This window comes from Helianthus annuus, chromosome 4 (genome assembly GCF_002127325.2).
Source record: "Helianthus annuus cultivar XRQ/B chromosome 4, HanXRQr2.0-SUNRISE, whole genome shotgun sequence".
In the NCBI taxonomy this organism is placed as follows: domain Eukaryota; kingdom Viridiplantae; phylum Streptophyta; class Magnoliopsida; order Asterales; family Asteraceae; genus Helianthus; species Helianthus annuus.
In genome coordinates, this window is record NC_035436.2 from 16,740,800 (window position 1) to 16,808,813 (window position 68,014).

At 36.0% G+C, this 68,014-nt stretch overlaps 4 protein-coding genes across 8 annotated transcripts; 3 read left to right on the plus strand and 1 right to left on the minus strand.

Annotated features, from left to right (window-relative positions):
• The first annotated feature begins 22,544 nt into the window (after window positions 1–22,544).
• On the plus strand, window positions 22,545–26,738 carry LOC110935868 (protein HEADING DATE REPRESSOR 1). Its single transcript, XM_022178216.2, has 3 exons — window positions 22,545–22,807; window positions 24,382–24,707; window positions 26,357–26,738. Exons 1-3 carry the CDS (start codon window positions 22,714–22,716, stop codon window positions 26,570–26,572), a joined length of 636 nt encoding a protein of 211 aa, XP_022033908.1. The 5' UTR covers window positions 22,545–22,713; the 3' UTR covers window positions 26,573–26,738.
• A 1,074-nt stretch (window positions 26,739–27,812) lies between these two features.
• LOC110935867 lies at window positions 27,813–30,341 on the minus strand. The gene is made up of 2 exons (XM_022178215.2): window positions 30,209–30,341; window positions 27,813–28,370 (listed from the first exon to the last, which is right to left on the minus strand). The coding sequence occupies exon 2, from the start codon at window positions 28,306–28,308 to the stop codon at window positions 28,003–28,005; it is 306 nt and encodes a 101-aa protein (XP_022033907.1). The 5' UTR covers window positions 28,309–28,370; window positions 30,209–30,341; the 3' UTR covers window positions 27,813–28,002.
• A 3,016-nt stretch (window positions 30,342–33,357) lies between these two features.
• On the plus strand, window positions 33,358–41,098 carry LOC110935866 (serine incorporator 3). The gene is made up of 7 exons (XM_022178214.2): window positions 33,358–33,521; window positions 34,350–34,576; window positions 36,046–36,285; window positions 36,359–36,470; window positions 37,336–37,510; window positions 38,683–38,923; window positions 40,627–41,098. Exons 2-7 carry the CDS (start codon window positions 34,393–34,395, stop codon window positions 40,914–40,916), a joined length of 1,242 nt encoding a protein of 413 aa, XP_022033906.1. The 5' UTR covers window positions 33,358–33,521; window positions 34,350–34,392; the 3' UTR covers window positions 40,917–41,098.
• A 3,982-nt stretch (window positions 41,099–45,080) lies between these two features.
• On the plus strand, window positions 45,081–57,874 carry LOC110935864 (serine/threonine-protein kinase BLUS1). Of its 5 annotated transcripts, none has more exons than XM_022178208.2 (22): window positions 45,081–45,278; window positions 45,429–45,705; window positions 46,586–46,840; window positions 47,060–47,184; window positions 48,215–48,259; window positions 48,347–48,428; window positions 48,534–48,602; window positions 48,698–48,868; window positions 49,012–49,077; window positions 49,453–49,521; window positions 50,223–50,357; window positions 50,463–50,506; window positions 51,370–51,555; window positions 52,426–52,535; window positions 54,015–54,109; window positions 54,185–54,223; window positions 55,597–55,683; window positions 55,771–55,810; window positions 56,134–56,195; window positions 56,404–56,465; window positions 56,950–57,001; window positions 57,687–57,874. In XM_022178208.2, the coding sequence occupies exons 2-22, from the start codon at window positions 45,490–45,492 to the stop codon at window positions 57,690–57,692; spliced, it is 2,016 nt and encodes a 671-aa protein (XP_022033900.1). In that variant the 5' UTR covers window positions 45,081–45,278; window positions 45,429–45,489; the 3' UTR covers window positions 57,693–57,874. The 5 variants fall into 5 exon arrangements, with proteins under 5 accessions (XP_022033900.1, XP_022033902.1, XP_022033904.1 ...); XM_022178210.2 differs by having other exon boundaries at window positions 55,771–55,804; XM_022178212.2 differs by having other exon boundaries at window positions 55,771–55,792.
• Window positions 57,875–68,014: the final 10,140 nt, after the last annotated feature.

Sequence of the window (68,014 nt, forward strand, 5' to 3'; positions counted from 1 at the left end):
AATTTACTAATATTTATAACAAAATATGGGAAAATGATATTCATTTCTTTAATATGATAGCATAGAAATTATATTTTATGTTTTTAAAGTTAAACTCGACCCGAATTGACCTAGTAGATCCGATTTTGGCCGAGGTTGACCACGTTTGATATATTCCGAGTAACTAGGTGGAGTTGAATAAAGTTGCCTCTGCAGCCTACTTTGTAGGGATTACTCGGGGAGTATTCGGCCTTGGAGACCTTGTTTTATACCCACGGGAATTGGTGTTTTTTATTTTTTAAGGGTGAGCTTCATGTATAAAGTTACCACACTCTTCAAATCGAAGAATCCCGTATTGCCCCACTTTGGTCAGGCTATGTTGTCTTAATCGGGTCCACGCTGGCTTCAAAGTTTGGCTTTTTTGGGCGTTCCTCTAGGAAACCATACCGCCGGCTGACCTGTCAATTTTGTCTTTTTTTTGGTCTTTTAGGTTAAGGTTTTCTCTATAAATACGAGTTTGGCTATATTTTTTTTGGTATATCCTGTTTTTGTTTTACGATTTTTTTTTTTTTTGGTTTTGATTATCGTTTGTTTACTACCTAGCATGATTTTACAACCATGTTCCGCAACTGAGGGAGGGGGTTAAACACTAGTTATATTACAAAAGCAATTCCACATTAACTTAGATATTCCTTTCTTTTTTTTTTTTTTTTAGTTTTTAACACTTGTACTATAATAATATACGTCTTTTAAATTTTAACCCATTTATTTTTCATTTAATTTGATTTTCTTTAATAACTTGCATTTGTTAGTTTCTTAAAAAAGTTGAATGCGCAACTGTGTTTAATCTCTTTTTCTTGACGTTCTGGCATAAACTTCGTTGAAAATAAGGTTGCATTCAAAATGGAGTTTTTTATTAATTTATTTTGTAGACTATAGCGAGTGTCGATGTCGTATCACTACTGTGATCAACCGAATTAATTCTGACCGAACAATGTCGGATCCGTATCAGTATAATCAGAAATCGTACATTATGAAACAAATGTCAATAACCTTTTGAGCATAACACGCCTTTGAGGGGGTAAGGTCCCAAAAAGCCTCACCTCGAGCACATAGGACCATACCACATCCTCATATTCTAACCCTCTTTAGACCTTGCGCGGTCGTGCACTGGTCCTACAAAGGGAGCTTAGAAGATAAACAGCAAGCAACACCTGCGCGACAAAAGGGAACTAATGTATCCCTGCGCCTCTCTCCATAACAAACAGGGATAAAAATCTCAGTTAGCACTCCCGCTTAAATAATACCCAGACTTGGATATTATTTACTTCACTGATACCACGCGATAAGGAGTCACACTGGATTATGGCAGTAATCTTCTAGAAGACTCAATCGTGCACCACCAGACGGTTATAACCATCTGACCACGTGTCATCATCCCAGGCTCCCTTGAAGTCACGGTGATGGCATGGAATTAAAGAGAAATCTCCACTTGCCCACTTTCCACGTGGCAATACCCCAACCGTTGATCTAAATCGCTATCCGTGTGCTCTCACATCCGATTAAGAGAATTAACGGAGGGGAAAATAACCGCTTACGGGGTTGGCATCTTCCGTCAACATTTCAATAACATGTTTCCCGCCCAAAACTTCGGCTATAAATAGAAGAGTAATTCAGGTATAATTCTCAAGTTACATTCACTTCACTTATACTTCTTCTTCTTCAAATACCGAAACTTATTCTCACGCCGGAGGGTGGTCACGGAGAGAACCCCCATTCTCCCCGTGGCGAGTCTAACGGTGTCTGTTTTGCAGCTATCGAGAAGAGAAGAAGATCTGTCCCCTTGAACCGAACGAGGAGAAACCAACCCTTTTATGCAGAACCTAACCCCCTGGTTTATCTGATTCCGGTCATTTAACCAGTGTTTCTTCATTGGCGCCCACCGATTTCTCTGTTTCATCCGTTTTTTCTCGTTTTGATTCACCTTGTCATTTCCATTTTCTAAATGGAGGAAACTTCGACTCACCGTCAAACCGGCCCTCGGTCAAATTTCGGCAACAATACTCAAGTTGAGGGTATTGTAGAAGAAGCTTCGGATGACAATGAAGTGCAATACACTGATAATCATCCAAATGAACCTGTCACTCCAGGGATGCAACTTGAAATCCCTGTAAGCTCAATTTTACCCCCAGGAGAGACTCCTATTTTCTGGTATGTCAGATCTCAGGGAGCATTAAATGTTGTGTATGCACAACTCTGTGCACAAACTGCTCCCCCAACTCAATCGCGAAGGCCTGTATCCCGTGCTAGGGCACCATCGGTACCTCATGTTTCTCAACATGATGGACCATCACGAGTCCAGATCGAAGAAACCGAGGGTTACTCTAGATCTCCATCGAGATACGAGTATACCCATTAGTTATGGTTTTTGGTTTCAATAGCAGTCGGTTGAGCCGCTGTAACACGCGGACATAACCCATTAGTTACTTCAATATGCATTATATATTTATATTATGTGATAAAAAAAATATTATATTGGTATGAATAATAGGTTGATTTAGGCTTTGGGGCACCTATGAAGTGCAAGATCGTTTACAACGCAAGCTCGTTTACAACCTTAGGCCATATCACTTTTTGGTTCAACTTTTTAGAGTTTTATACATAACTAGTGTGTTAGTGCGTCAAATATGTTCAAAATATTATATATATTTATTTTCAAACCATAAAACTTTGTATAAGATGTATAGTTATGAATTTACATCGATATAGATGATAAACAAGTAAAAAGCTGCGTTGCTACCCATTTTTAATAGCAAAACTAAGTCTTTTAAAAACTACGTCCATAGATCTCGGAGTCATAACATTATTATGCATGACCCTTTAAAGTCGACTAAGTAAGTCCACAACCTCTGACGCCAGAAAACCAAAAGTATCAAAAGCAAATGGAATAAAAATAATATAAGGACACTTGTTACAATTCTTGGATTTTGTTATAGTATGTATCACCTTCTGGTTCATATAGCATGTCTGAACAAGCTCGTTTTTATAAACTCTCGGATTCCTATCAACGATTACGATGAAGAATATTACTATTTACTAGGAATAAGTCCAAGCACAATGTGTGCTTGGTGTAGTTGTATCCCCCCCCCCCTATTTTTTCCTGTTTTTCTCTTTTGTAGTGCACGGTCCTCTCAACCGCCGGAGTGATCCCACTCTCCGGGAGCCGCTACCCGACCAAGCTAGCTCCGCGGTGAATTCCCCTTGCCGAGTTCTTACCCTGGGCGACATATGCCACTCCCAATACTCGAACCTGGTACCTCTGAGAAGAGGCCAGTGGCGGACCCAGGATTTTTTTCCTGGGGGTGCGGAATTTTTTTAAAGATTTTAGACCCCTAGCTATATAAAAAAAAAATTGTTCATAGCGGGTCGGATCGGGTTGGGTCGGGTAGGGATGAGATCGGTACGATACCGTAAATACCGTTACCGAAATTGAGAAAATATTGATACCGATTACCTTATCGATTCGGTACCGGTATTTCGATACTTTACCATATTAGTAACACTTTGGTGTCATCCATTGTTTTACCTAAAAAAATTTTGTGTGCAATCCATCCATCCATTATTAATTGAACTAGAGTAATGTATAGAGGAATGTAAACAAAGGGTAAACATATTAAGTATTCAAAAACATAAAAGTTTAAACTTTTTAACTTTTTAACACATAAAAGTTTAAACTTTTTAACCTATCCTAAAATCCTATTATCTCGTGACTCTTGAACAAAATCGGATAAACATCAAAATAACAAAAAACAAAAACAAAAACAAAACATGTCGCTGGGGCGGCCTGAATTAACCAGTTTGCAGGCGGAATTTTGCAGTCGCCGACCGGAATTATGCTGTCGCTGGGCGCTGAAGTGAGGCAGAGGGAGGGCGGGAGTCGCTGGCAAGTGGCAGCGATTTGTGTGTTTTTTTTATTATGTGGACTGATTTTTTTTTAACAAACCTAGTAGTTGAGTTGAGCTTGAATGGGTATTAAGTTATTGGGCTTGATGGATTGAGTTAAGTTTTATTAAAGGGCTTAGTGGGCTAACTTGTTTACCTTATTTGACCGGGTTTCAATCCGTGTTCACAATTTTTTTTTATATAAATTCACAACATTTTTTTCTAAGGGGTGCGGTCGGAATTTTCCAAGGGGTGCGGACGAAAATTTTCAAGGGGTGCTGTCGGAATTTTTCGCGAAAAATACCACTAAATTTTTGTTTTTCAAGGGGTGCGGCCGCCCACCCACCCTATAATGTGTGTCCGCCCCTGGAAGAGGCAGGTGTCGGTGGCCAACTGGCCTACCCCAGTTGGTTCGTTGACTGTCATTCCAATGAATTGTTGTTGTGTAAAAAAAATCTAAGGTTGTTCTCTTCTATTTAATAACGATGTTAAAAGAATTGATTATATCTATTAATTTGTAACACTTCAAGGAACAGTGGTTTTTTTTTGGGTTTTGTCTTTTCTTTTTTTTTCTTTTCTTCCTTTCTTTCATTATACTAAAAATTCCTAACATGGCTTTTCTTTTGTTTTTTTCTTTTTTTGGGTTTTGTTATTTCTTACTTTCTTTGTTTTTTTCTTTAAAATAAACTTTAATATTTTCATTTTTTAATAAAATTTTGGTGTTGTTAGATATTTATTACGTTTTCCTCGAGTTTGGTCACCGTTTAGTCCCTTATAGTTTTTTTACCCCATCAAAATTTCAATACAAGTCGGTACACATTCAACTTCGTCTATGTTTTACGTCACATGAGTCACTCGATGTTAACAATTCGTGATTTTGTTTTACACTTTTTCCGATTTTGGCCGCCGTTTGGTTGCTACCTAGCACGGTTTTACACCTCACGCCCCATATTCCGCGGCAACACGGTTTTATGCCCTCGCCCGCAACGCGTGGGGGGGGGGGTTACAGTGGTTTTTTTTTGGGTTTTGTCTTTTCTTTTTTTTTCTTTTCTTCCTTTCTTTCATTATACTAAAAATTCCTAACATGGCTTTTCTTTTGTTTTTGTTCTTTTTTTGTGTTTTGTTATTTCTTACTTTCTTTGTTTTTTTCTTTTTGTAAAATAAACTTTAATATTTTCATTTTTTAATAAAATTTTGGTGTTGTTAGATATTTATTACGTTTTCCTCGAGTTTGGTCACCGTTTAGTCCCTTATAGTTTTTTTACCCCATCAAAATTTCAATACAAGTCGGTACACATTCAACTTCGTCTATGTTTTACGTCACATGAGTCACTCGATGTTAACAATTCGTGATTTTGTTTTACGCTTTTTCCGATTTTGGCCGCCGTTTGGTTGCTACCTAGCACGGTTTTACACCTCACGCCCCATATTCCGCGGCAACACGGTTTTATGCCCTCGCCCGCAACGCGTGGGGGGGGGGTTAAGACTAGTTTATATTATATTTACATATGTAACATAAATTTAATAATATTGTTAAAGACATATATTGAGGACAAGATGTGTTAACAGATTGAATTATATTATTTTCACTCCGTGCAATCGACAGTTTTTTTATATAACATGATCTTTTAATCATTAAGGGTGAGAGTGGTGCTCCCCTCAACTCACCTCACCTCGTCGAAGCCAATCAAATTCGTTCATGTCAACTCCTCTCAAGCACTTAATCACAAGAGATGATTTCACCCAAACCATTTTTTTTTTAAAAAAAAAGAAGAAAAAATGCATGATTGTTGGAACCCCTCTCTCTCCTCTTCCCTCATCTCCCCTACAAGCGGTGACTACTCACCGCACATGTAACACCCGCGCGGCAAAGAATGGCGGCGGCGGTGTTCCCCGCGTGGTGAAGAGGTTCACCGCCCTCTTTGCCGTATGCAGCCCGTTCACCCTAGGTATATAATATTAACTTTTGAACTTTGTGAGGTGCACGACATTCTACCCTAGTAATATTAATAAGCTATAGTTTTATTTTTTAATAAACTGATTTTCGTAGTTTTTTTTTTTTTCAATTAAATTGAATTTGGTAATTTAATAGATAAAAATACTTTTGAACGAAAAATGTGGCGTTTCTCATTATTGTTTGGAAAAAGTAATAATAATTGTACTAGTCTTTTTCATGTTCTATAGCGTTTCTCATTATTGTTTAGAAAAGTAATTATAATTTTACTCGTTTCATCCGGTACAAATATAAAATATTATTTTTCTCAATGTGGTCATGTTAGAAGTTGAATGTTACTCGTTCCTTTCCAGGTGTGGCCAAAATTTGTCTTGTTTGTGTTGGCATCTTTCCGTTGTAACACATGGTTTCGTTAAAATAGCAAAATTGAAATGTTGAGGATATATACATGTATCTAATAAGTAATAACCATGACAATAGAACGTGGTTAAATAATTATTTTTGGGCCTTGTGCGAGATAAAAAATTTGGGTCTTATTCGAAAATCTTAATTTAATATAAACTCATTAATCACTCAAATTTATGTGGATCTAATTTAAATAAGGAGTTAGCTAAATGCATCCCCTCTTTTACTAGTCATACCCCCTTTCTAAAAATATAGTTTAAAAGTTGTCAAATTTCACCCATCTAAACAATTCAAATATTGTTTTTAAAAACTATTATGTTTCTATAATTTGAAGACACTTTCTTTTACTAGTATTTTATTATGTTTCTATAAAACGTCATTAAAATTAATAAAAAAATATATATTTTTTAAACAACAAAAAAGTTTCAGAACTTTTTTTTGAAAAAAAAAGTTGATTTTATATTTTTTAAAATGACTCGCTTTAGTTTAAAACGTAAGAAACGATTATTTTTCAAATAAGCAAAAAAAGATTATTTTTCAATAAAATGAAGTTTTAAAAACAAATACTAGTAATAATAATTAAAGATAAAAAATGAAAGAGAAACAAAAGGGTTTGAATTATATTAATGTAAAAGTTGAAGTAGGGGGTATGTTCAGTAGAAAATGATACATTTAGCAGCACCCAATAAATAAGTAGTTTATTAATTAAAGGGAAAAATCTAGTTGACAAAATTAAGCATTAAATGTCATTAAAAAAAAAACCAAAAACCAAAAAATAAGCTAAAATAAAGAATTTGGAGATGCCTAAATTAGAACCCGGGTCTCCTTGATATTTAAACATGGAAGTAACCACTAATACAAGTGCTCATTTATGTTATCTTTGATTAAGTGTATATATATTATATCTTATACAGCGTAAATTCTATACAAAATTAAAAGAATTGGGTCTTCGAAGGGTTTGGCCCTTGTACCGTCGTCCACCCCACAACTCTACAGGACGGCCCTGCTTGCTTAGAACAAAGTTAACAAAACATTTCTAAGTTGATATAAAACATTATTTTAAATAATATTATATAATTGGAGCATGTGTCTTTCTTTCCCATTATATACAATCAATTCTATGAAAAAGTGTTTTCTACGATTCTTTAATCAAAATTATTTCTCAATTATCTTGTGTGTTCAATTTTTGAATTAAAGTTTGGATGCTTTATGTTTTTAACTCATTATATTATTATCTTATCACGTGCGGAAGAAATGCTTCTAAATGTGTGGAAATGGAATTATAATTTATTAAATGCTTGTAAATGTGTGGAAAAGGAATTATTATTTATTAGATTTAATAAATAAATCACGGACACGAGAAAAGAGCGTGAACTTAACGGAATGATACGGTCGAAGACTTTACCGGTATATTCTTTTGTTCGAACAAATTCTAATAAGATCCCTGTAATTGTATATTATTTTCGTAGAACCCCCTCACTTTTTATCTTGTTCATTAAGGTTCCTTCAAGTTTACAACTAAAATATGACATAAGTTTAGTTTTGATTTTTTTTTTTGATATTGTTTCATTTTAATTACCAGGGTAAATTACATAAGGATAGCAGGTAGATGAGTAACAAACTGCGCCGTTATCCCCTTCTGAATAGAAAACCCTAATCTACTAAAAACAAAGTCTCGTCCCATAGGGGTCGAAAAGTTGCTGTGAACCACACGCTGAACTCTAGCCAAGAACCGAACAGCCTCCGGCACCAAGGAGACGAACGTGTTAACTTTAAAATTGTTTTCTTTTTTCATTTTCTAGGTACCCTCTACACAATGACAAATAAAAAAAACCAATTATTTAGAAGTTTATCCCGATTGGATTCCCAAATAATCAACTCTTACTGATTTAGGCAAAACAAACACATTTTTTTATAATATAAACTGGTTTCCTAAGAAAAAATAGGTCAAAATAAAAGGCAAATATATAACGAGCTGCGCAAACAAACAAGAAAAGCATATTAAAATGAAAACAATTTTTTTCTTTAAAGACAATATCAGAGATAATCATAAGAAAAAGTGTGCCAATTGAGGTTAGAATCCAAAAATTTATATATTTTTAAATGTAGAAGCAAAAATAAAAAAAAAAATGTTCGTCACAACCGGGGTACTTACATGAAAACAACCACCTAATCTATTTAGTTTTCTTTAGCATGGCAAACAAACACAACTTCTAAATCTATATCGCCGTTCACTGGTGGACATGAACCCTTAATCACAAGAAGATGATTACCACTGTATAAACACCATGATACCACTAAACTACAAGCCATTTGAATGTATTTACTATAGGCTTTGTTATATAGCCCTTTGTTGTTCACTTTCGTTATAAATTGAGCCTTTTTCTTACTCAATTGTTATATAAATTAATTTTCATCATGCTCAGTATATATACCCTCTCACATACCAGATAACTTTACTAATCTTTATATGTAATAAAAGAACATAGGTTGGGACACTTGTCCCCTCCACATTCAATTAAGACACATGTCAACCCTACATTTAATTTGCTAACGTGTTTCCCATCTACACTATCCACGCTATCCACATTGTAGAGAGAGAAAGAGAGAACAAAGGCAAAGTGCAAGAGAAAGAACCTCATCCCAAATACCCATTTCATCACCTCCCTTTTAGATCTGAGACCTTACAACGCTCTCTCTCAAATTCATGTTCGCCATCGCAACAATAACCACCGCTGAAACCGGTTGCAACCATCTTCCATCGATCTTGCTGCTAGGGTTCAACCATCTTCCACCGCTGAAACCAGTTGCAACCATCTTCCATGGATAAAAATGATGTCTGTACCCCAAGCATGTGCTGCTTCAAATGTGAAGGTTTGATTTAGTTTATTTAAGTTATTACCCTTTTTTCTATACTTTATTATGATATCAAGCAATTTGCTTTGAAGTTAAATTTAGGGTTTGATTTCTTTGTGAACGGTGGAACCGCCAGGGATGCTACCGCCGCTCGACGGCGGCGTATAATGGAGAAAGGAGCGGAGCCTTTGGCTCTCATCACCGGCCGTGTTCAGTCTATATCATCATCACCTCCATTACCTCCTTCTATAGTCCAACCGGAACCCTCATCTACACCTTCGTCCCCTACTTCCGTTTCTGATCAATTACCAATCTCCGGTATGCGTTTCTTCGTGCTGTAATTGCTGTTAATTTGCTTCTGCGATTAATTCCGTTGTAGTTGTGTATCTGTTGGTGTTAGCTGATATTTTTGTGAATTTTGATTGGAGATAGTAATTTGATTCTGTTGAAGTTCTGTTAGATGTGGGTTGTGGTTGATTCATTAAAATTATGAACTGATTTTGTGTTTTTGAACTGATTCGGTAGTTGATATTCATCAAACCTGTTACATCTCTGATTCATTGAGCCGTTGTAACGCCCTGTGTTTTGTACTTTCTATTTATAGCTTGTCTTACTCGTGTTGCTAATTTTGGAAGCTTTGTATCATTGTACTCGTTCCTTCTAGTACTCGTTGTAAACTCGAGATTTTGATCATGAATGAAAACTTGCATTTCCTTGTTACATACTATACATACACCATAATACGATTAATCATGAGATCATTTGATACTTCTTTGTGATACTTACAAACATATGTTGAACTTGTAAATATGTGACATATACTTGTTACTTACAAACATGTTACATACTTGTACATTACACTTTTTGCCTAGTTAAATCATGTTTTATTTCATATTTCACCTTGTTACAAGTTAGGGGAAACATTGTTGCATATTATTACACAACTTAACTAATAAAATTACTCATTATAATGTTTTAAAAAAATAAAAAACTAAAGAAACATGGCAGCCCAAATTCAGCAAAATTCAGCCCCATATAGTTGGGTTTTGTGGGCTAGTTTCAAGGTGTAACCCCTTCTAAACACTTCCAAAGCCCAACCCATTGAAACCCTAATCCTTCCCCCTATAAATACCACTTATAACCAACCTCCCTACCACTTTTGCAACACTAAAAACTCTCAAAACATCCTCCAAACCGTAGCTGAAAGCAAAGGTTCGAGTAGATTGACACCCCTTCACGAAAATGAGCATAACTCACTCAATTCTTATCCGATTCACTCGATTCTTTTTCCTACTTGCTTGTATAATCATGGGTTCGATTCCTAGACTTCTCCTTGGAGAAATCAGACCTGGAAATGCCCCGAAATAGTCCATAAACTTTCTGTTTGTTTTTATGTTCATCAAAAACTTGTTTAAATCTATGCAACTTGTGTCCAACACATCTCATACCTATGTCCTAATGCTTACAACTTATCCCATGGTTGGTTAAGCTTAAAAACAAGGTTGAGACATCTAAATCAGAGGTTAAAACCTCATAAACTTTCTGTTTTTAATTAGGGTTTTACCCACAAGTAATGTTCAAGTGTGAAACTTGTTGAATGTGTGATGGTTGGATTAGCTTGGGCTATCCTTCATAAGAATCCACTCATTACTTGATGTTTTGCTATAGATTAGTTGTTGTTAATACCTTGATACTTGTATGTTCATGACCCTCCTTGTTGTTTATAACAACAAGTGTAGTGGTGAACAATAGAGGTGCCTAAATGGAAGCTTGTTCTTCCTACCTCATGTATGTATTCTATGACACAAAGAGGTACCTAAATGGAGACATTAATCTCCTACCTCATGCTTGAATCATAAGACTTGTAAACTATATAATATCTAAGTTATTCTATATGTATGCATCTAAGTAACTAAGACTTGATGATGACTTAATAGTTATTTGTTAAGTGGACGTTACATCATCTATGACCATGCCCTTGTTACGACTCTAATGGATCTTAGAATCCATGAAATCATACCAACTCTTTTGAGTTTCAATAGTGTCAAGAACAAGAGTTATGCGTACAAGATGATTATTTTCACCTATGTTACTTTCTATATATTAAAAACTCTGAATCTATAATCTTCCGTTATACGCCAAACTCACACACCTACGTTTCCTTGTGTAGAAGGACAAGGTGCTCCGAACTAATTCATCTACAAACTTGCTCTCGGAATTTCAAGTCACCACTTGTAAACCGTGAGTATACTCGTATTTCCCCCTTTTTACTTTTACCACTTTTGGGGTGTAACATGTTTACCTATTAACTTACACATGAACACTTTGTTAAACACATGAACGTTCCTATAACATGCTTGTATACGTGATGACTTGATACTTTAAACTTGGGTTATTCTTATGTGTTGAACTTATCATTAACTTCGTACGAGCCAAACCTTGACATATGTAGCGCTATAGGATTAACGACCCGCCCGTAAACTTGAGGTTATGTCTTGAGCATATTGCGTTTTCTTGGTTTGATATGTTAGACACATGCCATATTTAAGGTTTATCTTGAATCATATGCTTGCCATGAGGAATTGATCACACTTTTTAACTTATGCTATGTACGTACCAAACTTGTATACTCGCCTTTGCTTTTGCATTGAATTGTATTTTTAAACATGTTACAGGTTGATGATGATGAAATGAAAACGGATAGCAAAGATGCCTAGATACTCACTTAGACGTTTAGGTTTAAAGTGTTGTATCAATTTTGTTTATGTTATGTTGAACAATGTTGTTATTTGCTTTTCTTGTAATGTTTTGATATTTATTTTGGAAATGAAATTTGGATTATTAAATTATTGTCACAAATAGCGTTATGATGTCTCGAGCAATCTTCACACTTCGTCTCATCCCGATGTTTCCGCCATTGGTTGGGGTGTGACAGATTGGTATCAGAGCCATAACTATAGGGAATTAGGAAAATTGCCATGCTTTTGCCCTAGTCTATAGTTTTAGGAACTTTGTCTCTTATTTGATGTTTAAAACATTTGTGCTCTATCTTACATGCTTCCTAGCTACACTTCTTGTTAATAAATTTATGTGCCTTTCCTAAGGCTAACACGAATACACTTTTGCTATTTTATACTCTTGTAACATCAACGAGACAACTTTACCAAAATAGGCGTGAAACCCACAATTTGGTAAACGACTCTCACTCTACCTTTAATCTATTTTTGCACGAAATTTCACCATTAAGCTAGGAGTGACATCCACAACTTAATGGTAATTTCCATTTCAACTCTAGTGGACCCTTGTCAAAGTGTCAAAATTTTATTTTGGCCGACAAGTACCAACCACATTTAGGGTACGAAATCGTCAAGTTAGGGGTGAAACCCGCATCTTGTCGATTAAGTCCCATTCCTTGATTTTTTTTATTCTCGCCAAAGTCCCGAATGTTCCAATCATTTAGAGATGTGTAGTAACCGGAAGGGTAAGATACCGTTAATCGCTTCTCGACGAGAGTATCTTACTTATAGGCCAAAGCACAATATCTCTAAATCGAAAGGACTTTCGACCCACTTTGGAATTGTCGACGTTTCTCTACCCGAAACATTCCTATGTTTTATTGAGCCTCTCTTTTATGTATCTCAATTTATATGTGATTTTATACTTGAACGTTCATTCATTTCGAAATGTCGTTTTAATCATGTCGCACATTATCGCAATCACAAACAATAATAATTCTCATGAACCAACTAAATTTATATTTTCCTATTCGCAACTTATGTGCTATACATGTTGAATGTGTGTTGGAAACTTATGCTTTATGTGAACTTTACTTGGTACTTGAACATCTACTTGCTTTGCATACACAAACCTTGTTTTCAATTAATGATCAAAGTCTCATCCTTTCCCTTCTCTTTCAAATCTTTTAGATGTCTTCTAGTTCATCCAAGAAACTCAAGTCAAAGAAGGGTTCGACCTCCTCCGCCATGTCCCAAAAGGATTGTATGAAGTTTATGGCTAAACAATTTGCAAAGGTCCTACCCGACATTGTTAGCAAGATCCAAACCGATTCACCCCATGGTTCGGTCGACTCAAAGGCCGACAAACCCAAATCGACCTTCCAATTTAAGCACTTCATGGCTTGTAAACCCTTAGAATTTACCGGCAAGAATGGCGCTACCGCCATGATGAACTGGTTTGATGCCATCGAGCTTACCTTCTTGCAAAGTGGTTGCCCTGACGAACTAAGAACCTTGAATGCAACCGATGTGTTTCGTGAAAAGGCACTTGAGTGGTGGACAACTGAGCGTAACAAGAGAGGAAACGAGGTCGCACACGCTATGCCGTGGGACGATCTCAAACAACTTATGAAGGATCACTTTTGTCCCCCTCACGAACTCCAAAAGTTGGAAAATGAATTCTGGAACCTCACGCAAAAAGGGAGTGACATGGATGGTTTGATTACACGCTTCAAGCAGCTTAGTGTTCTATGCCCTGGTCAAGTAGAAACCGCCCCCAAAACCGTGGCCAAATTCATTCGTTGTGTTGCACCTTCTTTAACAAACCATCTTGCATCTGCCAACCCTCAAACCATTGAAGACGCGTACCGCATAGCTACCGAACTTAACAACAATTGTGTTCTTCATGGAACCTTTGACAAGGTTTCAACAAAGAATGCGCACCAAGCCACCATTGACTCCCCTAATGAGTCTAAACCCTCCCAGCAATCTAAGAGAAACCAAGGCAAGAAGCGGAAGGCTTCAAGCCAAAACTGCGCGGTCGTCACTCCGCCAAACCCGCAACCCCTTCCAACTGTGCCTGCTTTCGATGGTGAACGCAAGATTTATACTGGAACGCACCCAAAGTGCGACAAATGCCGATATCATCACCCCCCAAACGCTCATTGTCGAAAGTGTGACAAGTGTGGCCGGTATGGGCATCTCTCGCCATACTGTCGTATCCCCCCACAGGCCTACCAAAACCAAGCTCTTTTGGCTCCAAATCAAGTCGCCCCTGTGCGAGCATGCTTCACGTGTGGTGATACCAACCACATGGCCAATGTGTGTCCTCAACGATATCAACCACAACAACCTCGACAGCAACAACCACAGCCACAACCCCAACAACAACAACAGGTTCAAGAACCCGCTAGGGGTCGAGCTTTCCTTCTCACCACAGCTCAGGCTCAAAATGCAAACGACGTCATCACTGGTACGTTTCTCATTAACCATGTCTATGCTTCATGCCTATTTGATACTGGTGCCGATAAAAGTTTTGTGTCGTTAGAATTCGAGTCTTTGCTCAAGTGTAAACGCTCTAAGTTGCCAAAATCTTTCGCTGTCGAAGTTGCTAATGGTAAAACCGTCAAAGTCAATTCTGTTCTCTCCAATTGTTCACTAATCCTTAACGATCATACGTTCTCAATCGATCTCATACCTATGCAAATGGGTAGTTTCGACGTCATAGTAGGTATGGACTGGCTTAGGCGAGTTCGTGCTGAAGTTGTCTGTTCTGAGAAGTTTATTCGCTTGCCTCTTCCAAATGGTGATTCTCTACACGTCTATGGTGAAAAGCCTTCTCAAGGCCTTAAGCTTATGTCATGCATCAAGGCAAACAAGTGCTTACGCAAGGGTACCTTCGCCTTTCTCGCCCACATCGTGGAAAAGAAGGATAAAGGCCCAAGCATAAGTGACGTTCCTGTTGTACGTGACTTTCCGGATGTATTTCCCGAAGACCTTCCTGGTCCTCCTCCTGCTCGTTCTGTCGATTTTCGCATCGATTTAGTGCCTGGCGCTACGCCTGTCGCTAAGTCCCCCTATCGTTTAGCACCCTCTGAGATGCAAGAGCTCTCGAGTCAACTTCAAGAGCTTCTTAACAAAGGCTTCATACGCCCTAGTACTTCTCCTTGGGGCGCTCCCGTTTTATTCGTCAAGAAGAAAGATGGGTCCTTTCGTATGTGTATTGACTATCGTGAGCTCAATAAGCTTACTATCAAGAATCGATACCCTCTTCCTCGCATTGATGACCTCTTCGATCAATTGCAAGGCGCAACCTGCTTTTCAAAGATCGATCTTCGTTCTGGGTATCATCAACTTCGAGTACTCGAAGAAGATGTGCCTAAAACCGCCTTTCGTACGCGTTATGGTAATTATGAGTTCGTGGTCATGCCCTTTGGTTTGACCAACGCACCTGCTGTCTTTATGGACTTAATGAACCGCATGTGCAAAGCATACTTGGATCGTTTTGTGATCGTCTTCATCGACGATATCCTCATCTATTCCAAGACGCAAGCAGAGCATGAGCAACACTTGCGCCTTATTCTTGAACTCCTTCGTACTGAACACCTATATGCCAAATTCTCCAAGTGTGAATTTTGGTTCACACTGTCAACAAACTTGGTATTCACGTTGATCCCGCAAAAATCGAAGCTGTGAAAAATTGGGTCGCACCTAAATCTCCGTCCGAAATCCGTTCGTTTCTTGGTCTTGCTGGTTACTACCGTCGTTTTATCTCCAACTTTTCGAAAATCGCTGTTCCTTTGACCTCCTTGACTCAAAAAGAGAGACCTTTTGTTTGGGGTCCCGAACAAGAAGAGTCTTTTCAAACGCTCAAGGACATGCTTTGCAATGCTTCTATCCTAACGCTTCCTGATGGTAACGATGATTTTGTCGTGTATTGCGACGCTTCAAACCTTGGTCTTGGTTGTGTCCTTATGCAACGTGACAAAGTTATCGCTTACGCATCGAGGCAACTCAAAATTCATGAGAAAAACTATACTACTCACGACCTTGAACTTGGTGCGGTCGTTTTTGCATTGAAGATTTGGCGACACTACCTTTATGGTACTAAATGTGTAGTCTTCACCGACCATAAGAGCCTTCAACACATCTTCAATCAAAAAGAACTAAACATGCGTCAACGTCGTTGGGTGGAATTGTTAAACGACTATGACTGCGAAATCAAATACCACCCGGGTAAGGCGAATGTAGTAGCCGACGCCCTGAGTCGTAAAACTCACGTCCAAAGTATCCGTTGTTTCCAACTCGTCCACGATCTTCAAAATCGCATACGTAACGCCCAGTATACATCCGTTAATGAGGGTAACCTCTACAACGAAATGCAATGTGGTGCTGAGAATAGTCTTGTGTCCAAACCCGATGGTATTCTATACTATCTCAATCGCATCTGGATTCCCAATCGTGACGATCTTCGCAATTTCCTGATGAAGGAGGCCCATAACACGAAATATTCTATTCACCCTGGTGCCGATAAGATGTACCATGATATGCGTACTTCCTATTGGTGGCCTGGAATGAAGAAGGATATAGCCACCTTCGTTTCTAAATGTCTTACGTGTTCCAAAGTAAAAGCCGAACATCAACGTCCCTCTGGCTTGCTCGAACAACCAATAATTCCCGTTTGGAAGTGGGAGAGCATTGCCATGGATTTCATCACTAAGCTTCCTCGCACTACAGCTGGTCACGACAGCATATGGGTCGTCGTTGACCGATTGACCAAATCAGCTCACTTCCTCCCCATTCGTGAAGACTTCAAAGTCGAGAAATTGGCTAAGGTCTACATGAAGGAAATCATCTGTCGTCATGGGACGCCCATTGATATCATTTCTGATCGTGATGCTCGTTTTACGTCTCGTCTTTGGGAAACTTTTCAATCTGCTATGGGTACTAAGCTTAACCTTAGCACCGCCTTCCATCCTCAGACTGACGGTCAAACCGAGCGTACTATCCAAACCTTAGAGGATATGCTTCGTTCATGCGTAATAGATTTTGGTGGCAACTGGGATTCATACTTGCCCTTGGCTGAATTCTCGTACAATAACAGCTATCACAGAGTATCCAAATGGCTCCTTTCGAAGCATTGTATGGTCGCAAGTGCCGTTCGCCTATTTCTTGGCACGAGATTGGTCAAGCCCAAATCACCGGTCCCGAGCTTATACAAGAGGCTACAGACAAGATTTTACAGGTTCGAGACAACTTATTGAAAGCCAGGAACCGACAGAAGAGTTACGCTGACAAAGGACGCAAACCTATGGAATTCGAGACAGGTGACAACGTGCTTCTCAAGGTATCCCCTTGGAAAGGCGTGGTTCGATTTGGCAAGAAAGGGAAACTCGCACCTCGCTACGTTGGTCCTTTCAAGATTCTCGAAAGGATTGGCAAGGTTGCGTATAGACTGGACCTGCCTGAAGGACTCAGCAATGTACACCCTGTCTTCCATGTGTCCAACTTAAAGAAATGCCTAGCTGACGAAGGACTCCACGTTCCTCTCGAAGACTTGCAAGTCAACGAAACACTTCACTTTGTAGAAAAACCGGTCGAAATCATGGACCAAGGAACCAAGCAATTGAGGCGCAGTCGAATTCCTATTGTCAAAGTTCGATGGGAAGGAAAACGTGGCGCTGAATTTACTTGGGAGCTCGAAAGCGAAATGAAATCGAAATATCCTCATCTTTTCCCTGAGTCTTCCTAAATTTCGGGACGAAATTTCCTAAAGGAGGGGAGACTGTAACGCCCTGTGTTTTGTACTTTCTATTTATAGCTTGTCTTACTCGTGTTGCTAATTTTGGAAGCTTTGTATCATTGTACTCGTTCCTTCTAGTACTCGTTGTAAACTCGAGATTTTGATCATGAATGAAAACTTGCATTTCCTTGTTACATACTATACATACACCATAATACGATTAATCATGAGATCATTTGATACTTCTTTGTGATACTTACAAACATATGTTGAACTTGTAAATATGTGACATATACTTGTTACTTACAAACATGTTACATACTTGTACATTACACTTTTTGCCTAGTTAAATCATGTTTTATTTCATATTTCACCTTGTTACAAGTTAGGGGAAACATTGTTGCATATTATTACACAACTTAACTAATAAAATTACTCATTATAATGTTTTAAAAAAATAAAAAACTAAAGAAACATGGCAGCCCAAATTCAGCAAAATTCAGCCCCATATAGTTGGGTTTTGTGGGCTAGTTTCAAGGTGTAACCCCTTCTAAACACTTCCAAAGCCCAACCCATTGAAACCCTAATCCTTCCCCCTATAAATACCACTTATAACCAGCCTCCCTACCACTTTTGCAACACAAAAAACTCTCAAAACATCCTCCAAACCGTAGCTGAAAGCAAAGGTTCGAGTAGATTGACACCCCTTCACGAAAATGAGCATAACTCACTCAATTCTTATCCGATTCACTCGATTCTTTTTCCTACTTGCTTGTATAATCATGGGGTTCGATTCCTAGACTTCTCCTTGGAGAAATCAGACCTGGAAATGCCCCGAAATAGTCCATAAACTTTCTGTTTGTTTTTATGTTCATCAAAAACTTGTTTAAATCTATGCAACTTGTGTCCAACACATCTCATACCTATGTCCTAATGCTTACAACTTATCCCATGGTTGGTTAAGCTTAAAAACAAGGTTGAGACATCTAAATCAGAGGTTAAAACCTCATAAACTTTCTGTTTTTAATTAGGGTTTTACCCACAAGTAATGTTCAAGTGTGAAACTTGTTGAATGTGTGATGGTTGGATTAGCTTGGGCTATCCTTCATAAGAATCCACTCATTACTTGATGTTTTGCTATAGATTAGTTGTTGTTAATACCTTGATACTTGTATGTTCATGACCCTCCTTGTTGTTTATAACAACAAGTGTAGTGGTGAACAATAGAGGTGCCTAAATGGAAGCTTGTTCTTCCTACCTCATGTATGTATTCTATGACACAAAGAGGTACCTAAATGGAGACATTAATCTCCTACCTCATGCTTGAATCATAAGACTTGTAAACTATATAATATCTAAGTTATTCTATATGTATGCATCTAAGTAACTAAGACTTGATGATGACTTAATAGTTATTTGTTAAGTGGACGTTACATCATCTATGACCATGCCCTTGTTACGACTCTAATGGATCTTAGAATCCATGAAATCATACCAACTCTTTTGAGTTTCAATAGTGTCAAGAACAAGAGTTATGCGTACAAGATGATTATTTTCACCTATGTTACTTTCTATATATTAAAAACTCTGAATCTATAATCTTCCGTTATACGCCAAACTCACACACCTACGTTTCCTTGTGTAGAAGGACAAGGTGCTCCGAACTAATTCATCTACAAACTTGCTCTCGGAATTTCAAGTCACCACTTGTAAACCGTGAGTATACTCGTATTTCCCCCTTTTTACTTTTACCACTTTTGGGGTGTAACATGTTTACCTATTAACTTACACATGAACACTTTGTTAAACACATGAACGTTCCTATAACATGCTTGTATACGTGATGACTTGATACTTTAAACTTGGGTTATTCTTATGTGTTGAACTTATCATTAACTTCGTACGAGCCAAACCTTGACATATGTAGCGCTATAGGATTAACGACCCGCCCGTAAACTTGAGGTTATGTCTTGAGCATATTGCGTTTTCTTGGTTTGATATGTTAGACACATGCCATATTTAAGGTTTATCTTGAATCATATGCTTGCCATGAGGAATTGATCACACTTTTTAACTTATGCTATGTACGTACCAAACTTGTATACTCGCCTTTGCTTTTGCATTGAATTGTATTTTTAAACATGTTACAGGTTGATGATGATGAAATGAAAACGGATAGCAAAGATGCCTAGATACTCACTTAGACGTTTAGGTTTAAAGTGTTGTATCAATTTTGTTTATGTTATGTTGAACAATGTTGTTATTTGCTTTTCTTGTAATGTTTTGACATTTATTTTGGAAATGAAATTTGGATTATTAAATTATTGTCACAAATAGCGTTATGATGTCTCGAGCAATCTTCACACTTCGTCTCATCCCGATGTTTCCGCCATTGGTTGGGGTGTGACAGCCGTAATTGTTCTTAACTTGCATATACGATTAGTATTCTGGAGGCGTTCTGTTGTATCTGTGTATCCGTTGTTTTCTGGTATTTTGATCGGTATAGTTCGATTTTATTGAAGTTCTGTTAGATCTCGATTTTGGTTGATTCATTGAAGTTATGAACTGATTTTGTGTTAATTTGCATTTACGTTCAGTTTTCTGGATGTGTTTGTTCTGCTATATTTGTGTATACGTTGGTGCTTTCAGGTATATTGTGAAAATTTTGATTGGAGATAGTAAATTGATTCTATTGAAGGTCTTCTCTCTACATTTTACCTTAGCAGCTTTTATGTGTAAGGATTCTTTTGAAACGAGGCAACTTTTAGACCCATCAAGGTACATCTGAAACATAATATAGGTCAACTATAAAGACAAATCAAGCATTTCAAATTGTTTCACATTTTAGTTATCCAACTACCTAACCAAGAAAGCTGATTTTTTCTGTATACTTTCATATACCTTAAAATAGATTTGTTTTTTTTGTTTCATCACCAACTATTTATAACCACTACCACCACCCTCATATTTCAGCAACTTAAACATACATTCTTGCATTTGACCTGTCCAACACAAACCAACACTGAACTCATGGAGCACAGGTACATCATGTTAAAGCCTGTTGTCAATACCTTTCTTTAAAGTTTACATGTTGGCTTTATTTTTAAGTGTCTTAGTATGTATTGTGTAGGCGAAATTACAAAGAAAAAGCATGTGATTGTAGAGTGGAGTATATGGAAGGCCAGAAACGACTTGCTTTTTAAGTGTAAAGGGGTGAAGGCTGAAGCCTGTTGTCAATACCTTTCTTTAAAGTTTACATGCTGGCTTGATTTTTAAGTGTCTTAGTATGTATTGTGTAGGCGAAATTACAAAGAAAAAGCATGTGATTGTAGAGTGGAGTATATGGAAGGCCTAAAACGACTTGATTTTTTCGAGTAAAGGGGTGAAGGCCGAAGACATAATAATAGGATCGATTAAAGCTTAATGGGTTCCTATGGTTTAAATTCAGGTCAAAGTGTTTAATCTTGATTGAAAAAAAAATGGTGTCAAGACATGTGTTTATGTATGATGTTTAAAATGTAAATAGGGGCTAGATGTTTTTTTTTATCTGTTTTGGTTCATTGCTGCTGTTTTTGGCTGTCAAGGGCCTGATGTTTTTAATGAAAGTTTCTCTTCAAAATAAATGTGAAGAAAATTAAAAAAAGTCTTATGCAGGTTTTGATGTTATGCAGGTTTTTGATGTTATGTAAGTCTTCAATATTATGCACTAAATTTGAATTTTCATGTACACTTGTGCATCAAAAGTTTGATGGTAGTAATTTACCCATCTCAAAGAAATCATATTATTCATGAACAGCAAGGCAATAGTGATTTTTTTGGAGGATTCTAAAAATCATGACAAGCAGAGGATTATTAGTGCATTCTTAACAAAAACAGGTTGATTATTAGTGATTATTTGGTCGTTGTTAGCTTAACGGTTTTACACCACCCCGCCGGTCAGTATAAATTCAAGTTCGTCTACGGTTTACGTCGCATGAGTCACCAGATCTTTTTCCCGGTTTTGGTTATCGTTAGGTTGCTATTTAACATATTTTTACTCCTCCACCTTAGCATGGTTTTACGGCCCGCCACACACTTTTTTCTATTCTTTAAAAAATCATACATCATATTTATTAATATGTTTTAAATTTTATTTTTTAACCCGTGTGTCACACGGGATATAAGCTAGTCAGGTATAAAAATACACATACAAGATAACTTTGATAAGGGAAGAGGGGGCGCCCTTTCGGTGCAGGTAAGGGTTCTAGAGTAGCAACCCGAAACGGGTACACCACCGTCACCCCGTAGGGTACCCAGTGAAAGAAATGAAAAACCGAGGATCCTTCTACAACAACTCCATAACATAAGAGGCCTAAGAGCATTCACATCCTAACCATCAAATTATGTGAGGAAGTGTTTTTATATTATAAAGGGTATAAAAAGTGGTTGTGAGTAGAGGAGAGAGAAAATGTTACTGTTCATCTGTATATTTGGGGGGACACTGTTCACCCGTTATAATTTTTTAATATATTTTGAAAGTGGTTGTGAGTGGAAGTTAGAGAAAAATGTAATGATAATATTATTTAATTGAAAGGAGAGAGAAAAAGTATTTGTTTTTTGTGGAAATATATTGATATAGGAGTTGTTTTTTAGTGGAATGTATGTATAATTTGATGGATTGGATGTGAATGCTCTAACCGTTATTTCCCAATCTCACCTCCCTCGTAATATTCACCAAACTCAAGGGTAATACAGTAATTCCACCCACACCAGATAAAATAAGAGCAAGACAACATCACAACAACCGATCCACCGTGTACTTCAAAGACCCCACCATCAAATCCTGACCGTCCATTCCCCTCGATCTCACCGTCAAAATAATCATCATCCGGTGCGGGTGAGCAACAGGCGAACAAAATCAACAAATGTACGTTTTACGATCCAACAACTCAGCACACACAATAAGAAACAAATAAAAATAATAATATTCTCTCTCTGATCTTTTTCACATTTCAACCGTTAATACTGCGTGTTCGTGAGGTTTTGGAGAAGAAATTTGCTGAAATTAGGTGAGTTTTTGATCGATTTGTTGAGTTTTAGCTGTAGATTTTGAAACAGTGATGGATGATGATAAGATGACGGAGAAAACGGTTGTTGAAGGATTTGTTCCGGTGTCTTCTGCTCCGGTGTTCTGGAAGTCGAGGAAGAGATCAGGTAATTTGAGTTAATCTGCTTTGTTAGATTGATTTGAGTGATTTACGACGTTCGGTGGATGAGTTGACTGTAATTGACTAATTTTGTGATTGATTTTGATCATAATTGACTAGTTCAGAGTTCAGACATTCGGTGAATGATTTGACTGCAATTCAGTTGTTTTGTGAAGGATTTGGAACGTAATTGAGTAATTTTGTGAACGATTTTGATTATAAATGAATAGTTCCGACATTCGGTGAATGATTTGACTGTAATTGAGTAATTTTGTGAATGATTTTGATCGTAATTGAGTAGTTTCGACACTCCGTGCATGATTTGACGAAAACTGAGTGATTTTGTGAATGATTCTGAGCGTAATTTAGTAATTACAAAATTTCGTGAATGATTTGACCATAATTGAATAATTTTGTGAATGATTTGACCGTAATTAACTAATTTAGACATTACGTGATTGATTTGACTGTAGTTGACTAATTTTGTGAATGATTTTGATCCTAATTGAGTGATTTAGACACTAGGTGAATGATTTGACCATAATTGATTAATTTTGTGAATAATTTTGATCATAGTTGAGTAATTTCGACATTCCGTGAATGATTTGATCCTAATTGAGTAATTAGGATATTAGGTGAATGATTTGACCATAACTGAGTAATTTTGTGTCTGATTTTGATCAGAATTTTGCAATCCAACATTTCGTGAATGATTAGACCATAATAGAGTAATTTTGTGAATGATTATGATCATAATCGAGTAGTTCCGACATTCTGTGAATGATTTGACCATGATTCAGTGGTTTAGTGAATGCTTTGATCGTAGTTGAGTAAGTTCGTGAATGATTTGACCATAACTGAGTAATTTTGTGTCTGATTTTGATCAGAATTTTGCAATCCAACATTTCGTGAATGATTAGACCATAATAGAGTAATTTTGTGAATGATTATGATCATAATCGAGTAGTTCCGACATTCTGTGAATGATTTGACCATGATTCAGTGGTTTAGTGAATGCTTTGATCGTAGTTGAGTAAGTTCGTGAATGATTTTGACAGTAATTGAGTAATCTTGATTCTCGACATTCAGTGAATGATTTGACCATTATTGAGTAATCCCGACATTCGGTTATTGATTTGACTGTAATTCAATAGTTTTGTGAATGCTTTGACCATAAATGAGTAATTCTATAAATAATTTGATCGTAATTGAGTAATTCGACATTCCGTGAATGATTTGACCATAGTTGAGTAATTTTGTGAATGATTCTGATCAAAATCGAGTATTTCGACATTTCGTGGATGCTTTGACGATAACTGAGTAATGTTTTGAATGATTTTGACCGTAGCTGAATAATTCTGTGAATGATTTGACTATAATTAAGTAAGTTTGTGAACAATTTTATTCAGTAGTTTTCTGATTGATTCTTTAGTCGTCGTTGATTTAATCATGTAGAGTTGTAGATCTGTGTTTGCACATTTTGACACAGTTTGAATGTGTGATGATCATGTTTGGATTGAAGTATCTGTTATGAAACTTGAGTTATCTAAATTCTAAAACGAACACTAATGGAACTTGCAGCTAGTGCAAAGAATTTGCACAAGGACATAACAAACGACGTGAATCAAACACCTGAAAAGAAAGAAGATGAAGTGAACGATGAAAAAATGGAAGAATCAACTCCGCCAACGGTTTTATCTGAGAAACGTAAGGCTCTCTTTGAACCTCTGGAACCAATAATGGATTTGAATGGTAGAAGGCCTACAGCTGAATCTTTACTCCCCCCACCCGACTTTGACTCCGCTAGTTACCCTCGTGGATGGCTAATTGGGAAGAAGAGGAAGCTTGTAAACGTTGATGTCGTTGAAAGCATGCGCAGAATTGCAGTACAAGAAATGAACCGAAAGGTATCGTTTCTTTGCACTTGGGGTCTGTGTATGATTGTATGTAATGACTAGAGGTGGGAAAATAGGAGATTGGGCGGGTTGGGTAACGAATTAAAACAGGTTTAAGTGAGAACATATATTAATATACGAGTCAATCTTTTGAGTGTTTGGGTCACATTCGATCTAGCTTCCATTTGTTTTTCAACTTTTAGCCCTTTTGAAGCCACTTGTCCAGTGTAAGGTTGGTTCTACTTGATCTCATTGGCTAGCAGGGTTCCGTGAGTTTTCGGGTTCTCACAGTTATATATATAGGGGAAAGTTCTTGTACAAATAATCTTAACATACTAAACATACAAATTGAAGGAAAACTCAAAAAGACAAGGTGACATTTTTGTAATTATCAATAACTATCAAAGTTACTCTACAAATATACCTAAAAAACCTAAAAAAAACCTCCCCCCCCCCCCAAAAAAAAAAAAAAATCTAAAAAAAATTAAAAAAAAAACACACAAAATTATTTTATTTTATTTTTTAACATTTTTTATTAAAAAATCGCTACTTTTAGTAGCAGCAAAAAAAAAATTTTTTTTTGCTAACAAAATGTAACGATTTTTATATAAAATATTAAAAAAAATTGTGTTTTTTAGGTATTTTTGGCTGAGTTCACATTTGTATAGTAACTTTAATAGTTGGTGGTAATTACAAAAATGCCACCTTGTCTTTTTTAGTTTTCCTTCAATTTGTATGTTTAGTATGTTAAGATTATTTGTATTTGATCTTTTGCCTATATATATATATGTGTGTGTGTGTGTGTGAGAGAGAGAGAGAGACAGAGAGAGTCAAAATGAGCCGGGTAAAGAATTCTATTAATATATCAATTATCAATTATAAAGATATATATTAAAATATTAAAAAAATACGAGTATTGTATATACCACATCTAAATTCTATACATTCTATATGTTAAAGGAGTGAATTCTTTATGGTGAAATATACATATCAAAGTCATTGTATACATTTAAATGGTCCTTGTGTTGACCCGTTTAACTCATTTGGTACGTTCGTATTGTAACCAAGATTCTTTAAGTTTACCCGTTTTGATATGTTATAGGTGAATAAACGAAGAAAAAGAAATCAGTTTTACACTCGAGAATAGATTTAACACTATTTGGCGTTAATTTCTAATTTGTGAAGCATTGTCATTTAATCAGAGGTGTAAAATTCGACCCATTTAATCATGAATGGGTTGATTTCGGGTATATATAACCTCATATCTAATATATATATAACCTCCAAAGTTTTTCATTAACATTATAGTTTTATAATCATATATAGCACGATAATTATATTTTAACTCTTTGGTAAATGGACAAAAAATATTTGTGTTTTTGCGTTCACTGCGTGTCAACTAACACATACAACATAGCGTGTCAGCGTGTCAACTAACCCATACAACATGTGGACTGTGCATCTGCTAGGTAACAACATGCTATTTTTATCCCATATGACATTTGTGTGTGACAGAGAATGACAGTATGAGTTCATGTATGGTTTTAGACTTTTATCTACAAACGGGCCAGGCTGGGCCAATATTAGTTATGTTAATTTTATAATCTCAAATTTGTTAAGTGGGTCATTAGGCAAAAAGACATCACTAACTCTGAATACAGGACAGAGAAATTAACGGGCTTAATGAGCAGTTGGAAGAGGATTCGCGTGTCCTTGAACACCTGCAGCTTCAGCTGCTGGACGAACGAAGCAAACGTGCAGAAGTTGAGCGACAAAATACGTTGCTTCAAAACCAAGTTGATATGCTCATGAATATGCTTCAGGATCCTGAACCTATCGATGATGATGAAGATGATAACGGGTCACAAGAACCGTAAGTCTTTTTATTTTCTTTTTACAAAAAAAAAGAAGTGTATCATTTTGTAAAGTTAGTGTTATGCGGATGGTGCATCTTGTCTTGTGTTTTTTATGTAATATGTTTATACAATTAGTATAAAACTATAAATAATACCTATATTATAATACTATTTTTTTCATTTGTTAGCTGCTTACACGTTATAACCATCTCTCAAATACAATATATTCTAATTCGGTTTGGTTCAGTTTAAACCATATTTGACTGGTTTGTGGAATTTAAAATGCTATCGGAAACTGTTTTTGAATTAGGTTGAAAATACCAAACCCGAACAGCCTGACTTGAAGAATCCGGGAAACCAAAACCCGATCCGATGAGAATTACTGTTCGTTATGACTTGGATTAAAATAAATTCATAATCTCATGTTATAGAGGTGTTAAGCATGAGGGATTAGCATGTTTTGACTAGACAATAATATTAGAGAATCATACTTGTGTGGTAATATTAATATCAAAACAATTTCATACATATAGAATGTGATACATAAATTCGTGTTCATGTATTTATGACATGGTCATAGAACACTTTCATAGATATTTAGCAACTATAAACAATCATCAAAACCCATAGCTTGTTAGGAATGAATGATGCCAATGAAAGAATATGAGTTAATTACATGTTTATACCAAGATAAATAAACATTGTTTTGCTTTTATAAAAAATAGAGTTAATTACTGTTTTCGTCCCTGTGGTTTGTCAAAATTCACTATTTCACTCAATTAGTTTAAAATTGCGATTTCAGCCTCTGTGGTTTCACTTTCGTCACCATTTCAGTCCACCTTGTAACCATTTCAGTCGCTGTACTAACAGAATAAATGGATTGAAATGGTTACGAAAGTAAAACCACAGGGACTAAAATTGCAATTTTTAAACTAATGGACTGAAATAGTGATTTTTGACAAACCACATGGATGAAAACAGTAATTAACTCTAAAAAAATATCAACCATCATGTTTCTTCTTCTACACTTGCATTCTTAAAAAAATCACTGAGAAATAACAATAGTAACTTTTTTAATTCTTGGTTTATAATAGTTTAATATAAAGTCAGGATATATTTCATATATTAGTTAACATTGGTTCATATGTGAATTGATATTAAACGAAAGTGTAAATTCACATGTGAATAAACGCTAGTACACATATGACAACATAAATTCATTTATCAATGGTTAAATTCATACATGAGAAAAGAATATGTATATTGTTAATGCACTAATAAATTATTACACCTTTACCAAAATTTCACTCTCAATATCATCACAATCTTCATACAACCAGGAAAAAAAACCACAATTTATGACAAATTTTTGTAAGACCACAATGTTGGATACACAATTTTCTTAGTTTTAATCGAGTCCTAGAAAGAACTCTAGATAAATATCAAGATCCCTAAAGAATTTTCATTTTCCCATGGGAAACTGATTGTTTTACATGTTGTGCATGACATAATGCCTTTTGACTCCCGGTCAAACCCGAACAAGTGTCATAGTCCCCTAGGGTTACAGCAAAGTAAAGATAAACGGTGCACAAGAAAGCAAGTAGCACAAGGGCGGTTAAAAGGAAGCGGTGTCGCCTAACAATTGTTGGAAAATCACCCAATTCGTCGGTTTTTGAGGGTTGTTTTTTGAATGATGGTGAGAAAAACGCGGGTTGTGACCTCCTGTGGGGTGAAGTTATTACACCGTCTAGAACCATGGTGTTATGTTGCCAGAAAACGGGCTCTGATTTATCAAAATCGGGCTATGTTGAGTTGAATTCTGAAATAGACAACGAACGAGTACATTAGAGAAGAGGTTTATACCAATGAAGGTTTGTGTTTAACACAATGCCTCGCCTCCTATTAACGTCATTTTGGAATTTTAACAGAATCAAAAAAATGGTAAGCAATAAACATGTTGTAATTAAGTAAAGGGCAACAATAATTCAACTAGACAGGAAACAACATTGAACCTAAAAACATAGAAGTAAAACTAATACGAAATTTGTGAAAGTAAATGAATTTCATGGCTAAAAAATAGGGTAAATATATTTGGACGGCGAAGAAGATTAAGGTTCGTTCCAAAATATCAGTTATTGAGGATAGAATGATAGATATAAAGTTAACTGTTTATCTCAAATTTCAACCAAAGGATTAACCGTTTTCTAATGAAACAATAACCATTTTGAAAACCTACATCCAAACATCCCCTAAGATACAGTTCGTGCTATTCTACCTTAAGCTGCTTGACATTTTTCCTTGCCCTTATATAGATCGTCATCGCATATCTATAAGGTGGAATCGCTTAGTACAAACAGCTTTTTCAAAAAGAGATAACCAAATAATCAGCCCCAAACACCCTTAAAACAGCTTATTGCTGTATCAAAGCACAATAGAGACTTTTAAAGGCTTAGGGTATCCCACACGTTAGGTAGGCTTTGCATGTTACTTAACTTTATACCTATATTTGTGTCTATATGTTGTTATATGTTTTCGTATTCCTTTTTCATCACTTCCTTGGTTGGTGGTTCTCTATTTCTTTTAATACTGTTTGTTTGTTTGTTGTCGGTTTTGGAGCCGGGGGTCTCTCTGGAAGCAGCCTCTCTGTCCCCAAGGATAGGGGTAAGGTTTGCCTACATCACATCCTCCCCAGACCCTACCAATAGCTTCGCTTTGAGTGAGATTTACTTAGTACGGTTGTTGTTGTTGTATCCAAGCATCAATTTACTTAGGAACTGACATCTGATAAATTTTAAGCACATTGCATTCAACTAGCTTAATTTTAACAGCAACCATGACGATGCTAATAGTGAACAATTATATAATAACTTTTAACAAGGTAAAAAATCAAACTATCAAACATCATTGCAGAGGAACATGAAGGTGTGCCATCATGTCAATAGATAACACCGCTAACTTACAACAACCCAAGTCCCAAACATCGGATCATTCTACAGTTTTCTTTCACTTAAAATGATTATCCTCCTTTCTCTCAGTTCCATAAAAACTGACAATTTCATTCCTTCTCATCAAACTTACCACAAAATCACAGATCGACGATCTTAAACTCTTAACTTAAATAGGCTAACACCTAAATGTTCTATAACACACTACTAATTAAAATTAGGCCTGTCAACAAAAGACTAAATTATGCTAAATCATTCCCTAAACCTTGAGCCACAGGTTCTATAACTAATATAACATGTTTACTGTCTACATAACAACAATTCAACTCCTAAACACTAATATCACGAATCAAAATCTGACAAATTGTTGTCAGAACACCTATGGATCTCATTAGGTTTTCCAAAAGCCAAAACACGAAAACAAATCTAACATCGTTCTAAATCCACACACGTAGATCAATCAAAACACACAAATCTAAACAATTATCAACAAATCATTCATAAAAACACACAATCGAAACTACAATTTTGCGGATTCAATCAAATCGCAAAATCACATCGGTCTAAGTTAGGTATTTGTTCCAGATCTAAAACGGTTAAATCGGATCAACGAGAACACAGATCTATACATAAGAATCAAACAGCATAATGTAAAGTGTGAAAGTGTGCAGATTAAACAGAAAAATGATGAGAATTATGTGGAGAATTGTACCTGAATCGAGAAGAAAATGGCGCCGAAGACAACGGATCGAGGATGTGTGTGTGTGTGTGAGTGGGTGATGGATATTTATTTATAAGATGACCCGCACCTTTTATTTCGGGTTAAGGTCAAATACCTCTTGCAAGACGAGATTATATTTATGGCTTGAGGATATTGTTAAATAATATTTTGGAAAATTACTAAAAAATAGAGATATTTGACTAATTCTTTTCCAAAATAGACGAGTGATTTTGAGGCTTTTCTTAGTTGGTATCCAATGCGGAGGCTGAACCGGCGCTTTCACCAAAAAGCGGGGTTAAGGTGATGTATTTCTAATCGTTTGTCACGAGTGTAGACTAAATTTTAGTTGTTTTAATTGGAGTTTATGTGATGACTTCTAATTAACAGAAATAACAAATAAGGCTAACTAGTTTCGAAAATATTCAAATTTAATAATCCATGTGTATTTTGGAAAAAGAAAAGTCAACTTTGACTATGTTGGTAAATTAGTCATATAAATTTAAATTAGACTTGTAATAATCATTTACCTTTTCTTTTAAATATGTTATAACATCAACTCTAGTACAGAAGAGTGGCTATTTCTTTTTTACTAAAATCACATAACAAATCGTGTAATTTACGACTTTTGTAAATTATGAGTTATCGGAGGGGTGTTCGTGTCAGGTACAGGTAACATAACATTTAAAGGCGAAAGTTAAAGCTAGCTTGAGTTTGAATTGATCTTTGTACCAAGCTGACTTAAATCAGCCTAAAATTAAAATTGAACCTTAAACTCAAGCCAAGCTCAATTAGAAATCAAGTTTTACCCCTTTTCTTTAACCGGCTCTAGGATGACAATCGAACCCAAACCCTATGGGTAAGCCTGAGACCTGATACATTTGGGACAAGTTTGGGGTTGGTTAATCGAGTTTGGGACAGGTTAGGAATTTGGTGATATACCCGTTTACCCGACCCGATACCAAATAAAGTCCTGTTTACCCGATAGTATGTCCGATATAATTTCTTTTATATTTTTAAATATGTATATACTAGTTTAGAACCTCGTGTATTACACGGGTTGCATAAATTTAATGTTATATAATAAATAATAAAAAAGATATATCTTTAAAAAAACTCGGATATTGCACGTGTAATAATTTATAATGTCATATGTTAACACAAATAGTCATCAAGATTTATATTTTAAAAATGAACATTGATGTACTATTTAATTATTATAATATTTTACTTTGTTTTTTTTTCTTATTTTGCATAAATGTAATTTTATATAGTAGATAATAAAAAGGATATATCTTTAAAAAAACTCATATATAACACGTGTTGTATAAAATATAATGTCACATGTTAAGACACACAGTTGTCAATATTTATCTTTTAAAAGTGAACTTTGATGTACAATTTTCTTACTATAACATTTTACTCTGTTTTTTATTTATTATCAGGTTAAAAATACATGTATTACATGTGTTTGAATCCCGTTTTTATGATACATTCAAATTATGAGATACAATTATTTTCGTTAGTTTCATTCACCTTTATGCTTATTTGTTTATTTCATCCATAAAACACTCATCTTAAATTTGTATTCAAGAGAGATTACGGTACAAAAAGGTGGAGATCAATTCCCACGTTTGTATATATTTCACAATTTTTTATAAAATATACTGTAAAATTGGGAATAAAATTCTCTTTGAATGGAGTATATAATTGTTATATTAAAATGGTGTTATTTCTACATGTTGATCCAATTTGCGATAAATGATGGGCTTAAATCAATTATAACAGTACGCCTACCATTGTAGCGATACGTCTAAAAAACACTTACAATTTGATAGAAGCAAATGCCTTGCCTAAAATAATTATTTAATTCTAGTAAAAAAAACAATAATACAATTATTAAATATATATCAAACGAGAACTTTTGATTCCTAATTTATCATAATTTTAATCATTGAACTCCAAAGTATATATATTTACTCTTAATAAAAACAAACGTTTATGCTTATCTAAATTTTTGTTTATAATTATTTATAAAAAACAAATATTTATTTTTATCTACTTTTTGTTTAAATTTATTATTATTATTTACTATAATCATAATGAAAACAAAACCTCATATATTTTCTTTCAAAATTATTATTATTATTTAATATGATCATAATACAAACGAATGTTTATCCTTGTCTAAATGTTATTCTTATCAAATATTGTGTTTAAAATTATTTTATATAATATGAGAGATAAATTAGAAAATAAGATGAGAAAGTAGCAGAAAGTGACAAGTGTCCGACAAAGATTTTCGTTTATTAGTACAGGAAGATTTCCGTATACATTGTAGTTATTTGATATATCTTTATATTGATAATAATTAATGTGACTGATGGGATTTGGGTCGGGCAATGGGTAATTTTTGTAAATTCCTGGGTTTACCTGAAACCGGCGGATATACCCGATACCCGATGAGTATTTACCCACTTGAAAACCCGATGAGTTTTGAAACAAACTTATCTAACCGAGTTTAGAATTGAGATTACCTAAACCCGTCTCAAACACGACCCATTGCCACCTCTGATCGGCTCAATTTAAAAGTAGGGGAATTGGCTTGTAATAATCCCACCTAGACCTTATTGAACATTAATAATCCTACATCAGAATACTCCCCCCACCAGTCACACATTTCACCTATTTTTCCTACAATGGTCCCTCGTTATAAAAACTTAACGGAGTTAAGTTTTTTTTTTTTTCCAGATTACAAACAAATTTTTTAGGGCTTTTGATCAGAACGATGATACGAGTCCATTGATGTAAAACTTACTTCGAAATGGTGCTCCAAGTGACCTGATTTTGGTTAATTGGAAATTTAAACACCCGAATTGAAGCGTCGTTTTCATCGTTTAGAGCACTGTTTCGAGGCAAGTTTTACATTAATGGACTCGTATCGTCATTCTAATCAAAAGCCCTAAAAATTGTTTACATTAACGGAGTTAAGCTTTTTTAACGGGGGACCATTGTAGGAAAAATATGTGAAAGATGAGACTGTCGGGGGAATATTATAAGATGTGAATGTGATTATTAATGGCCAATAATGAGGTTATTAATTGACAATAAATCAACCCACCTAATTTCTACTTTCTTCGGACTTTCACCCCCTTCGTTAATATTCTGTTTAAGTGGGGTGAGTCCGCGTAGGAAAGCATTCTCCAAAGCCCTGTTCATACAACAATCCTCTTTACACGGTATTCTTATCACAATCTCATCTGATCGTCATCACAATCATTCGTTGTTCTTCGTTCAATCGCAATAGGTACATCAATCTTCAACCCTTATTCATCCGTACTCATGAATTCTCTGTTCTTTTTGTTTGAAACTGTCAAGTTCTTAGGGTTTTGCACTTTTCAACTTAAGGCATCATAATCTCTGTATATCAATCGAAAACGATATCATAATCGTCATCAAACTACGATTTGTGATACTGTTTTGTTAATCGAGTCATGCTGTTCGGTAATTTGACGCTCAATTTTGATATTATTAGATATAGATATGTAAATTAGGGCATCAGTAAACTATTTATAACTATTCAAGATGTTAGGGTTTCTGTATGTTAGATATATATGTAGGTTTCTGTGTGTTGTTCTCAATGTTCTGTAACTTGATGATGATTTTTTGGTCCTAAACTAACCGATAACCGAACCAGTCCGATTCTCCGAATTTGAAATGTGTCTAACCTAACCGAGTCTAACCGCACCGAATTAACCAATTTATTAGGTTCGGTTATCCGATCAAACCGGATATATTCTGTTTATTCGATTGAATTCGGTTCGGTTTTCCAAATAAGCAAGATTTGTGGAACCGAACCGGATAACCTAAAAAGATTTCGGTTAGGATTTTCAGTCACGGATAATTCACACTCCTAGTAAAAATGTGTTGTGTACTTATGTTTCACATGATTACATATTTGTGTACCGCTAAGCTGCGTAGATCTTAATTTACAACTTATGGGGGTTTTGATCTTAGCAAGTTAGGGTGCAGCATGCATGTTTATCGCTGAAATTAAGTTGCCTAATGGTCCTTATATTTTGTTATTTGGATTATTGTTATGTTCTATGTGTAATGACTGGTGTCAAATTATCAGTTTCAGAGTGAATATTAATTGCTGATAAAATAGAGAGATAAAGATGTGGGCAGCTGGTTGCCTGGCTTCTTGTTGTGCATCATGTGCATGTGGTGCATGCCAATCGGTGGTTTCTGGGATCAGTCGTCGATCAGCTCGTATTGCGTATTGTGGTCTCTTTGCTCTTTCGCTGATCGTGGCTTGGATTCTAAGGGAAGTTGCTGCTCCACTCATGGAGAAGATCCCATGTAAATTATTATGTTTTCAATCTTTGTTAAAAAATGTGTAGTTTCTATTAGTGTTGGTCGAGGTGGCAAGATGGGTGGGTTGGAACGGGTCAGGTTGGGTAACAGGTGGAAACGGGTCAGATCAGGTTGGATTGACCTTTCAAACACTTTTCGGGAAGTTCTTTTTTCTGATGAAATTGGCATAAACGAAACCAAATATGTAGGTGGCCTTTAAAGTTGTTTCAATATATTGGTGGTCTTAATGAAGACTTTTAAATACTTAGGTGGCTTGTGTATACGTTATCCCAAAATATTATAAATGATTATTGTGTTCAATCCGTTAATTATGATTAACAAACGATATTATTACAATATAACACAAGTAAAAATTATTTAGGCGATCGTATGCAAAAAAAAAAAAAAAAAAGATTTGTCTGGCTTTCAACATTTTTCAACATTTTCTCCTTTTAGCTATTTTTTTATTTGACATGTTTGAGATAAAACTCATTCCCAAGTGGACCAATCAATCAATAAATTGGTCGAAATTGCCACCTTTAGTGTTCGGCCATGGGTACTAAGATTGCTTGATATTATACGTAACATAATGTAGTTTGTGCTAAAATCAATACAAGAAGCCAGAAGGTATATAAATCTTTAAAAAATGAAGAGTAACCACAACCTTGGTTTAAAAAAGCGCGAGGCGCTCCAAAGCGTTTTGGTTCCAAAAGCTTTAAGCGAAGCTTCAGCGAGAGCTTCACGTATACGAAGCGCTCAAAATTAAAAAAAATAAAAAAATATTGTACACATCAATATGACCTATTCTACTTGTTCATCAATAATAAACACAAAAACATGATTAAAAAACACACTTAACACATAAAAAGCATAGTTAAAACATTAATTAAAGTTGAAACACACTTAAAACATAAACATAAAAATAGCCTTTAATCAATAATCATCATAATCAAGTACGTATTCATCTAGGGTCACCAGATGAGAAGGACTTTTCCAAGGCAGCAGTATTGCTGTTTGATCCTGAGGCCATTATGATTTCTAAACAGAAATCAAGTTGCAGAGAGAATAGAAGGAGAAAGAGGAAGACAGCGGCTGATATGTTAAATTACAGCGGCTGATTATTAGGGTAAAGAAGTAGGGCCTCATTAAAACCCTATTTAATGACTATTGGGCCTAAAAAATGGCCCAAAGGTGACCTTATTGGGCTGAAGCGTCGCTTCAAACCATCATCGCTTCGCGCTTAAAGCTCGCTTTAAAACGCTTCACGTGTTGTAACGCTTCAGACCAAAAAAAGCGCTTTTCCAAACGCTTCAGCGCTTCATGCTTAAAGCGCGCTTTTTTAAACACAGACCACAACGGACAATTTCATATGAACTTGTAGGTACAACTATGTAGAAACACGAATATTTTTATCATAAACTGAATCCTTGTTACCATTTCTACATGCGTTAATTTGGCGTTCATCATTGATGCAGGGATTAATCATTTTTATGAAACACCTGATAGGGAATGGTTTGAGACTGATGCTGTTTTGCGAGTTAGTTTGGGGAATTTCTTGTTCTTCTCAATTTTATCCCTATTAATGGTTGGGGTGAAAAACCAGAAAGACCCACGTGATAGTTTGCATCATGGTGGATGGATGATGAAAATCATTTGTTGGTGCCTTATGGTAATTTTTATGTTTTTCCTTCCAAACGAGATCATCAGCTTTTACGGTGAGTCTATTTCTTAATAACATATGAAAATATTATATGAAATAAGTTATACTTACAACATTTGTGAATACAGAGTCGACATCAAAAATTGGGTCTGGATTATTCCTACTTGTTCAAGTTGTACTGTTGTTGGATTTTGTGCATAGCTGGAATGACAAATGGGTTGGATACGATGAACAGTTCTGGTTAGTTTTTTTTTTTCTATATATATATATTTTTGATTGTCCTAACCTTTGGAGGTGGCAAAATCGATTCATTGAGTTATGAATGAGTTGATTCGGCTTATGTTTTACCTCTAATGCATCAAATGCGTTAAATACAGAAAATAGCTAATAAGGAAACGGGTCAAAAGTTGCCCGAAGTGTAATTATAAGGACTAAAGAGAAAAATAGAAGGGAACTTTACATTTTTTTATTCTGATTTTAGGCTTTTAGCAACCAACTTCAAAATATACTCAAAAGTGTAATTAGTTACCGGTTTAGAAACCAACCCCTTTTTAACTGATTCTACTTTACATTAAACTGCTGGTTTGGAACTGGTTGATGACTTGATGCTATGCTGCCATGTCAGATGTCACTTATGCGGAAAAAGCTTATGTTAAAGAATTAAAAAAAATGTTGATATATATACAAGTTTGAAAAAATGGATTTCTTAAAATTTTATATTTATAACTTGTAATGCCACATCAGTTGCCACTTGGCATAGGTGCATAGCAGCAGCCTTTGAAAAATCAGCAAAAAGTAACCTGTTACTGATACAGGTAATAAAATGTAACTTGGTTGCTGAATTTGGTAATAAGTGTAAGTAAGTCTTTTTTAAAATAAAGAGTGAACTTTTTTGTTTTATTTATTTATTATTATTATTATTATTATTATTATTATTATTATTATTATTATCATTATATTTTTTTATTTCATGCATTTTGCCTTGATTAATAAAATCTTCAAATTTTATTCAAAATAGCATATTATGGTTGAAAGACAAGGAAACAAACTATTTTTCTTTTTAATTAAATCTCTTTATTCATCCAATTTATTTTAAATGGTACAGGTATGCAGCCTTGCTTATTGTTTCCCTCGTGTGTTATGTGGCAACATTCTCGTTCTCTGGACTTTTGTTCTATTTGTTCACGCCATCTGGTCAAGACTGTGGGCTCAATACATTCTTTATTGTGATGACTCTGATTCTCGTGTTCGTGTTTGCCGTTATCACGTTGCATCCTACAGTATGTTTCTTAACCCCATTTGACCACTCGCTAGAATTAAGTTTTCTTTCATTTATATCGCATTTGTTATAGGTGGCAAATTTTACCCATTTACTTAGGACTTTTGATTGGGTTATGTTTTATTTAAAAAATGTCAAATGTGTAAAAATTTAAAAAGAAACGAAAACATGTATTATTAAAGCATCAAATCTTCTAGATCTTTTTTTTTTTGGAAAAATTACAAGTTTTGTCCTTTATCACCACTTTTCAGGCGGTGTCCTTTTTAATGAATGTTAACTGGCGGTGTCCTTTACTAGGTATTTTGTTGCAAGTAAGTTAAAAAACCCTGTTAATTGTTGGGTGTAAAGGACTAAACTTGCAACAAAATACCTACGTAAAGGACTAAACTTGCAACAAAATACCTAGCAAAGGACACCGCTTGTCAACAATTAACAGGGTTTTTTAACTGGGTTGGGTGTAAAGGACTAAACTTGCAACAAAATACCTAGTAAAGGACAGTGCCTGTCAACATTCGTTAAAAAGGACACCGCCTGAAAAGTGGTATAAAGATAAAGGACAAAACTTGTAATTTTTCCTTTTTTTTTTCAAAAAGCTAGGTTATTATTCCATAAATATAGTTTCCGTAACTGTATTTGACACACTTAACAATTGTTATTGAAAACGTATTTGTTTTGGACAAAAGTCAGATTGTTATTGAAATAATATTATTTTTCTACTGGTGGGGGGCTCACGTAAATATTCCGGAGTGCATACGCAACTCACACACTGAGCCTGGCTGCACACACATTGATCATGACTGCTGTTTTATCAAAATGATCTTAGCATCGGTTTGGTTCAGTCATGGTGGTCGGTTAATGTATGCCTAATCGAAACTAAAACCGAACTATCATTTAATTCCAACGGTATTGGCAGTTATGGGACGGTTATCAGTAATTCGGTTATGTTTTCTCACCCCCAACTTGGAACATAAATCAAGTCTAGGACAAATAGTGTTCCGGGTCAACCTTACCGAACTTTACCCGTATCGAAAATGAAACTTACCTGTTTTCACCCGAATCTTTTTTGACTTGTTAAACAACCTACCCAAAATTTGCCACCTCATCTAGTTCTTATTTCTATGGATTTTATAATTGTTTTTTTTTTTACAAATTTTTATGATTTTATTTATTTAGGTAAGTGGAAGCATATTGCCAGCATCTGTTATTTCTTTATACTGCATGTATCTTTGCTATAGCGGGCTTGCAAGTGAACCAAGAGATTATGCTTGCAATGGGCTCCACAAGCATTCTAAGGCTGTTAGCACCGGTACACTTACTGTCGGGTTGCTTACTACTGTGCTCTCTGTAGTATACTCCGCCGTCCGGGCTGGATCGTCTACAACTTTGCTTTCCCCTCCAAGCTCACCCCGAGCAGGTAAATTTAAAAAAAAAATTGCTAAAAAGGAAACGGGCTGAAAGTCGCCCACTTTATTTCTTTAATGCATCAAAGTTACAACCTTAAGTTCTTAATGTTTGGATAATTTTGTCAAATAGTATTTTTTTTTTTAATTAAAGATTTAAAAGGGAAGGGGTCAATTGGGTTGAACCAGTGAAACAAGTTGAAAGTCACCCGAAGTGTAGAATAAAGGTCAATTGGCATTTGAACTTTGAAGTACAAATCTCATGAGGGGTTTTTGGGTTAATGGTTTCGAATTGGTTATCTGAGTGTTTTGGACTTTGGATTAGCAGATCTTGTCAGGCTATGATTATCTGATTATTTACGGTCGAATAATCTGTTTTGTTATATAATTGATTAGGTAAGGGTAAAACAACATTACGTTTTTTTAACATAATTTGGAAGACTTTATTTGCATTTTACAGAACATCTATTTTTTTTCACAATATCCTTTTTAGGTCATTAGATCTATCAATTTCTTACATAATCAGAATTTGTGAAAAACTCTCTGATGATGATTATTGCAGCACCACATGCACACCGAACACTATATTTTAAAGCCGTTTTACTATATTTGTTTATTAGAATATTACTTGATCACTATATGCTTTAAATCCTCTAATTTGTGCTTTATTTAAAGACTTCGCTTATTATTGTAATAAAATAGCTTTTGTGATCATAGTTGATGAATTGGTTCTCTTAGGGGTGTAAACGGGTCGAGCCGAGCCCCGAGCCCGACTAGGCTCGTTATGTTTTTATGAAGCTCGAGCTCGAGCTCGGCTCGGTTCGAGCCTACTTCTCTGAGCTCGAGCTCGGCTCGCTACTAAAACCCAAAGCTCGAGCTCGGCTCGACTCGGCTCGAGCTATTTCAAGAACAACCTCAAATGAGCTAAAAGCTCGGCTCGAGCTCGTTTCAACAGCGATTAATCGAGCCAAAGCTCGGCTCACCAATGTTATCATCATCATTATTATATTATATATATAAAAAACTAAAATTTTGTTTAGGCTCGTTTGGGTTCGCGAGCCTAAACGAGCTTTGTATTTCAGGCTCGAGCTCGGGCTCGATAACTAAACGAGCTCTATTTTAGGCTCGGGCTCGGGCTCGTTAAGGCTCGACTCGTTCGAGCTTTTAACCGAGCCGATCACGAGTAGCTCTCGAGCCTCTGGGCTTGTTTACACCCCTAGTTCTCTATATAAAACAACAAAAAAGGTGTTTTGTGGTCAACCCAACCCGATTAGGCCCGTGCTATATAATTATCTGATAAAACCCATTACCTAACCCGCCCATTTTAGCACCTCTAATTGTTCCCCATAATCATATGGTGTTCATAATGCTAGTATTTTCATTATCAATTAATCAAATTCTAGTATTGCCCACTTAAAGGACAAATCCAAACACGTAAGACAAAAATTCCAACGAGAGTAGGGGCGGAATCACTGTGGGTATGGATTCTAAACACACCTCTGTCGGTGAGTTTAGCGTATGCCTAAATTTCTCTTTTTTTTTTCATGGGACCCACGGTGGCCTTCGAGTAGGTTAAAGGCAGAAAACCAGTTGAAACTAATTTGTGGCTTTGGTATCTACTTTTCCGACCCTGACCCGTTAACCAAACGCCCCCATTAAGAACAAAATTCATTCCTTCATTCACATATCTAAATTTTGGTTGGTTGCCATGTGTCAGGTGATGAGAAACCATTGCTCCCATTGGACAAAAGAGACGAGCATGAAGAAAAAGAGAACAATAAACCCGTAACATATTCGTATTCATTTTTCCACATCATCTTCTCACTTGCTAGCATGTACTCCGCAATGCTTTTGACAGGATGGTCAACCTCAGTTGGAGAGAGTGGCAGGTTGGTGGATGTTGGGTGGCCCTCAGTGTGGGTCCGCATAATAACCTCGTGGGCCACCGCAGGTTTGTTCATCTGGTCGATGGTTGCCCCACACCTCTTTCCGGATCGTGAATTCTGAGCTGAAGTGAGTAGATCTTTAAGATGTGTAGTTATTGGTAATATGATTGTATGTGATTGATATATTGTGTATGACTGAATCAGTGTGTGGATCATGCTTGAAGTTTATGCTTGTTTTCATTTTCTTTGATTGTGTGAATAAATCTTTATAATGCTATAAAGCTGTCAATTATGTTGTCTCAATAGTCTTGTAAATCTTTGAAAGTTTTAGGGTGATGAAGTTGGTACATTTTTAAGCATCAAGTATAGCCAAACAAGATGGTACGGGTCGAAAGAGTCCGGGTGGTTTTGGTCGAAAAGGTACGTACAGGGCAAAGCGGTGCGGGTTGAAACGGTCGGTGATTCCAATAAATTTACTTAAATTCCTTCACGTATAGGAAGGATGTTAGGTTCGTAGGCTTTAGGGTAGCCGGCCCTAATTAAGGTTAGCCGGCCCTAGTTAGGGTTAGCCGGCCCTAGTTATTAGGCCCACTTAGTTAACTTGTTGACAAAGTAGGAAACCCTAATCTTGTTCTATAAATACCTATTATGTAACTGTAGTCTGTGTCATTCTGAAAACAGTTGTGAGCATCTAATAAAAGTAAAACCCTAGTTGCAACCCGTGGACGTAGGTCACCTTGACCGAACCACGTAAATTCTCGTGTTCTTTATTTTCTGCTAGTGTGTGTGTTTGTTCCGCTTCCGCTCGAGCCTACTCTGATCCGATACCCCTAACAAGTGGTATCAGAGCCAAAGGTTCAGTAAAATACACGGTTCACACGGTTATCGCAGGAGAAGGAGAGAGCTGGACGAGAGATCTTGATCTGCTGTTGCTGCCGTTGCCGCTGACTTGTTTACGGCCCGTACCTATTCTCTGGTTACGGCTCGTAAGGTCTAGGGTTTGCGCCGTAGGGTTTGCTGTTGCAGATCTGGTGGTTTTGGGGTGTTTGGCGATTAGGGTTTCGGTTCTTGAACCCTGGTTATTCGCTGATTTTACGCTCGGGTTTGCAAGAGAAGTCGTTGGTTCGGGTACTTCGGGTTTCTGGTTTATTGAAAGTTGCTCGGGTTTCGGTTGCTTGGTTCCTTGTGGTTTTTTCTGGGTTTTCTCGTTTGCTATGGCTGAAGACGGGAAGTTCCGAATCGAGAAGTTCAACGGTACTGATTTTGCTTGGTGGAGAATGCAAATAGAGGCGTTGCTTGGTAAATGCGATTTGGATGTGGTACTGGAAGAAAAACCTGCTGGAATGGATAAAGCTGTCGAGGCAATTTGGAACTCAAAGGACAAAAAGGTAAGAGGTAAAATTACATTGGCTTTGACGAGGAGCGTTGCATTTAATATCATAAAAGAAATACCTGCTTGTGATATGTTAGAAGCTCTGTCAAATATGTATGAGAAGCCGTCTGCCGGTAATAGGGTGTTCTTGATGAGGGAACTGTTTAATATGAGAATGAACGAAGGCAGTTCAGTTGCTGATCACATTAACGAGGTCAATTCAATTTTGTCCAGGTTAGCAACTGTGGGCATGAAATTGGATGATGACACTCAGGCTGTGGTTTTGTTATCTTCCTTACCTGATAGCTGGTCAGGATTTGTGACAACAGTTACTGAAACTGCTGGAACTGGAAATTTGAAGTTTGATCGGGTCCGGGATAGTGTTTTGGGTGAAGACGTTCGCCGGAGGAACACTAGTGGAGGATCTACTTCTGGTATGCTCAGTGTTAGCAGGGGAAGAGGTAAAAACAGAAGCAGTGGGAGTCGTGGGAAAAGCTTGTCTAAAGCTGGGAAGAATGTGAGGTGCTGGAACTGTGGTGAAAAGGGGCATGTTAAAAACGAATGTCCTGATCCTAAGAAAGAGGATGGTAACTAGCATGTAAACAGTGTTGTGTCAGATGAATCTGACGGTGACGTACTGGTTTGCTGTGAAGAGTCTATAGATTCTTGGGCTATGGATTCTGGTTCTTCGTTTCACGCCATGCACAGCGGGGAGACGGTGGTGAATCTGAAAAAAGGAGACTTTGGAAAGGTACGATTAGCTAACGGTCATGTTCTTAATGTTACGGGTATGGGAGATATCAATCTGAAGACTGCACTGGGCACTACATGGAACTTAAAGAACGTCAGGGTAATTCCAGGTTTAACGAAGAAACTTATTTCTGTTAGTCAACTGGATAAACAGGGACTAGATGTTAAGTTTGGTGGTGGGAAGTGGAAGGTGATTGATGGAAATCTTGTTGTTGCCTGTGGGAGGAGACAAGGATCATTGTATCTAGTTGAGATACCTGTTGAGGGAGTAGCCGTCCCTTTACAACATAAAGTCTGGTTCACTGAATCTAGTAAGCGGAAGAGGGTTCACTTTGCGAACTTGAATTCTGGTGCTTTGGGGATGTCAGTTGAATGTGGTCGGGGGTCTAAGTTTAAGCCAATCAGGGGATTTGGTGATAGTGGGAGCACGGGTCGTGTTCCGGGTACAATCACAAAGAACCGTTGGGTTTTGAAGACGAAGGTTCCGACTAAAGAAAAAAGCTCTCCTGGAAATAGTTTGCAAAATGTGGAGAGTGGTATTAATTCTCGGTGTATCTCTGGAGCTGGTGGATCGTGCAAGCCGGTTGAGATAGAGAATGGGTCTGATAAGACTGTTGGGTTGGAGCTTGTGGGAGCTTCAACTGGTCTCTCGGTTACTTGATGAGAGATGTGGTTGCAACTAGGTGGCTTGGATGTGACTGAAGTCTTAGCTTGTTCTTGGAACCGGAGGCTGGGAAGACTTGAACGTAAAGATTACTGAAGTTACTGGTGATGGGTTTCTTGGATGCACTTTGTGGACTATGCAAAGCCTCCGAGTGGGAGATTGTTAGGTTCGTAGGCTTTAGGGTAGCCGGCCCTAATTAAGGTTAGCCGGCCCTAGTTAGGGTTAGCCGACCCTAGTTATTAGGCCCACTTAGTTAACTTGTTGACAAAGTAGGAAACCCTAATCTTGTTCTATAAATACCTATTATGTAACTGTAGTCCGTGTCATTCTGAAAACAGTTGTGAGCATCTAATAAAAGTAAAACCCTAGTTGCAACCCGTGGACGTAGGTCACCTTGACCGAACCACGTAAATTCTCGTGTTCTTTATTTTCTGCTAGTGTGTGTGTTTGTTCCGCTTCCGCTCGAGCCTACTCTGATCCGATACCCCTAACAAAGGATTTTGAATTCCTTTAATTAAAAGAATTTGAAGGAATTCGTGTTTAATAGTCAATTGCAATTCTAATTCTTTTGTCAACCACCAAACACATAAAGATTGGAATTGAGATCCCAATTCCAACAAATTCGGTGAATCAAACATCTTAAGAGTTGGAATTTAAATTTCAATTCCACTAAATTGAATTCCATTGAATTCAAGCGAACCAAACGCACCTTAAGTATGTAACATTACATTTATTTAGCTCGTGCGACACATCGGATTCCAACCTAGTAGGGCTTACAAACGAACCAAACGTTCAACGAACAGTTTGTGAACCGTTCGGCGGAAAGTTCGTTTGTGTTCGTTCGTTTAGTTAAACAAACGAACATGAACATGAGCCGCATTCGTTCACTTATGTTCATGAACTTCGATAACGTGTTCGATAGTTTGTTAGGATTTTTAACTTTTATTTTTTATGTAAGTACTTCAAAATCTCCACTAATGATCACTTATTAGATATGGTGTATTACATATTATTGTTACTCCTTACTTCCTGGAAAGTGGAAACCCTAGTTAAATATTGTCTTTCCTGCTCTCATTCCAAGTAGATGTGACGCAACTACGCCCTCGCTCTCATTCCAGTCTTCAATTTAGGGTTTTTGCGCTCGTGTTCTTCGTCATTCTCGGTACAAGATAGATGTGGTTTGTGTTTGTTTTTGTTCATGAACACTTATTTGTGTTTGTTTGCCTTCATTTGTGTTCGTCTTTTTCTGGTACAAATTTAACGAACAAACACAAACGAATACGAACACATTCATTTCCTTAACAAACGAACACGAACAAAAAATCCGATTCGGTAAGTGTTCATAAACAGTTTGTAGACACATATTGTACACGAACAAGGCTGTGTCCTTGTTCATTCGGTTCATTTGCGGCCCTACAAACTAGTAATAAATAATAGTTTTTTTTTTCTTTTTCAAATTGATTTGTAGATCTCTTAAAATAACTCTTCCAATCAACCCCTACTAACTCCTCGTCATCATATAACATGTGGCAGAATACCAAAGCATGCAATAGCTACCTGCTCGTTCGGTGTTCCAGTTGGCGCCATTTCTCTCTCTTAAATGTTAATTCACTCACCGGAAAACGCCTCAAACTCGCCGGCGATCGCTTGATTTTGCCGCTATCATTACAACAATCATGAACCGAATATCAATTCCTGTAAGCCTTCACGCTCTTCTACGTAAAATTAATCTCAAAATTAGGTTTACGCATCTGTTGCACACGTTAATTCATAATTATATAGTTTATTAATCGTAATCGTAGTCGTAAACCTAATCGTAATCCTGATCGGCGTTTTTGTTTTTGAAGAAGAATTATTGTAGGATTCGGATCCGAAGAGTTCCTGCGAGCCGAATCTGCGTTGTGTTTGATGTTCAATAGATTTTGTTTATTTATAAACTTGTTGTTTGATTTGCGAGTGGATGAAATGGAGAAGAAGAAGTTTCCAGTCGGAGCAGAGCATTATGCTCTGTATGAGGAGATAGGGCAAGGCGTCAGTGCTTCGGTTTTTCGAGCAAAGTGTCTTCCGAACAATGAGATTGTTGCGATTAAAGTTCTCGATTTTGAACGCGGCAGTGTCGATTTGGTAAATTCTGTTTGTGCATTGTTGTTGTTGGTTTTGGTGGTATATACGAGTAATCTGGATTGATTTCATGTATATATTGTCCTATGGTTTTGAATCTGTGGTATGGTTGATAGAACTGTAGGTTGTGAGTTTTGCCTGATGAATTGAACTGCATAGTGATATTTGAGGAGTTATAGATTAGGCTTCGACAGCTTTGTGACTCTATTGACTTGAAATTTGGTAGTTGAGAGATTACTTTGAACTGTGCATAGTTATTTTCCATGATGACAATCATATATCTGCTCATTGAAGTTATGTAAGTCCTATTTGTGATCAATGATAAAAGATTGAACGAGTCTTGAAACGCTAGACTTCGTTGCTGTTTTCGGAAATAGGCTTATGCTATTGATGGTTATGCTCTTTTGGTCTTTACAATTGATAAGATGGAATGAGGATTCTGACACGTAGCTAATGGTGTATTGCCACAATGCCACTTGCTGAGTTGATGGTTACTCTCTTTTATTCTAATTTTAAGACAGATATTCCCATTGAATGTTATTTTTGAAAAGTGTGACATGTTGGTTATAGTAGTTTGACAGACACTTTTTACACGTCTACTTATTGAAAACATGATCCTTATGAACATTTAACACCTACTTCTGCAGGGTCATGATTTGATGATATTAGATAACAAATAAAAACAACAAAGAATCCCTGTTGATGAACCTTGAACATTTGTTACAGATATTGGACATTTGTTGTTAATTGAGCTGTGGATGAATTCTCTTGTTTGCACTTAAAATTTATAGAAATTTGGTTTATGACTACGTAGGAACCTAATTTATGTTTGACTGGTACACTCATTAATTATCTCATTGTTCGTTTGTTAATATGTTATCAGAACAATATATCACGTGAAGCTCAGACAATGTTCCTGGTTGATCATCCAAATGTTCTTAAATCACATTGTTCGTTTGTAAACGACCATAATGTATGGGTTGTCATGCCTTTTATGCCTGGTGGTTCTTGTCTCCACATATTGAAGTCTGCGCATCCTGAGGGTTTTGAGGAAGTTGTTATTGCAACTATACTGCGCGAAGTATTAAAGGCATTGGTGTATCTTCATGATCACGGTATCATTCATCGTGATATCAAAGTGAGTTTTTTTTTTCCTTTTTTTTTCTCATTTAAACACAAATGTCTTAAGAGTTAGAGATATTTATTTGTTTGTAAAAGATGATTGGTTAAGAGTTGCAAGTGTATTTTTTCCCTAGTGCATCACTGTGCTATGAAAATTTATTGAAGTGAAACCGTTTCTACTTTGCGTAGATGTTTAAACCATGTTTCAGGTACATTTTTTTGGCTGTTTCAATAGGCTGGAAATATTCTCATCTGTGAGCGAGGTGCAATCAAGCTTGGTGATCTCGGTGTTTCTGCTTGCCTGTTTAATTCTGGAGATAGACAACGCACAAGGAATACATTTGTTGGGACCCCCTGCTGGTATATATATATATATATATATATATATATATATATTTTATATTTGCATAAATACTAGAGTAAAATGCCATTTTTGTTCCTGAGGTTTGGCTACTTTTGCGACTTTCATCCAAAGGTTTGTTTATCTGCATCTGGATCCAAAAGGTTTGAAATCTTGCCGTTTTCATCAGACTCGTTAACTCCATCCATTTTTCTCCATTAAATGAGGGGCATTTCCGTCTTTTTAGACATTATTATTAAATAATAAGCACTATAAGAAATAAAGATCCACCTCTCTTGACTTTCTCCCCACCCAAACCCTTTAATCATCACAAAATGTCTAAAAAGACGAAAATATCCCCTCATTTAATGTTAAAAAATGGATGGAGTTAACGAGTTGGATGAAAATGGCAAGATTTCAAACCTTTTGGATCTAGATGCGGAAAAACAAACTTTTGGACGAAAGTTGCAAAAGTAGCAAAACCTCATAGATGAAAATGGCATTTTGCTCTAAATACTATATATGAATTATTTTTAGAGTAAATTACAAAAATTGTCCTTTATGTATGTCACTTATTGCAAACTGTGTCCTTTGTCTTTAATAATTACAGAAAACATACTCGATATTTGCAAAGTCTTGCAAGTTATGTCCTTTAGCCCTAACTCAGTTAATTTTTTGTGGTTAAATCTGACCAAATGCACCCCACATGAGGGTATTTTGGTCATTTTACTCTCATGTGGGGTCCATTTGGTCAGATTTAACCACAAAAATATCCTCATGTTGGGTCCAATTGGTCCGATTTAACCACAAAATTTAACTGAGTTAGGGCTAAAGGACATAACTTGCAAGAGTTTGCAAACATCGAGTACATTTTCTGTAATTATTGAAGACAAAGGACACAGTTTGCAATAAGTGACATACATAAAGGACGATTTTTGTAATTTACTCTTATTTTTAATATTTTATATATCATATTTCAAATTAATATGAACCGCAGTGTACATGCCTTTAGCTGGAGTTATACTTACTGCATTCTTAACATTTTTACAGGATGGCACCTGAGGTTATGGAACAATTACATGGCTATGACTTCAAGTCAGTAATTCTCGTTTTATTTCATCAATTTAGCAAGGCCAAAATAGTGGAAAATTTAATATATATATTCTCTTAATATTTCTGCAGGGCTGATATCTGGTCCTTTGGCATTACAGCTCTGGAGCTTGCTCATGGTCATGCTCCTTTTTCAAAATATCCTCCAATGAAGGTACATCCATCTTGCAACTACATGCATTGTTTACTTTGGTGCTATTGGTTGGTTTTATATCTCAAACCATGTCATCAGAACTTCAATTACTTTTGGAAATGATAGGTTTTGCTCATGACATTGCAAAATGCACCTCCTGGTCTTGACTATGAGAGGGACAAGAAGTTTTCTAAGGTATTTTAATAGTTTATTTATTTATTTTTTACAATTTACCACTTAGTGATCGATCATATTGCCTGATATTTGTGTTGTCTGCTATCTGTGCAAAGTCTTTTAAGCAGATGATTGCAAGCTGTTTGGTTAAAGATCCTTCGAAACGTCCTACTTCAAAGAAGCTACTTAAGCATTCCTTTTTCAAACAAGCTAGATCTAATGAGTTTATTGCACGTAAGCTTTTAGAAGGCCTGCCAACACTTGGTGATCGCCTTCAGGCATTGAAGGTTTCTCTATTCTTCCTGTTATTCTTATTTATCACATGTTATCCTTATACGTGTCATTAAAGTAGACAATTGAGATTATTATGATTTTATCTTATCTATATATGCCATTTTAATCTTCTATAATTGATATGTTGGAATAATAGAAAAAGGAAGAATATATGCTTGTGCAAAAGAAAATACCAGATGGACAGAAGGAAGAAATGTCACAGGTATGCCACACCTGATTGTCGGATATCACACCTATAAACAGAAAATGAACATTCAGACACTATTTTCAGGCCTTTTGATTACAACTGCTTATAATATTTTGATTATTTAATATCATATAGTCACTTTCAAAGCACACATCCAAACATCCCGTTGATATATTTTTCTCCTAGTGGACAATAGTTGCGAAAACAAGTCCTATATGCTATCAGTTAAATTTTGACTGAGCCCGTTGAGTTACGTTTTGATTTCCTTTCATTTCTTCTTTCACACATCTGTCACACTTCCTAACTCATTTGGTGTTTGGAGTAAAAAATTCTTTTTTCTTGTGTTCATTGTTTTCAGTTCCTAACGATGTTTGTAAAAATTTGTTTTAGAACGAGTACAAAAGAGGTATTAGCAGCTGGGACTTTGACCTTGATGATTTGAAAGCTCAGGCATCCTTGGTATTGTACTTTATACTCATTTTAAAGCACTTATGTTATGTTAGAGGTGGGTCAGGCGGGTTGGGTTTGTATTTATCAAAAATAGAAGAGCAAAATGTCATTTTCGTCCTTGAGGTTTGGCCAGTTTTGCGACTTTCGTCCAAAGGTTTGTTTTTCCACATCTGGATCCAAAAGGTTTGAAATCTTTTCATTTTCATTCAGCCCATTAACTCCATCCATTTTTCACTTTTAATTCAGGCGTCTTTTTGTTAACTTAAAGGGCAATTCGGTATTTCTAGGGGTATTCGGTCTTTTTACATAAAGTGAAAAAGACCGAATTGCCCTTTAAGTTAACAAAAAAGACAAAAATACCCTTGACTTAACAGAGAAAAATTAATGGAGTTAACGAGCCGGATGAAAATGGCAAGATTTCAAACCTTTTGGATCCAGATGCGGATAAACAAACCTTTGGACGAAAGTAGCAAAACTGGCCAAACCTCAGGGACGAAAATGGTATTTTACTCGAAATAGAATTTGGTGACATTCTACGTGTTTGATCAGTTTGAGATAAACCACGACCCAACTTGACCCGTTTGTAAATTAAAAAGTCAAATCTGCCACCTCTACGTTATATCAATGGCACTATTGACTATTTGACCATCCTTGGTTTAACTTAGACAAACGTAAACAACCATTCTGAACGATTTGATTTATGTAACAAGATACCGGATGAGGAAACTATAACTGACAAAGATCAGTTACGGGACGCAATTTCTTTCAATGGGACTGGTGCTGGTGAAAAGGAACTACCACATCAATTATCATACACGAGCAAGGCTTCAAAAGCTACAGATTCTGTATGTTAATAGCTTTTATATATATATATACACACATACACGCCTTATTATCATTAATATTATTTATTTCTTTGCTTTTATAACTAATGGTTGAACTTGTTGCAGGCAGGACCTGCTTCAATTCTCAACTCTACTGCAACATTCTCAGTGTATGTTAACTTCGGTTTAATCACACCATTTTATTAATCACTATGCTATATATCCTCTGCATAGACGAAGTTCTATAATACATATTTGTATGTGCTTAAATTTTTATCTATTACTAGGCCTGTAAACAACTCACGTTCATGAACTGTCCGTGAACTTGTTCGGCGGGAAGTTCGTTTACGTAATAAATGAACGAACATGAACACATGTTTTGTTCGTTCATTTATGTTCGTGAACGTTCGTTTCAATTTAAATAAGTAGTTATATTTATATAAAATATTGAATATAAAAGGAACTTTCTACTACTTATATAAATATGACTAATCGGTAATTGGGCGGTAATTGGACTTTGTAGTGAATATAAAAGGAACTTTCTAGTACTTATATAAATATGACTAATCGGTAATTGGACGGTAGTTGGACTTTGTAGTAATAAAAATGGGTTTTCCAATGGAATTTATGTTTACTAATCACTAATTTATATAAAAAATTCCTTTATGTTTAGTCAATTATGTTCATTTGTGCTCATTTATGTTTGTTCAACTGTGTCCATTTGTTGTGTTTATTGTTTGTTAAATTATGTTTGTTTACGTTGGTGAATTGTTCGTTTAGGTTTTAAATGAACATAAATGAACACGACTATTTTTATAATAAACGAACATGACTATTTTTATAATAAACGGACATGAGCAAAAAAATGTGTTCGATTATATGTTCGTGTTAGTGTTCAGTTAAAGTTAATAAACGAACATGAACATGCCTCTGTTCGTGTTCGTTCGGTTCATTTACAGATCTATCTATTACCATATGTTCTTTTACATTATATCCTGTGGATGGCCTTCATTTGTCACACTTACATTTTCAGAGGCAAATATGAGAGTTCTACCAATGGAGACCCGAGCTTGCAGAACTGTTCTTCACATAATGAAAATTGCAAGAAGAGCGATATTGCTGGAAAATGCAACTTGGATATTACTAGAAAACCTGTTAATGGAATCGGATCTCATTCGCACCAAGGAGAAGCTTCATCTGGATGCATTCCAGTCAATGAGTATGACATCTCACTCATATAATTGTATTTAGAGTAAACTTTAGAGTAAATTGCCATTTTCGTCCCTGAGGTTTGATCAGTTTTGGGACTTCTGTCCAATGGTTTGTTTTTCCGCATCTGGATCCAAAAGGTTTGAAATCTTCCCATTTTCATCTGACTCGTTAACTCCATCCATTTTCTTCGTTAAGTCAAGGGTATTTTTGTCTTTTTTGTTAACTTAAAGGGCAATTCGGTCTAAGTCTAACGGATTCGGCCAGAGGTATTTTTAATGCTTGTACATAAATTGAAAATGACCAAGTTACCCTTTAAGTTAACAAAAACGCCGAAAATACCCCTGACTTAACGGAGAAAATGGATAGAGTTAACATGCCGGATAAAAATGGCTAGATTTCAAACCTTTTGGATCCAGATGCGGAATAACAAACCATTGGACGAACGTTGCCAAAGTGGCCAAACCTCAGGGACGAAAATGACCTTTTACTCTAAATTTTATTATATGTCTAGACTTGCATATATTTCTAGACACTTGGAATCAAGTAATGATTCATATTCCTAAACATCAACCCAAAAATACACCTACTCCATAACTGAAATCAGCGCATTCATAAGTAAATGGGCCGATTTGGCACCTTTTTTATTATAATTTTTTTGCATATGCATATCTTCATGGAATATTTTTAACTATATTTATTTCTTCTTCACTTTTAAACGCTTTTGCTGCTTAATGGTTCTGGAAACAGTCTTCCCGTTGTGTAATTAACACTTGAGGCACCATGTATTTTTATATTCTTATAACCATAAATAGTTCATATTATTGCTTTGAATATTCATTATATATGTGGCTATTCTTTTTTTTTTATTCAATGCAAGTTTCAGTGGCAAGTTGCAAAGTCAGAATCATGAAGTCCCTACCGCTAATGGATCTCAATGCCTCTTGATATCAGATGATGTGGCATCTGATAAAATACCTAAACCAATACGTGAGTTTTCACTTTTCAGTTTGATCTTTTACTTAACAGCTTCATTATTGTATTCAATATCTTAATTGTTATGATTCCTATAGGTGGCTTTTCGACCCATATACTTATAAATTTGGTTGGTTTTTTGGGTTGTTTTTGTTATCTAAAAAAGGTCAAATGGGTCCTGCTGAAAGTCGCTCAAATTTTATTAATTTTTTTTTAATGCACAACCTCTAAAACCAATTATTTCCAAACATTTGGATTTTTTATATGATACCATTGCCTTTCATTTTCAATCTTAGTCAATGCATTAATTATTATTAACATATAAATAAGCAACTTGAATATGCATACATGTGTTGTAACATGTGCTTAGGGAGTTTTTCAAAAAAAAAAAACTAGAATTTTTCTTTTTTACCCTAAAGTTTTTATCTTTAACAATTTAAGTTTAAAGTTTAATCTTTGTTTCCTTTTAACCTTAAAGTTTTAATATTTGACAATTTAAGTTTAAAGTTTTAATCTTTAGTAATTTAACCCTTTTGATTAATTTGATTTTTCACTTCTAATTCAAAAGTTTCTATCTTATACGATTTAACCACTTTGATTAATTTGATTTTTCACTTCTAATTCAAAAGTTTCCATCTTTTGCAATTTAACCACTTTGATTTTTTTTACTTATGTGTGGTAATCTTGGCTTTTGGGGGTTTTTTAAACAAAAAATGGTTATGCATATGGTTGTTAAAACCTTGGCTTTTGGGGGTTTTTTAAAAAAATTAATTTTTTTTACTTTTTACCCAAAAGTATTTCATAAATTACTTTTAACCCAAAACTATTTGTTTTTTTTTTACTTTTAACACAAAACTTTTTATCTTTTGCAATCTATCCTCACAACTTTTTTTTTATTTTCAGCTTTGGTCCTTTATAGTTTTTGTTTTCTGCAAATTTTTCGCTTTATACTTCGTTCTAAATTTTGTGACTTAACACATCGGAACGTGCGTCTTTGGTTTAACGTTTTTATGTTTAGTTCTAAATTTTACGAGTTAACACGACGCAACGTGCGTGTGTGGGTGAACGTTTTTACATCGTCTATTTTTTCCCGTTTGACAGGTTCAACATAACGTGCGCGTCTTAAATCGACTTAGTTATAACTAAAGAATCCCCGCCGCATTGCGGCGGGTCGTAATTCTAGTTATCTATAAACTAGCAAAGATCGAACAAAGTACTCTTATCATGTCAAGCCAAACCCAATCTGGTATCCGTAGGGGATTTTTTTTTAAATGTCTTGGTGTTTAGCAAACTGGTAATAGTAAATGTCTATTTGTATTCGAAAATTTGACAAACCTAGCAAATTTAGAATCCCCTGTTATAATAGTGAACTTCTAATTGATTAAGAAATTACAACTTTTCCTTTGAGAATTATTCTCTTGTTGTTTTTATTGCTTCTGCTCTGCGTCATCTAATATTTCTTGTCCATTTTCTGTTAACATATTGGTGTAACAGTAACTAGTGATGAACAAGATGAGAAATCGAAGTGCCAAGTTATTCAACAAAAAGGCCGTTTTAAAGTTACTTCTGAGGATCCCGACACGGATAAGGTAATTTGTTTTTCCATTTTTTTAAAGATCGCCATGTGCATTTAGATTGTAACTACCAAATATTATTTTTTGTAGGTAGCTTCAACTTCACCGCTAAAGAGCCCGAACATGCAGGTACTGTTATTTTGCCTAACATTGTCTTCCATTTCTAAAGTTCAATTTATAGTATTTTGGTGAATGCGTGGCAAAATAGACAGCTGGCGTAGCAAGCCAAAATGCGTAATTTTAGCACGGGGCGAAATGTGATGTGCGGGTTGGGTTCATCCAAGCACTTGTAGTTCAACACTCTAATCTTTTTTTTTTTTATTTTTTTTTGTAAATTGTAATTAACTAATATGTCAAATCTGATTACTAGGGCTGTAAACGAACCGACCGTTCATTAAGGAATGAGCATGTTCATGAACTGTTCATGAATGCTTAACGAACGAGATTTCTTGTTTGTGTTCGTTCATTATGGAAATGAACTTGTTCATGAACTGTTCACGAACACTTACCAAATGCAAGTGAACTCAAACAAATGTTCATGAACATAAATGAACACAAACGAATACACACGGGTATATATTCATTTTAGAATAAAATATGTATTTTTCATCACAAAGATTATGAAGAATCCACCAAAAAATAAATAAGCATTTGACATAATTATCCCAACACGGTTGACATAATTATCAGAAACATGATTAACACAAAATTAAGAAATTTGTCAACTTTAACACAAACTGAAATTAAAATGGTCAAATGAGGGATGTTGGGGAAGGCATATAGGATAACTAGGGTTTCAAAATTATAAAATATAAAAACAATAAACAAAGATGCAACATAAAAACCTTTAAATGAACGAACACAAATGAATATAAACGAGCGAACATAAATGAACATGTTACCGAACGTTCACGAACATAAACGAACAAACGCAACCTCTATTCATGCTTGTTCGTTTAACTTAACAAACGAAATTCCTTGTTCGTATTCATTTATTAAACGAACGGGCATAAATAAACTTCCCGCCGAACGGTTCAAGAAGTGTTCACTGAACGTTAGGTTCGTTTATGGCTCTAATGATTACAAAAGTATATTGTTCCGATGGCAGTTGTTTTTGTACAATGGTTTAGGAGTTTTTTATATGTAGACCCACATGTAAGGTTAGAGGTATTTTGTTGAATACAAAATTTACGGGGTACTGTGCATTAATAATACAATTTGGGTGACTTTTTGACCATTCGATCTTGACACGTCACATCTTTAGCTAAATTTTGTGAACCTGAATCCGCCCATTCCTAGGTAAATGCGCTAACATTACCACGTTTATGTATAACTATTTTACATCATGAGATTTGTATTTACCAGCTGTTGGTATATCAACAATTCATCACTATATCCGCTTTTTGTTAGATGTCCTTACGGTAATCATAAAGAAGTTGAAATAATGGCTTGGCCTTTGTCATGTTTTCATTAATTTTTAGTGTTTTCTATACCGCGTGTAGGTAATAATTGAACATCCACCTGGCCCTCAGTTGTCTCAAGTGGATACTACTTCAATGCCACAAAATCAAGCCACTCATCTCCAAAGGGTATCTGTCAGTTAAACAAGTATTTTTGCAGGTTTTTTTCACTTTTTATAAAGCAATAAAATAACACTTACATGTTATCACTTACAGAATGACATTTCAGGTTCTACCGGTGAGGCTACAGGTCGGGGTATAACTATCTTTATAATTACACTTCGTTCCATGCATGGGAGGGTTGGGTAACGGGTCAAAACATATACGGGTCAAGAGGGAAACGGCCGGGTTTGGTTGATCCAAAACACTTACTGTCCAGAATTGTGAAACTTTTTATAACAATTTGTTTGTCAGTAGTGATTAGGATGTTTATGTATTAAAAATACTCGTTGAGAGGCTTTCCTGTTTGATCCTTTATGTTTTTGGCTATTTTTTGTTTGACCCGTTAGAGATAAACAGGACCCTAATCAACCCTTCAAAATTTACTACTGCTATTTTTCATATATGTTTTGTTTTCAGGCAACAGCGGCTTAGACGCTGCATGCACAGCAGCCAACATCACTAGACTAGAAAAATCGATGGTATGAATCTGGTCATAATTGCAAATAAACATTCATGATTGAAAAGTTTTGTTCATTCTAATAAACGGAAATGAAATATATCTCGTTCATGTTCGTTTAATAAATAAACAAACTATATGAACGGTTTGCTGTTCACTTCGTTAAAGGCCTACCTAAAAACAGAACGTAAATAACATTTTTGTTAATCTATTATCATCTTTATTTGCAGCTAGTGGCAACTGACGATAAAGAAAAAGAACTACTTAATGAGATAACCGATTTACATCGAAGGTACTAGACACCAGTTCATAAACACCTTCTGATAACTGCTACTTAACATCATCAATATCATCATCATCGTACTCGGTAAATCCCACCAATAGCAAAGCTAAGGTAGGGTCTGAGGAGGGTAAGATATAGACAGCCTTACCTCTACCCCGTAGGAATAGAGAGGCTGTTTCCAGTGAGACCCCCGGCTCAATAGTAGTTTTGCATCAAACCATAGACATAAGACACATAACACTCAGCAAATGGGACAAAAGCCGATTAGTGCATGTACCCCCTCGTCTTTCGGCTATCAACGCCACCACATGATGCATGATTAACCGTCCCTCTCTTTTTGACGTTATTTTCACGAAATTAGTAATAACGTTAACATTAGTGCACTTTCACTTTTGCCCCCCGAGGGCCCACACATATATACATTATATGCGCATACCGCAAACAGAACCGCTACTCAACAATTATTATATAAAAAGGTCTTTTCTGTGTGTAGGCTTTTATGTAAACAGGAAGAGCTCCAGAGATATAAAGCAGGAAATACACAGGTCAAAGTGTTTATCATGTCTCGTTTAATAATTCTATTCCTTAAATATGATGAAGCAATACGGGTTAAAGCTCCAATTAGGGGCGTGTAACGTGTTAAGCGTGTAACGTGTTAAGCATGTCGTGTTGACATGCTATACTCATGACTCGTTTAGCTAAACATGCCACTTACAAATACTAACACACGTTTAATAAGTTACACGACACAACCTATTTAACATGGTGAAATCTAAATAGTTAATTAACACAAATAGCATGGTTAATGACACAACAGGACATGTAGAACACAGTTAATGAATGACTTAATGAATGACACAACGTGTGTAACACGATAAAATGGAAGTTATCACAATTTACAACCCATAAATTCTTAGGGAATGTGATATATTTATACAAGCATAAAACTACTTTTGATAAGCGGGTCTAAACGGGTTGTGTCTACATGTTGAACCATTCAACATGTTTATATATAAATGGGTTACCCATGTCATGAATCGGTTATGCGGGTCCAACCCATTTACACCCTTCTTACCCACTTTACTCATTCATGACTAAAATCTATTCACTCCAAACTCAAAACCGCCGCTTATTTTGTGTCGGGACATAAATTGTCATGGCAACTCTTTTATACTTGTTTCACTCGGAACCCCTTAACATCTTTATTTCACTTTTTTTTTTTTTTTGCAGGTGTGAGTTACCGCCACCTAACCAAACCGATCTTTTTTTTATCCAAGATTGCTTATGACATAAAAGGTTCAAAATGTGATGTGGTTTTTGTTATTATTTGTTGTTAGGCTTGTGGCCTAAATTATTCTTTTCACCTCTTTATGTTTTGGTGTTTGCCAAATTTTCATTTATGGCTTTCATTTCTTTTTCATAAGCACGAAGTTCTAGAGCTGGCAAAATGTGTCATGTAATGTTAAATGGGTCGGATAAGATAAACGTTATAAAAAATTAAAATCCATGTAACCAATTTGGGTATTCGGATGATAGTCGGTTGGAGCAAAAAATCAATTTATGGCCTCCATTTATTCTTAATAAGCACAGATGATTAGAACTGGCAAAATGTGTTGTGTAGCATTTTTAAATGGCCGGATAAGATAAACTTTATTGGAAATTACATATCCGATGGTTGATTTGGGTATATGGATTGCTCGGTGTATGAATAGTCGGTTTTGGAGCATTTCTTCTTCATCAGCACAGATGACTAGAGTTGGCAAAATGTGTCGTGTAGTGTTAAACGAGCCAAATAAAATATAAGTTATCAAAATTTATAACACATATAATCAATTTTGTGTATTTGGGTTATCCGGTTACCGGTATATGGATAGTCGGTTGGAGAGGAGAGCATAAAACATTTGGATGATTGGTTAGTGTGAATGATAAGATTATAAGTGCAATAATCAATAATGAATGCGAGTATTGGAGAGACATCATATGCCTATAAGAAGCCAATTGACGATTCAACTTTGCTCAAAACTTGTTTGAGAAATCAGTTGGACATGCAAGTTTCTTTTGCACTTTCTTTGGAAGAACAAAGGGGTTTCGAAACTCCCTTTTTAATAATCAAAGCCTTACACAATTTTTTCTAAAATTTTTGCCTGTTGTTATTTTGCTCAAATCTAGTAAAAATGTAAATTCCAACAACGGCCATCATTATCCAAACTAGGGTTTCCTGATATTTTCCATCTCTTGGCTTCACCCTTCTTGGCCATCTCTATTTGATGTGTGCAAATGGTAGAAAAAATATATTGATTTACAAGTTTTAAATTTATAAAAATGGAAAATACGAAAAAAAACCAAACTACACACACATAGGGAAACTGTACCTATCATATTCGGAGTATTGTATTGGTAAGAACCAAGTATCGATCTGAAGTGTCGAGAGACGTGTATAGAAATATTAGCTATTTTAGCTCGGTTTTTAACACGAAATCATGGTTTAAATTTATGAACATAGTAAGATACAATCACTTCAACAACTCGTTAGGGCAAATGCACTCAACGTTAGCGTAGTATAGCGAAGGTAAGTACCGAGATCGTTCAATGACACAAGAGTTTTTAATACCGAAGTGTTATTAATGTCTAGTCAAACCAAAAAGTAAATTTGCGAAAAGGTTTTAAACATGAATTCAATTAAACGAACGCAATAACAAGAAGAATCATTTGGATCTAACTCTCCTTTAATATCGTCTATATTAACATCTTTGGTTATGGACTTTTCAAGAGATCACGATACGAAAACTACGTCTCTTCAATGTATTCTTCTGAGTACTCTGCGAATGAATACACCTAAAGCTGTTCTATAAAGAAAATGAATTTGTATGTTGATAATGCCAAAAAGTGATAGGTCTCCTTGGTCGGGCAGACATTACCCTCAACTATATTGGTCAGAAGCAGTAGGGCGGCCATCCCGCAAAGTCGGATAAAGTATTAAATAAGTTTTGATTATAGTGGGAAACCGGCGCTACGTGGCGGGATCATAATTTTTGCTGATACGTCAATACACTGCGCATATGATTTGTTAATTTGAATTATTTGAACAATTTGGATTATTCTTAGTTTTTTCCCTTCTATGTGTGCATTCTAATAGTACTCCGGAAAACAAATGTAGCGTGCTGAAAAGTAACAATGTTATATTTATTACCAAAAGGAAAATCGTTTGCTTGTAAATACACTGGAGCAAATGTAGTTTTGATGTTGAATTAGTAGCTAAGGTATATTTTGGTTTACATGTTGTCTCCTCCGTTGGTGAACTGCAAGATTTGTAGTATATGGGACATGAGGTTAGTATTGTATGGTTTGCAATAAATAAAGAATGTTATTATGTTTCGGAAATAAAATCAAATGTTCCGGATAAGAGTAGCAAATGATGGTATATGTTAGGTTGAAGTGATGTACTTTTGTTTTTAGTCGCGTAAAACCTCTTGGTACACGACATTTGAGGTGAAAACACCGTTTCTATATGCATTATTAAAAAGGTAAAAATTATGAGATGAAATCTGATATAAGAAATAATTAAATAGAATGGCAGTCATAGGAAGTGTTAGTATTTTGTTTTGAATGTTACATCCAAGTGTGTGTACATCTGATGGCAAAAGCACTTAAACAAAGGTGATGTTGGATATCTTTGTTTTGAATAAGCTATTTACATAGTGAGGCATAAATTTTAAAGCTATTATTATCACTGAAGCATAAATTGATTATAAATCAATACTGAAGTGAAACATAAAATCAAGGTTTTTGTTAAACTAAAGGATGAAATAAACATATATTTCATTACATCATCTCACGCATAATAGAAGCTATGAATGGAGGTATATAAGAAAGAGTTGTGTCATTTACAAACCATAATCAATGACTACTTTTCTGGTTGAGCCTCCTGAGTCTGATACAGTTTGAGAATGACTGAAACAACAATGTAGCAAATGATGAGCAGATGCAACATTGGCAAATGATGGTATTATGTTATTATGTTTCGGAAATAAAATCAAATGTTCCGGATAAGAGTAGCAAATGATGGTATATGTTAGGTTGAAGTGATGTACCTTTGTTTTTAGTCGCGTAAAACCTCTTGGTACACGACATTTGAGGTGAAAACACCGTTTCTATATGCATTATTAAAAAGGTAAAAATTATGAGATGAAATCTGATATAAGAAATAATTAAATAGAATGGCAGTCATAGGAAGTGTTAGTATTTTGTTTTGAATGTTACATCCAAGTGTGTGTACATCTGATGGCAAAAGCACTTAAACAAAGGTGATGTTGGATATCTTTGTTTTGAATAAGCTATTTACATAGTGAGGCATAAATTTTAAAGCTATTATTATCACTGAAGCATAAATTGATTATAAATCAATACTGAAGTGAAACATAAAATCAAGATTTTTGTTAAACTAAAGGATGAATTAAACATATATTTCATTACATCATCTCACGCATAATAGAAGCTATGAATGGAGGTATATAAGAAAGAGTTGTGTCATTTACAAACCATAATCAATGACTACCTTTCTGGTTGAGCCTCCTGAGTCTGATACAGTTTGAGAACGACTGAAACAACAATGTAGCAAATGATGAGCAGACACAACGTTGGCAATGGATGTCTCATGTACTGAAGGCGGATGTGAGCGAACCTCCTGATTTTGGTACAATTTGAGTGAGAGATAGAGAGGCAATAGAGTTTTGGTTTATTTTTCCAAGAATACGGTGGTACTTACTAACATATAATAAGCTAGAAAATCATTTAATGGTTAGTTTCAAATTCTGGTTATAATGACTATTTAATTAACTCTCATTTCATTTATTTGTTTCAGTTACTTGTGCAAGTGATTGTTCATTGAGATAATGTGTTCAATTCAAATCCCTCTCTATTTATTTTGGGCGATTAAGTATCATTTCATTTATGGATTTCAGTTATTTTGCCACATGATTTGAATTACATGAATGCTAATGGATTTAAGTTATTTTGCCACATTTTTTTTGGAAGGTGTAGATCAGCTGGCAAATGACACAAGCCCAAACGAGAAGACCCGGGATCGAATCCCACACTTGGCCGGTTGGTCTGACCGGGACTTCCAAGCGGGGATTGACCCCCCCCATAATCCTGTGCGGGAAACCGCCACAGACCGGGATCGAACCCGAGCCTATGGGGAAAACCCTCACACCTCCGTCCAGCTGGGCTGGACATCATTGGCAATATTTTGCCACATGATTCGAATTACATGAATACTACCATCTTAACTTATTATATCATTTTCTGGTATCTTTTTGTTGTGTTAATTATTATTATACAGATTAAACGTATGCATCACCCAAGTTGCTCATGTTGTTGATATGTTTGATTTATTAATTATGGTTACAATAAAAACAACTTATTTGAATAAAAATTTTGTAAATAAAAAAAATGAAAGGATTAATTTATTTAACTTGGAAGGCAAAAAAAAAGTGGAGTTAGGGTGAACGGAGTGGGTGCCAATGACTTTACCGATCACATGTTACGGATTTGTTTAAACGTATGCATGTCTTAGTGTTTTATTAAATGATGAAGTTTAATAAATAGAGTTATAGATAATGTCTTATGTTTTATCAAATGAAGTTTAATAAATAGAGATTATTGAATGAAGTTGTTAGATTGAGTTGTAAAATTCCAATTGTATCCTTTCAATATGTATTATATAGTAGTATATAGATATATAGATATAGATATAGATATAGATATAGATATAGATATAGATATAGATATAGATATAGATATAGGTATAGATATAGATAGATAGATATAGATAAGGGATTAGACTTCATCATGTATCTACTATGACTCCCTCGGTTTAGTGCTATCTCCTCGAGGGTAGTAGGAACGTGAAAAACCAAGTCCTTGCACATCGAGTATACCACCTTTCCATGCAAGGCAAGAACTTATGTAACACCCCGTGTTTTCGAATGTCAAAGTCAAAGTCAAAGTCCAAGTCAACTTTGACTTCTTTGACTGTAATTAGTCGATTTTGTGTTTTATTTGTACTATGTGGAGTAAGTGTTGTCTCAATGAAATGATCGAATGTTTAATCAATGCGACCGATTTACGACTGTGAATAATAGGAAGTAACAATGCGATAAAGTTAATCAATCAATAATCAAGTTAATCAAATCAATCAATCGAACTCGAGACTCGAATTATGCGAAACTGGTATGGTAATACTTACGTGTGTGTGTGCCTTATGTGTTACTTATGCATGTTTACTTTATGTTTTGTATGGTATTCAACCGAATCAATCGAAACTCGAAAAGCAATCAAACTCAATCGAAACCGACATCGAAACGTGACTTATAGGTGATTGTATGTTAGATATAGTAGTTGGGACTGAAAGTAATTTGACTAGGAACTCTATCGTATTTGTATCATCGTCTATCGAAATCGAAATATCGAAAACCGTCGCGAAACATTCGAAAAGGGTTGCTGATCGAACAGGAAGCATCCTGATCGAAGAGGCCAGCCGATCGGCTAGCACTTTCCTGGCCGATCGAGCAGGCCATTCGATCGGAGATCCTGGCCGATCGGTTGACACTTTCCTCTTTGGGAGGCCTATAAATAGCCCTGTCATTGTCACCCTTTCTATTTTTGGAAAGCTCTGACCGAACCAGCCTTGTTCTTCACCTTTTCTTAGATTTCTCTCAACTCCGGTAAGTTTTCACTCTAATTCTTGTACGTTTCTGATCATTACATGATTCTACACCTTTCTATCTTTCAAAACTTGATTTCTAACCGTGAAATCACCAAGATCTAAGTGTTCTTGGGTGATGTCATCATGGTGTTCTTGAAGAACATCATACTTTGGCCTCATTCAACCATGAATAGCTTAGATCTGACCGATTTCCACATAAACAAACTAGGATTCGTAAGAATCTTAACATTTTCATGGAAGGATTTCCAACTTTTCTTCAACATTTTACACTCAAAACCTTAAAAACCGATAGAAACGGAGCTCGAACCGACTAACTAATCATTCTAACGGTTAAAAGGTTCAAGATTCGGTGTCACACCCCGATTTCCACGTGTATCACCGGTGGGCCCGGTGGGGGATTACCGTGACGTAGTTGGCAACAATATAGTCAAACCACACAATTATATGAATGCACAGCGGAAGCATAAAGATAAATATAATTCAACCTTTTGAATGTAATATCAAGTGTATTACAGAAGTCGAATTGTATCCACAGGGGATCAAAATAATAATAAAGTATTGTTCAGTCAGATACAACATCAAGCTTGCGAGACTTATCACGATGCTAGGGAGCTACTACCAGCCAATTTCGTATAGTACCTGCACTTAATCTTTTTGGGAAAAATACGTCAGTTTACACTGGTAAATACGTTCAACTGACACATTTGAAAATGTTTATTAAAAATTGATTTGAATGCACAAGGCACAAATTCTTTTATAACTTGGGAAAATTATTAAAATCTTGTGAACGAATTACATGTCCTTTTATGCATTCAGTAGCCCGGATCCTGTCCGGGTTAAAGATTAATAGACACACCACATTGCGTAAAACCGTGGTGTAAAAACCAACGGCTACGTCTTTTAATAATAATAATGTCGACATAATATACCGGGTGTACGCCTACACCGGGATGTCGAGGTCGTGGCCATTTTGTAAAATGATGCCAAGGATATCCGGGACAACGGTCATTAACCCCCCAAAGGCTTTTAAGTAACAAGACTGTTTAAATGAGCCGATCACATTATTCAATTAACCACTTAAGCGATGGAAGATATGATGCTCAATCAAGCGGTGTTTTATATACCGTAACCCAAGCCCGTATAAGGGAAAATAAGTTAAAAGTATTTACCTTTGCAAGTATATTCCTTAATTTGATTAAATCACCGATAGCTTTTACTGGGGCTCCTATTCTGGAACGAAGGTTTTAATTAACCTATTAGAATCCTAACGAGTCTTTATATTGGCCGTAGCCTAGACCGGTTGGTTCCGAAATGTGAATACGGTTTAATCGCGCGAAAAGGCGAAAACCGAGAACGAAGTGTGATTCTGACCCACAAGTTCAGAGACTTGTTTTATATGGGTTTAAGGTTCACATTCTGAATTTCGGGGTCAAAATAATATGGTTTGACCCATATCGGCTAATTTATGAAAACTAGTTTCATAAGCCGAATCGTGCGCGCAATAGGCGCAACGGGTAACCGTAGGAGTCCTACGCTTGTTTCCTAAGTTAATATGCCTTAAAGAGGTTGTGGTATCAGTAGGATACCTTCCGTGACGCCCGTAACGAGTTTAAGTTAATATTATGCCCCGTAGGGGTTTTTCGGTCATTTTAAAGACTTTTAAAGAGCTTTTCGAGTTCTACAGGAAATCTGAGTTTCCCGAACAGTTTATAAAGTTTAAAATACTTTATTTATTATTTAAAATCAGTAGCAACTAGAATCGGGTTAAAAGACCTTGTAGAACTCAAGTTTCGGCCAAAAAGGGCATATTCGGTATTTACCGAACCGTAGCCATAACCGCAGGTTATGAGCAAGGTAAAATTTATTAAAAATCCTTAAAATTCCAAAAATATTATTTTATAACAGTGGGTAAAAGTTTTGGTGACGAAATCTTGGTTTAGATAGGCGTTATGCTAATTGCGCCGTTTATTACAAAAGTTTCTTATAAATGCGCTATTTAGCATAACTTTCATTCTAGACCTCGGATTGACGTGAAACTTTAAGTACATGCTTATAATTTAGTAAGCAAGGTTATGGTCCGTTCACGTGTCCGAAATACTCGTTTTATTTTAAAAAGGGCGTTACGGTCAACTTTTAGGCGATTAACGGAAATGTGTAAAAGACTCGGACAAACAATGAACCGGTCACAGAGGGTTATACCTTCATGTAACCTGGTCCTAAGAGAGTCCTAAGGCATATCTATACCTCACTAAAACGGGTCAGAACTGAAGTCAAAGCAAAAGTCAAACTTTTGCGACATTCGGCTCCGAACCGGGTCAATATAGCAAATGGTCGATTCAAACGAGCGTAAACAAGTTTATATACTTAATATCGTGTTTTATGAGTGTCTAAACATGTTGCATATCGTTTATATCGCAGATTATGCAAGAATCGCAAAAATAGTTTTCTGTTGACTTTTTAAGCATTCGTTTGACTCGACATTTGAGCTAGCTAGAGTGGTGATCAGAGGGAACCCTTTTAGAGGTTTATTACCCACATAAATACCAACTCATAACTACTTTTGATCCGTCATAAGACTGAGCCATTACGGATTTATTTTGAAGTCAAACCGTAGTTACGACGGTTTGGTTTTTAGCTACATTACTAAGTAAAATTGAACCACAAAGGATCTAAACGACTTACAGAGGCTTAGGCTTGCTTAGAGAACAAGGAAGAACACTTGAGGGCCTTTAGAAGTGACCAGAGAAGTGTTTTGAGTTGTGATGAAACTTATGAACAATGTAAGTCTATTTATAGTCAAAGACAAGGTCCAAGATCATCACAACACACTCTACAAGTGACCATGGATGAATGGCAGGTGTCCTAGAGAGTTATGGGTCGAATAGGGGGCACCCATGACCCTGGGAAACCCATTACTTCGTGTTTTACCGCTTTGGACAGCCAACAGCCAACTTTCTGTCTCTGGGCATCGCTTACGGACCGTATGGCTTAGGCCTTGAGGTCCGTAAGCCAGAGGCGGATCATCAGTAATCATTCACTTCCTTACGGTCCGTAAGGCATCCCCTTTACGGTCCGTAAGGGGTTAAAAATGTATCTTTTTCAAATGATTACTAAATCTTTGTATTTAATAACGAATCTTTGGTAATTAATAACCTGACCCTTCGGGTTTGAAGGGGTAACTTTGCGATATGGCCCTTGATTAATTAAAGTTAAGGACCTCGCGTTACTTACCCGTATCGTTAAGCCCTCGGTTAGATTACTTATTGTCCGGAAAGCTTTAATTTATATTATTGACGCTTTTAACCCTTCTTATACGAATTTGATCATAACTTTCTCGTTTTAAAACGGAACTTCGCGAAATTTATATATTGTATTTTAGTGAATGTATTATACTGTTACAAAGCCTTGGGAACGTTAAAGGGTCACTCAGAGGTATAATTAAACATGTTGACACAGTTAACCCCTGTAGCTTGTAATTTCTCACTTTCTTCCGCGTTTCGCTTCCGCACGATCCATGATTTATTCGTTTGAAGGTACGAGCATCATTTAGGGTTACTATACAGTATATTTACCCTTGATTGACATTTATAACCCTCGAATTTACATACTTTCAAGGTTTGTCAAAATTAGTCCTTTATTTAATATTAATGCCACATGTAATCAAATGCCACGTGTTAACACATTATTGGACACAAAATTTCGAGGTGTTACATCCTCACCCCCTTAAAATAAATCTCGACCCGAGATTTACTCAAATAAATAAGGGTATTTTTCTTTCATTGTGGCTTCGACTTCCCACGTGTATTCGGGACCTCTACGGGCATCCCATTTGACCTTTACAATCGGTACGTGCTTTCGTCGAAGCTTTTTCACCTGTCGATCTTCAATCGACAACGGATTCTCTACGAATTTTAAGCTCTCATCTATATGCACGTCTGTGTGTGGGATCACCAATGATTCATCGGTGAAACATTTCTTGAGATTGCAGATGTGGAACACATTGTGAATTCCATTGAGCTCTTCAGGCAAGTTCAGCTTATAGGCGACTGACCCGACACGTTCAATGACCTCAAAAGGTCCTATGTATCTCGGACTCAGTTTGCCCTTCTTGCCGAAACGCATCACCCCCTTCCAGGGCGACACTTTAAGCAACACCTTTTCACCTACATCAAAGTGAAGGTCCTTACGCTTCGGATCAGCGTAGCTTTTCTGCCTATCACGGGCAGTCTTGAGACGTTCCCGGATCTGGACAATCTTGTCCGTTGTCTGGAAAACTATCTCTGGTCCTGATAATTGGACCTCTCCTACTTCCGCCCAACACACAGGCGATCTACACTTCCTACCGTATAATGCCTCGAAAGGCGCAGCCTTTATGCTGGTATGGTAGCTATTATTGTAGGAGAATTCGATTAGGGGTAGGTTCTTATCCCAGTTACCACCTAAATCGATTGCACATGCACGAAGCATGTCTTCTAGCGTTTGGATTGTACGCTCACTTTGACCGTCCGTCTGTGGATGGTAAGCCGTACTGAAGTTCAAACGCGTGCCCAAAGATTGCTGGAAACTCTTCCAGAAATGAGACGTGTACCTGGTATCCCTGTCGGAGATAATAGTCACAGGTATGCCGTGTAAAGCTACAATCTTATCAACATAAAGTTGGGCTAACATATCGGAGCTATACGTCTCCTTGATGGGTAAGAAATGAGCTGATTTAGTCAGCCTATCGACTATAACCCATATTGTATCGTTTCCTTTCCTGGTTTTGGGTAACTTGGTTATGAAGTCCATAGTTACGCATTTCCACTTCCACTCGGGAAGTTCAGGCTGTTGT

Excerpts from the sequence above, each read along its gene's own strand:
- LOC110935868 (XM_022178216.2), top strand. The coding sequence starts at position 22,714 with ATGGATGATGATAAGATGACGGAGAAAACGGTTGTTGAAGGATTTGTT. Across the intron at positions 22,808-24,381 it reads GAAGTCGAGGAAGAGATCAG|CTAGTGCAAAGAATTTGCAC; the intron begins GTAATTTGAGTT and ends TGGAACTTGCAG. Across the intron at positions 24,708-26,356 it reads TACAAGAAATGAACCGAAAG|GACAGAGAAATTAACGGGCT; the intron begins GTATCGTTTCTT and ends CTCTGAATACAG.
- LOC110935867 (XM_022178215.2), bottom strand. The coding sequence starts at position 28,308 with ATGGTTCTAGACGGTGTAATAACTTCACCCCACAGGAGGTCACAACCC.
- LOC110935866 (XM_022178214.2), top strand. The coding sequence starts at position 34,393 with ATGTGGGCAGCTGGTTGCCTGGCTTCTTGTTGTGCATCATGTGCATGT. Across the intron at positions 34,577-36,045 it reads ACTCATGGAGAAGATCCCAT|GGATTAATCATTTTTATGAA; the intron begins GTAAATTATTAT and ends TCATTGATGCAG. Across the intron at positions 36,471-37,335 it reads GGATACGATGAACAGTTCTG|GTATGCAGCCTTGCTTATTG; the intron begins GTTAGTTTTTTT and ends TAAATGGTACAG.
- LOC110935864 (XM_022178208.2), top strand. The coding sequence starts at position 45,490 with ATGTTCAATAGATTTTGTTTATTTATAAACTTGTTGTTTGATTTGCGA. Across the intron at positions 50,358-50,462 it reads CTTCAAAAGCTACAGATTCT|GCAGGACCTGCTTCAATTCT; the intron begins GTATGTTAATAG and ends AACTTGTTGCAG. Across the intron at positions 56,466-56,949 it reads ATAACCGATTTACATCGAAG|GCTTTTATGTAAACAGGAAG; the intron begins GTACTAGACACC and ends TTCTGTGTGTAG.